Source organism: Heptranchias perlo, unplaced genomic scaffold (genome assembly GCF_035084215.1).
Source record: "Heptranchias perlo isolate sHepPer1 unplaced genomic scaffold, sHepPer1.hap1 HAP1_SCAFFOLD_47, whole genome shotgun sequence".
Lineage (NCBI taxonomy): Eukaryota > Metazoa > Chordata > Chondrichthyes > Hexanchiformes > Hexanchidae > Heptranchias > Heptranchias perlo.
Window position 1 is genome coordinate 2732241 of NW_027139484.1, and position 72089 is coordinate 2804329.

The 72089-nt window shown below is 46.9% G+C and overlaps 2 protein-coding genes across 6 annotated transcripts in view; one reads left to right on the plus strand and one right to left on the minus strand.

The window, feature by feature from the left end:
- Positions 1 to 8821: 8821 nt before the first annotated feature.
- LOC137313373 (NACHT, LRR and PYD domains-containing protein 12-like) lies at positions 8822 to 55786 on the minus strand. Of its 4 annotated transcripts, XM_067979505.1 has the most exons (15): positions 55524 to 55786; positions 46771 to 47002; positions 28291 to 28457; positions 25712 to 25807; positions 20503 to 20669; positions 20015 to 20186; positions 19844 to 19909; positions 13767 to 15504; positions 12156 to 12242; positions 11829 to 11999; positions 11495 to 11665; positions 11172 to 11342; positions 10849 to 11019; positions 10540 to 10707; positions 8822 to 10367 (listed from the first exon to the last, which is right to left on the minus strand). In XM_067979505.1, exons 4-15 carry the CDS (start codon positions 25725 to 25727, stop codon positions 10280 to 10282), a joined length of 3186 nt encoding a protein of 1061 aa, XP_067835606.1. In that variant the 5' UTR covers positions 25728 to 25807; positions 28291 to 28457; positions 46771 to 47002; positions 55524 to 55786; the 3' UTR covers positions 8822 to 10279. The 4 variants fall into 4 exon arrangements, with proteins under 4 accessions (XP_067835606.1, XP_067835605.1, XP_067835607.1 ...); XM_067979504.1 differs by lacking the exons at positions 46771 to 47002; positions 55524 to 55786 and adding an exon at positions 31001 to 31867; XM_067979506.1 differs by lacking the exons at positions 46771 to 47002; positions 55524 to 55786 and having other exon boundaries at positions 28291 to 29205.
- A 4408-nt stretch (positions 55787 to 60194) lies between these two features.
- The window catches only part of LOC137313375 (NACHT, LRR and PYD domains-containing protein 3-like), a 20439-nt gene continuing 8544 nt past the window's right edge, over positions 60195 to 72089 (plus strand). For both annotated transcript variants that reach the window (XM_067979508.1, XM_067979510.1), the window contains exons 1-5: positions 60195 to 60791; positions 63798 to 63964; positions 67605 to 67698; positions 69521 to 69687; positions 71961 to 72089. The exon at positions 71961 to 72089 is cut by the window's right edge and continues 40 nt beyond it. In XM_067979508.1, the coding sequence (XP_067835609.1) occupies positions 67635 to 67698; positions 69521 to 69687; positions 71961 to 72089 (360 nt within the window). In that variant the 5' untranslated portion in view covers positions 60195 to 60791; positions 63798 to 63964; positions 67605 to 67634. The remainder of the gene's footprint in view (positions 60792 to 63797; positions 63965 to 67604; positions 67699 to 69520; positions 69688 to 71960) is intronic.

The window sequence follows — 72089 nt, forward strand, 5'->3', positions numbered from 1 at the left end:
GTCTGGGTCAGTGTGGGATGAATGGGAGCACTGTGGTGTCACAGGTTGCTGTGGGATAACTGGGACACTGCAGGTTCACTGGGATATTTTGGGATCACTGGGAGACTGTGGGATCAGTGGGATCACTTTGAGAGAACTGGGGCACTTTGGGATCACTGAGACACTTTGGATCACTGCGGCAATATCACTGGGTGCACTGTCGGGTCACTGGGTCACGCTGCGATCACTGTGGGATCACTGGGTGCACTGTAGGATCACTGGGTCACGCTGCATTCACTGTGGGATCACTGGGTGCACTGTGGATCATTGGGACACTGTGCATGACTGAGGCAATATCATGAATGCACTGTGGTATCAATGGATCACTCTGCAATCACATCGGGATCACTGGGTGCACTTTAGATCACTGGGACACTGTGGATCAATGGGGCACTATCACTGGGTGCACTGTGGGATCACTTGGTCACTGTGGGAACACAGTGGGATATTTATTTACCCAGACGGGCGGAATGGCCTGTTTCTGTGACGTGCTGAATTCTATGTAATATTTATATAAAGATATATTGTATTGTCTTTTATATAAAAGAAGTAGCTGTCGTAAAACATACATATTAGTCCGGCCGAATGGACACTGCACTGTGCTGTACTGTGCATTCGATTTTAAATATATATAAATATAATATTTGATTATATATTGTATTATATTTTCTACTCCAGAAATTGTTGTCAAATAAGAAATTCAGGGGAACTTCTTTACCCAGATGGGCTGAATGGCCTGTTTCTGTGTCGTGCTGTATTACATGCAAAATATATATAAAGATATGTACGGGGTTAAATTCGATAACCCCCGAATCCGGGTGCAGGGGGCGATGAACCCCCACGTGGTTAACCTGCACTCGGTCGTTGAGATGCATACAGCCCGTGAGATTGGTGCTGCCTGGTGATTTACCTGATTCCTGCGACCAGGGTGGGCACGATATTGCGTGAGTGGTTAACACCTCTTAAAGGTAGGCCGCACCTCTTAAAGGCAGGCTGTACCTCACAAAGTCAAACATTTGGTTCAGATACAAACCTCCGGGGTCATTTCTTCTCGTACAGTTTTGATTGGCAGTTTCTTTTCAATTAAACAGACCATTGTTTAAAATGACTGGCTCCCAGTCACTGTTTTGAAGCCATTTACCAGCCTGTCTTTTTCAAACTGGTGAGTCTGTTTGGAATCTCTGAGAATGTTCATCAAGTCGACAGCTTCCATAGTTTGTGAGAAAAAGACAACATAGAACCAGGATGTTCGAAAGTTCGGTCACAGTTTCGTATAGTATTTGTGAATTATTCATTATTTTCTTTTCCAATAAGGATCTGGTTGAGCTTTACAGTAAAACTGTTGTCTTACTGCTACTATTCTGTTTGTTCTCTTCCTGTTTCATCAATTTGTTTGGCAGTTAAAGTCTAAAACAAGGTCGAGTGGAGTGTGAATCTGTCACCCTCTGAAGAGCAGGCACTATTAGGCACTGGATAGAACGAGTGGGCTGAGATAATCTGAAGGGGTTTCACTGTTCATTACCTGGAGCCCTTCAAATGTTACATTGATATCAGGACAAGCGGAAACACTGAGACATTGGGAGTGAAGCCTCACCTAACAGAGGAGCTGATTCTTCAAGCTTAGAAATACAGCTGATTTTAAATCAGCAAAATTTAACTTTATTAAACTAGACAAAAAGGCAACTATCTCTGAACTGTCTCCACTATCTGAAAAACACGGACATTTTACTGATCGGGGAATAATGATCTCGTTCAAAAAGTACAAAATAAAAATCGGTTGCAATCGTTTTATAATAAAGACCTGATAGAATGCATTCCCCAACGAAACAAAAGCACCAAGCATCCCCAGGACATTGAGAGATAATGTGAGTGGGCAAAACTGTGGCAAATGGAATGCAATGTGGGGAAATGTGAGGTCATCCACTTCGGATCTAAGAAAGATAGATCAGAGAGTTTTCTAAATGGTGAGGAGCTCGGAACAGTGGGGAGCAGAGCGATTTCGGGGTCCAAGTACAGAAATCATTAAAAGCTAGTGGACAGTTTCAAAAATAATTAAAAAGGCTAATAGAATGTCGGCCTTTATTTCAAGAGGGCTGGAATATAAGAACATGAGAACATAAGAAATAGGAGCAGGAGTAGGCCAATCGGCCCCTCGAGCCTGCTCCGCCATTCAATAAGATCATGGCTGATCTGATCCTAACCTCAAATCTAAATTGATGTCCAACTTCCTGCCCGCTCCCCGTAACCCCTAGTTCCCTTTCCTTCTAGGAAACTTTCTATTTCAAATAATATAAAGGGGTGGAAGTTATGTTACAGAAGTACAGAACTCTGGTTAGAGCCCATCTGGATGACTGCATTCAGTTCTGGGCACTGACCCTCAGGAAGGATATATTAACCTTGGAGGGGTGCAGCTCAGATTCACCAGAATTATAGCCGGGCTAAAAAGTTTATATTATGAGGACAGGCTGCATCGACAAGGCTTGTATTCCCCTTAATATGGAAGAATAAGGGGTGATCTAATTGAAGTGTTTAAGATGATTGAAGGAGTTGATAGGGTGGATAGAGAGAAACTACTTCCTCTTATGGGGGAGTCCAGAACAAGGGAGCATAACCTTAAAATTAGAGTTGGGCCGTCCAGGGTTGATGTCAGGAAGCACTTCTTCACACTAAGGGTAGTGGAAATCTGGAACTCTCTCTCCCAAAAGTCTGTTGAGGCTGGAGGGTCAATATGAAATTTTAAAACGGAGATTGATAGATTTTTGTTAGGCAAGGTTATTAAGGATCAAGGAACCAAGGCGGGTAGATGGAATTAAGATACAGATCAGTCATGATCTAATTGAATGGCGGAACAGGCTCAAGGAATTGAATGGTCCACTCCTGTTCTTATATAACAGGCTCGTGGGGCTGAATGACCTCCTCCTGTTCGTGTGTAACAGGACCGAGGGGCTAAATGGCCTCGTCCTGTTCCAGTGTCATCGGCCTAAGGGACTGCATGACCTTCAGTTCCTGTATAACAGGCTCCAATGGCTGAAAAGCCTCATCCTGTTCCTATCCAATAGGCTCGAGGGGTTGAATGACCTCCTCCTGTTACTGTGTAACAGGTTGGAAGGGCTCAATGGCCTCCTCCTGCTCCTGTCCAATAGCCTTGAGGTGCTTTCCGCCATATTGACCAAGATGGCCGCCATACTTTCGGCAATAAATGGCCGCTGAACGCACGGCCGTTTTGTCCAAGATGGCCGCTGAACTTGCTGACATTTTGTCCTAGAGCGCCGTCATATTTTCCGCCACTCTGGGACCACTGTGGAGTGACTGGGTTTACTCTGGGATCCCCAGGTGCAATCTCGTATCACTCTAGGGTGACTGGGTGCATTCTGGGATCACAGGGTGCTTTCTGGAATTACTCTGGGGAGACGAGGTGCACCCTACGATCCCTGAGTGCAATCTGAGATCTCTCTGGGGTGACTGGCTGCACTCTGGGATCCCTGTGTGCACTCTGGTTTAACTCTGGTGTCACAGGGATATTGTGTGGTCACTGTGGGCTCACTGGGGACACTCTGTGCGGTACTTGCCGCCACTTTGATTAAGCTGGCTGCCGTACTCGCCTCCATTTTGTCCAATATGGCCTCCACACATGCCGCCATTTTGTCCAAGATGGCAGCTCTACTTGCCGCCATTTTGTCCAACATGTCTGCCTACTTTCCGCCATTTTGTCCGAGATGGCCGCCGTACTTGCCGCCACGCTGGCACTGTGTAAATACTCTGGGAAAATATTGGGGTGACTGGGTCCACTCTCAGATCAGTGGGTGCACTCTGGGATCCCAGTGTGCACTCAGGAATCACTCTTGTCCATGATGGCTGCTGTAATTGTCGTCGCTTTGTCCAAGATGGCCGAAAATGGTTGAGGGAGGGGCAAGACTGGCAGCTCAATATTCCGGGGTACAGAATCTTCAGGCGAGACAGAGGGGGAGGTATAATAGGAGGGGGGGTCGCAATATTAATGAAAGAATCAATTACTGCCATAAGGAGGGATGATATATGAGCAGGTTCCTCTAATGAGGCCATATGGGTGGAGCTTAAAAACAAAAAGGGGGCAAGCACTTTGATGGGAGTGTACTATAGGCCCCCAAACAGTCAGGGGGAGATCGAGGAACAGATATGTAGGCAAATCTCAGAAAATTGTGCAAATAATAGGGTAATAATAGTGGGGGATTTCAACTTCCCCAATATTAACTGGGATACTCAGAGTGTAAAAGGCTTAGAGGGTACAAAATTCTTAACGTGCATCCAGGAGAGCTTTTTGAGCCAGCATGCAGAAAGTCCGACAAGAGAGGGGGCGGTACTGGACCTAATTCTAGGGAATGTGGCCGGCCAAGTGGAAGAAGTGCTCGTAGGTGAGCACTTTGGTGACAGTGACCATAATTCGGTGAGATTTAAGGTGGTCATGGAAAAGGACAGGGAGGGGCCGGAAATAAAGGTTCTAAATTGGGGGAAGGCCGATTTTAATAGGATAAGGCAGGATCTGGCCAAAATGGACTGGGATCAGCTGCTTGTCGGAAAATCCGCATCGGAGCAATGGGAGTCTTTCAGAAGGGAGATTGAGACCATACAATGGCAACATGTTCCCGTAAAGGTCAAGGGTGGTTCCAAGAACTCCAGGGAAACTTGGATGTCAGGGGATATACGAGAATGGATTAGGAAAAAAATGAGGGCTTTTGGCAAATACAAAAGGCTAAAGACGGAGGAAGCCCGAGAGGAGTACAAAAAGTGCAGGGGGATACATAAAAAAGAAATTAGGAGATCAAGGAGGGGCCATGAAATAACACTGGCGAGCAAAATAAAGGAAAATCCTAAGATGTTTTATAAGTATATTAAGGGTAAGAGGATGACTAGGGAAAAAATAGGGCCCATTAGGGACAAAAATGGCAATCTGTGTGTGGAGCCGGCAGATGTAGGAGGGGTTCTAAATGAATTTTTTGCATCTGTTTTCACTATGGAGAAGGACGATGTAGACATAGAAATACGGCAGGGGGACTGTGATATACTCGAACATATTAACATCGAGCGGGAGGTGGTATTGGCGGTTTTAACAGGCCTAAAAATGGATAAATCCCCAGGCCCGGACGAAATGTATCCCAGGCTACTGTGTGAGGCAAAGGAGGAGATTGCGGGGGCTCTGACACATATATTCAGAACCTCTCTGGCCACAGGGGATGTGCCAGAGGACTGGAGAACTGCTAATGTAATACCATTGTTCAAGAAGGGGAGTAGGGAAAAACCGGGGAACTACAGGCCAGTGAGCCTAACATCAGTGGTAGGAAAATTATTGGAAAAAATTCTGAAGGACAATATTAGTCTCCACTTGGAGAAGCAAGGATTAATCAGGGATAGTCAACATGGCTTTGTCAAGGGAAGATCATGTCTGACTAATTTGATTGAATTTTTTGAGGGGGTGACTAGGCGTGTGGATGAGGGTAACGCAGTGGATGTGGTATACATGGATTTCAGTAAGGCCTTCGATAAAGTCCCCCACAGGAGACTGGTCAAGAAGGTACGAGCCCATGGAATCCAGGGTGCCTTGGCACTTTGGATACAAAACTGGCTTAGTGGCAGAAGGCAGAGGGTGATGGTCGAAGGTTGTTTTTGTGACTGGAAGCCTGTGGCCAGTGGGGTACCACAGGGATCGGTGCTGGGTCCCTTGCTGTTTGTGGTCTACATTAATGACTTGGATATGAATGTAAAAGGTATGATCAGTAAGTTCGCTGATGATACAAAGATTGGTAGGGTGGTAAATAGTGAGGAGGATAGCCTCAGTCTGCAGGACGATATAGATGGGTTGGTCAGATGGGCGGAACAGTGGCAAATGGAATTTAACCCGGAAAAGTGCGAGGTGATGCACTTTGGAGGGACTAACAAGGCAAGGGAATACACAATGAATGGGAGGACCCTAGGCAAGACAGAGGGTCAGAGGGATCTTGGTGTGCAAGTTCACAGATCCCTGAAGGCGGCGGAACAGGTAGATAAGGTGGTAAAGAAGGCATATGGGATACTTGCCTTTATTAGCCGAGGCATAGAATATAAGAGCAAGGAGGTTATGATGGAGCTGTATAAAACACTGGTTAGGCCACAGCTGTAGTACTGTGTGCAGTTCTGGTCGCCACACTACAGGAAGGATGTGATCGCTTTGGAGATTCACCAGGATGTTACCAGGGCTGGAGCGCTTCAGCTATGAAGAGAGACTGGGAAGATTGGGTTTGTTTTCCTTGGAGCAGAGGAGGCTGAGGGGGGACATGATTGAGGTGTACAAAATTATGAGGGGCACAGATAAGATGGATACTAAGGAGCTTTTTCCCTTCGTTGAGGGTTCTATAACAAGGGGACATAGATTCAAGGTAAAAGGCGGGAGGTTTAGAGGGGATTTGAGAAAGAACTTTTTCACCCAGAGGGTGGTTGGAGTCTGGAACTCACTGCCTGAAAGGGTTGTGGAGGCAGAAACCCTCACAACATTCAAGAAGCATTTGGATGAGCACTTGAAATGCCATAGCATACAAGGCTACGGACCAAATGCTGGAATATGGGATTAGAGTAGACAGGGCTGATGGCCGGCGCGGACACGATGGGCCGAAGGGCCTCTATCCGTGCTGTATGACTCTATGACTCTAACTACTTGCCGCCATCTTGTCCAAGATGTTCACCGTACTTGCTGGCCCTCGTGTAAATACACATATACATCTCATATATAATATATATTATAAATACAAGTTGTTTTTGTTGTAATAGTAGTTGTTGTGATGTTTGAAATACAAAGACAGCCACTTGGGATCTCTCTGGGGTGAGAGGATGCACTCCGGGGTCAATTTGGGGTCACTGGTGCATTCGGGGTCACTGTGGGATCACTGGGGAAACTTTGCACGGTACTTGCCGGCATTTGGTCCAAGATGGCCGCCATTTTGTCCAAGATGCCGCCATGCTGGCCGTGTGTAAATATATATGTACATGGAATATATATGTATTATAAATACAAATTGTTGTTGTTGCAGTAGTAGTAGTGGTGTTGGGCTAAATATAAAGACTGCCACTCTGGGATCGCTGGGTGCATTCAGGGATCACTCTGGGGTGACTGGGTGCACTCCGAGATCACTGGATGCACTCTGGGATTAATCTTTGTTGACTTGGTGCACCCTGGTTTCACTCGTTTCACTCAGGAATCACTCTGGTCTTCCTGGGTGCACTCTGGGGTCACTGTGTGATCACTGAGCAATCTGTGCGCAGTACTTGCCTCCGTTTTGTACAAGATGGCCACCGTACTTGTCGCCATTTTGTCCAAAATGCCGACATGCTGGCCGTTTGCAAATAGACATATACAGTATATATATGTATATATATATTATAAATACGAGTTGTCGTTGTAGTAGTAGTAATTGTTGTGGTGGTGATCTAAATATAAAGATTGCCAATCTGCGATCACTCTGAGGTAACTGCGTGCAATATGGGATCCCTGCTGCACTCTGGGGTCACTGTTGTATCACTGGGGATACGCTGTGCGGTACTTTCCCGCCATTTCGTCCAAGATGGCTGCCATACTCGTGACATTTGTCCCAGATGGCCGCCGTACTTGCCACTGTTTTTATCCAATATGGCCGCCGAAATTTCCGCCATTTGTCCAAGATGTCGCCTTGCTGGCCGTCTGTAGTTGTTGTTCTGGTCGTGTTCCAAATCTAAAGGCTGCCACTCTTTGATCACACTGGGGTGCCCATTGCCTCCCTGACAGGGGAACGGCCGAGACCTCCTCCAAAGGCTGCATCCAAGTAGGGCCCAAGTGAGTTCAATCTGTTTATTGCCCTGGGGTTTAATTTCCTCTCTGGGCCCTGGTTTTGGGGCCTCGGTTTAACATGTTCCTGTTCGATTGTGACCGTTGTGAATTAATCAGGTTAAAGTAGCCCGGCCTGCAATGTTATACAAACACGTTAATCCAGTGTGAGACAAACAGGGGCCGAGAGGAGAATAACATCGGAAAATGAACTCCTGTACGGGCTTCGAGGGTTTGTTATAATTTCAAAATGATGCTTGTGTTTCGGGGAGATGGAACAACTTTGAGGGGACAGAGCGGCCATTTGAGGTGTTTTGATGGAGTAAATGAGGAGAAACTGTTTCCAGTGGCAGAGGGTCGGTAACCAGAGGACACAGATTCAAAATAATTATCAGAAGAGCCAGAGGTGAGATGAGGAAGGATTATTTTTTATGCAGCGAGTTGTAATGATCTGCAATTCACTGCCTGAAAGGGAGGTGGAAGCAGATTCAATAGTAACTTTCAAAAGGGAATTAGATAATTACTGGAAAAGGAAAAGTGTGTTGGCCACGAGGAAATATCAGGGTAATGGGACTATCTGGATGGCTTTTTAAAAGAGCCGACACCGGCACGATGGGCCGAATGTCTTCCTTTTGTGATCGATCATTCTGTGATTTTGCAGCGGGTCCACGTCGGCCATTTTGGGGCAGGTGTCTGGCGGCCATTTTGCGTTGCATGTCGGCAGGCCATTTTGTGGGGTCCCTGCTGAGTTCTTTGGCTCACAGTCCATCTCATCATTTTGTGTAAACAGCACATCCAGCCTCCCGAATAAGACTCCCCCGCCGTCCGCCCCGCTCACACACACACGTTTCACTCGACCAAACAGTCACGTCTGCGATGCCTCTTGGAGGAGGAGGAATGTAATTTCAAGGATCCCTTAGTCAATATTTTAAAACACGAACACCATTAAGAAAAATAACGCGGTCAGGCCTGAGCTGAAGTAAGCGGTGGAGTTTTATTAAAACAGCACACAAACAACAACTTACATTTATATTGCACCTTTATAGTAGTAAAACGTCACAGGGCGCATCACAGGAGCGAATCCTGTGACACCGAGCCACACAAGGAGGTATTCGGACAGATGACCAAAAGCTTGGGCAAAGAGGTAGGTTTTAAGAAGGCTTTTAAAGGAGGAGAGAGAGGCGGAGAGGTTTAGGGAGGGAATTCCAGAGATTAGGGCCGAGACGGCTAAAGGTACGACCGCCAATGGTGGAGCAAAGGGAGTGTGGGATGTACAAGAGGCCAAAATTGGAGGATCACAGAGGTTTTGGAGGGTTGCAGGGATACTTGTTACTGAGTCCGACTCCTCACTGGGGGGGACTTACACTGTACAGAGGGACACTTGTTGCACTGGAAACTTCTCGTTTGATCATTCACCCAGTGTCCCACTGCAGCCCAGACTGAGCCCCACCCTGGGCCCTTCCTGTCTGTACATTGATCCAGTGTCCCACTGAAGCCCAGACTGAGCCCCAACCTGGGCCCTTCCTGTCTGTACATTGACCCAGTGTCTCACTGCAGTCCAGACTAAGCCCCACCCTGGTCTCTTCCTGTCTGTACCTTGACCCCGTGTCTCACTGCAGCCCAGACTGAGCCCCACCCTAGGCCCTTCCTGTCTGTATATTGACCCAGTGTCCCACTGCACCCCAGACTGAGCCCCACCCTGGGCCCTTCCTGTCTGTACATTTATCCAGTGTCCCACTACAGCCCAGACTGAGCCCCACCCTGGGCCCTTCCTGTCAGTACATTGACACAGTGCCCCACTGCAGCCCAGACTGAGCCCCACCCTGGGCCCTTCCTGTCTGTACATTGACCCAGTGTCCCACTTCAGCCCAGACTGAGCCCCACCCTGGGACCTTCCTGTCTGTACATTGACCCAGTGTCCCACTGCAGCCCAGACTGTGCCCCACTCTGGGCACTTCCTGTCTGTACATTGACCCAGTTTCCCACTGCAGCCTAGACTGAGCCCCACCCTGGGCCCTTCCTGTCTGTACATTGACCCAGTGTCCCACTGCAGCCCAGACTGAGCCCCACCCTGGGCCCTTCCTGTCTGTCCATTGACCCAGTGTCCCATTGGGGACCATCAATCCCCGGATATCCTGCAGAATCAGCGCTGGGGGACCGGGTGACTGAGTCTCGTGACCCTGTCGCTGGGCCTCTGACGTCACAATGGGAGACGACGCTCGCTCAGCTCGAGCTGGAAACCGTTCAAGGGCCGTTCGGATTTCAACCTGGAGCACGGCCCGTTAAAGGGGAGGGACAGAGAATCGGCCGAAATGTCCAGTTAATGAGACCAGGACTGGTTATAAATTGAAATGTTCATATAATGAGACCAGTAATGGTTATAAATTGAAATGTTCATAGAATGAGACCAGGAATGGTTATAAATTGAAATGTTCACACTCCCACTTTCAGTCCGGGTCTGGATTCCCGCAGTGACTTCAGCTGATTCTTTCCGTTTGAACCGAACTGATTCCCCCCCAGCCTGAAACAGATTAAAGATTTAACAGGAAATAAACAGATTGAACAACAGTGTAAATAACAGGGAGACTGGGGTTAATATTTCAATAATAATTACAGACAAATATTACCCATAAAAGGGACTGAATCCCAGTGATATTTTATTTATTGCATTAAACATTCACACAAACACTCACCAGATCCGCTCCAGACTCCTGCAGGTCAGTATAAGGGAGCGGAGAGTGGGGATAGATCGGTCTGTGAAGGAGTTTAATCCCAGGTTCAGACCCGTCAATGACCGGTTTGTACTGAGAGCGGAGCCGAGATCCTCGGTACAAGAATCTGAGAGACCGACATTGTACAGACTGGGGATCAGAGAGAGAGAAATAACAGGAATCAGGGTGAATTCCCAGTATTTATTTGTATTATTATTGCTGATACTGATATTAATATACAGTGTTAGACATTCAGTTATTATAAACACAATCTCACAGTCTGATACTTACCCGAGTGTCTGTATTTTACAGTCCGGGTTCCTCAGAGCCGCAGACAGTAGTTTCACTCCTGAATCTCCCAGTTTATTATTACCCAGGTCCAGAACCATCAGTGACCGGTTTGTAATGAGAGCGGAGACGAAATCCTCGGTACAAGAATCTGTAAGATCGTTATCACATAACCTGGAGATCAGAGAGAGAGGAGAGAGGGGGAGACAGAGGAATCAGAGTAAATTCCCAGTGTTTATTGAATTATTATTACTTGCACTGACATTAATGTACAGTGTTAGACATCCAGTTATTATAAACACAATCTCACACAGTCTGATACTTACCGCAGTTCCTGTATTTTACAGTCCGGGTTCCTCAGAGCCGCAGACAATAGTTTCACTCCTGAATCTCCCAGTTTATTATCACTCAGGTCCAGACCCGTCAGTGACCGGTTTGTACTGAGAGCGGAGGAGAGAACGTCGGTACAAGAAACTGTGAGATCGTTATCACATAACCTGGTGATCACAAAGAGAGGAGAGAGAGAGAAATGGAGGAATCAGAGTCAATTCCCAGTGTTTTTTGTAGTATTATATCTTATACTGATATTAATGTACCGTGTTCGACATCCAGTTATTATGAACACAATCTCACACAGTCTGATACTTACCCCAGTTCCTGTATTTTCCAGTCCGGGTTCCTCAGAGCCACAGACAGCAGTTTCACTCCTGAATCTCCCAGTTTATTATTACTCAGGTCCAGAACCGTCAGTGACCGGTTTGTACTGAGAGCGGAGACGAGATCCTCGGTACAAGAAATTGTGAGATCGTTAGCGCGTAACCTGGAGATCAGCGAGAGAGAAAAAGAGAGAGACGAGCAGAGATAATAGAAATCAGAGTAAATCCCAAGTATTTATTTGTATTATTATTACTTATACTGACATTAATGTACAGTGTTAGACATCCAGTTATTATAAATACAATCTCACACAATCTGATACTTACTCCAGTTCCTGTATTTTACAGTCCGGGTTCCTCAGAGCCGCAGACAGTAGTTTCACTCCTGAATCTCCCAGTTTATTATAACCCAGGTCCAGAACCGTCAGTGACCGGTTTGTACTGAGAGCGGAGGAGAGATCCTCGGTACAAGAAGCTGTGAGATCATTATCACATAACCTGGAGATCAGAGAGAGGAGAGAGACGAGCAGAGATAATAGAAATCAGAGTAAATTTCCAGTATTTATATGTATTATTATTACTTATACTGACATTAATGTACCGTGTTAGACATCCAGTTATTATAAACACAATCTCACACAGTCTGATACTTACTCCAGTTTCTGTATTTCACAGTCCGGGTTCCTCAGAGCCGCAGACAGTAGTTTCATTCCTGAATCTCCCAGTTCATTTCTCCCCAGTCTAAACACAAACAGACAGAGAGTGAGAAACAAACTGAATCCAATCCCCAATCTCACAATTTCTCTCTGATATTACAGGAAACACTGAAAAATCTTCAGGAAATTAATAACCAGATTTCCCTGTCACTGACAATGAATCTCATTCTGTCCAACGATCCATGTATTCAGCCATTCTCAGTAAATGTATTTACTAAATAAAGTGCTGACTGTGTGAAACCTTTAAATGTCCCTCAGTTCGGTCTCATTCCCTGATGATCAGAATCACCCTCCTGGAGGTCAGTGACCGGTCCCGTCATGTTTGGGGAAACTTTCTGCTGTTTCTCAAATCCGAGATTTTATGGGAATGGGGCGATTTTCACTTAATTAAATGATAAAGCGGTGATTACCTGTACTTTATGTAGTATTATATTAATCTATATAATATCTCGGGGTTAGGGATATATTGTGAAACGGCGTGAACTGCTGGTGCAAAATCCGTCCCCCAGGATTTTATGTAACAAGGAAAGTTTATTCTGTCCTGTTACAAGTTTTAAATGTCCCTGTACTCCTAGTTTATCGGGGAGGGGAGTCTCTCACTTTATTCCCATTAAACTGTCTCTACATTTATTTCAGGTGTAACGGGCCCGACAGTTTTTGGGGAATTTTCTGAAGTTCCCTCCTCGAGCGGGGCCTCACACACGTAACAGATTACGAGTAATTCCCGGGTTCACTGCTCCTGGTTAACCCAGGAGCCTCCCACTGTGTGTGAGGCCCCACCGCTGACCGGTGTGTGTCTGTACTCATGGACTTTCAAAACCTGTTAGATTGGAAGCTTTTTACCGGCAGATTTTAGTTCCCAAATCCCACTGAAGTGTCGGCCTGGATTAATGAGCGAGGGGCCTGAATCCACGACATTCTGACTCAGAGGCACGAGTGCTGCCAGCTGGGTGAAGAGATGATGGATGTATTGGAGAGTGTGAAGGGCTGTGTCATTGATGAGTTAAGATAACGGACCGACGTCCTGCGGGGATAGCTCAGCCCACCCACTGGCGGTTGACTGCCCGAAAGCTGTGTTTTGCTCTTTGTTACTAAATGTTTGGTGTTTCTGCTTCCCTCTCCCACACACGATCACAGTCCGGTGACTGTTACTTGTCCACACACCTCGGTAAGAGGGTGGGATGCCCAGACACACAGACTACGTGTAAGTAACAGTGAGAAGGAGCCTCTTCAATGGACGTATCTCAGGCAGTGAGAAAAACAGCAATAAATATCATTTATTACAATTAAATTATCAGACTCTTTCAGTGACCTGTATTTACTGATCCGATAAAGACTGTAAAATCCCGACTTGATCACAAGGATCCATTTTAGATTCTCCAGTCCTCAGGGAATTACTAACCGATCCTCTTATCATTTGTCATATTTGTGTTGAATCTGCTTCTCTCTGGTTTAACTGAACTGTTTGTTTCCCTTCATTACGGAGCAACAATACAATCCGTGACTGTTCTACAATTGGCCGAACAGTAAGAGACAAATAAACAGTTACCTCAACACCTGACATTTGTGCAGTACGGATCTCAGCCGCTGGAGTCCTTCACACAGAATGAAGCAGTTCTCCAGATCGAGGACTTTTATTGTGTCACAGAGTCCAATGACATGAGACAGCACCGCACAGTCAATCGGAGTCAGTCCCAATTCCTTAAATGTAAGTGTTTCCACAGATCCCACTGTTACCCGAGCCAGTGTTTGATTCTGAGACTCAAACAGGTAGTGGAATGTGTTCAGGAGGTCCCTTTTACCAGTTTCACTCGCTATGTTTCCAATCTGGACTTCAACCTTCTCCTTCACCCAGTCAATCACTCCGCAGATTGTTTGATGAAGAAATGGACCGAGAAACTCCTCCAGGGGCCGAGCTGACTGTGAGGAGGAGAGACCAACAACAAAACGGAGAAATATCTCAAATCGCCCATCTTCCTTGCTGTGGGCTTCAGTGAGGAGTTTCCGGATGTCCCCTGGATCTGGAGTCAGGAATTGTGCGAGTGCGGCTACAAACTCTTGGATTGTGAGGTGCGGGAATGTGTAAACCACACTCTGGGCAGAATCATCTCTCTCCAAAAGTTCCATCATGAACCCAGACAGGAACTGGGAAGGTTGCAGATTGTACTTGATCAAATCTCCATTTCTAAACACAATCTTCTTCTCGGAGACTCCTGTGAAGGCCATTTCACCGATCTTCAGTAACACATCACGGGGGGATTCAATCTCTCGGCCATGGTTTTTCAGAATGTTGTAAATATAGTAGGAATATAGTTGGGTGATGGTCTTGGGAACTCGCTGCTGTTTCCTGTCTCTTTGTGTGAAGAAGGGACCCAGTGACAGACCGAGGATCCAGCAGTAGGAAGGGTTGTAACACATGGTGTACAGGAGCTCGTTCTCCTCCACATGTTTGAAAACAGCTGCTGCCACCACCTGATCTTCAAAATACTTGTTGAAATATTCCTTCCGTTCTTCACCAACAAATCCCAGGATTTCAGCCCAGACACTGATCTCAGCCTTTTCCAATAAATGTAATGCAGTGGGGCGGCTGGTCACGAGCACTGAACATCCTGGGAGCAGCCTGTGCTGTATTAAACTGTACACAATGTCAGACACTTCACACTGGTCTTCAGGATCTGTGCACATGTACTGACTTTCTGTATTTCTCCGTTTGTCAGCAAAATCGATGCTGTCCTTGAATTCATCTAAACCATCGAATATAAACAGTAATCTCTCTGGGTTCTTCCAGAGCTCTCCCAGAATATTCACAAAGTAAGGATACAGATCCAGGATCAGATTTCTCAGGTTTATTCTACAGTTAATAGCGTTCAAATCCCGGAATTTAAAACTGAACAGAAATTGAAAGTGTGGGTATATTTTCCCAGTGGCCCAGTCATAAACAATCTTTTGTACCATTGTTGTTTTTCCAATCCCCGCGACTCCGCTCACTGCTGCTGAACTCCCTGATTTGGATTTTCTCCTGGAAAAACTGCTCTGGAACAATTGATCAGTTCGGATTTTTTCCAGTTCTCTCCGGAGATGTTTCTCTCTCCACTCTTCGTGGTCTCGGCCTCTTGCCAGCAGTTCATGTTCTACAAGTGTCCGATCTCGAACAGTAGAAATGACCGTTAGCTCAGTGTATAGAGTGACCAGCTGGAAAATCTTAACCTTCTCCTTTATTAGGATCGTGTTCACTCTCAGTGTTTCAGTTTGGACCCGGAGTGTTTCCTTGTGTTTCTGTTGAACATCTTCAATTAGAACAGACAGAAAGTGGTTCTTAATGTTAGTTGTATTGACATAAAAAAAACGTTCTCAATATCACTTTACTATTCAGTAAAATGTTCCGAGAGTTAATTCACAGCTTCAATAGAGGTGCGAGCAGGAAATTAATCTCAGTTACTGAAAATCTCGCTTGAAATTGAACAACGGCAGAGACAAGTTTCAAATCCTCACTTGATTGTAATATTTATTGAACATGGAGATTTCTATGAAGGTGATATTTTCCGTCCAATGGTTAATACTGTCAGCCCTGCCCTGTACTACAGAAATCTCATTGCAAATCATCACATCGTCCTGGTTATACGAAAATGGAGGTTCTAATTTTCATTTGGAGAGGCAGGGAATGATTAGGAACAGTCAGCATGGTTTTGTGAGAGGAAAATCATGTCTCACGAATTTGATTGAGTTTTTTGAAGGGGTAACTAAGAAGATAGATGAGGGCTGTGCAGTAGACGTGGTCTACATGGACTTCAGCAAAGCCTTTGACAAGGTACCCCATGGTAGGTTGTTACATAAGTTTAAATCTCACGGGATCCAAGGTGAGGTAGCCAATTGGATACAAGATTGGCTTGAAGACAGAAGACAGAGGGTGGGTGTAGAGGGTTGTTATCAAACTGGAGGCCTGTGACCAGCGGTGTGCCTCAGGGATCGGTGCTGGGTCCGCTTATATTTGTTATTTATATTAATGATTTAGATGAGAATTTAGGAGGCATGGTTAGTAAGTTTGCAGATGACACCAAGATTGGTGGCATTGTGGACAGTGAAGAAGGTTATCTAGGATTGCAACGGGATCTTGATAAATTGGGCCAGTGGACCGATGATTGGCAGATGGAGTTTAATTTAGATAAATGTGAGGTGATGCATTTTGGTAGATCGAATCGGGCCAGGACCTACTCCGTTAATGGTAGAGCGTTGGGGAGAGTTATAGAACAAAGAGATCTAGGAGTACAGGTTCATAGCTCCTTGAAAGTGGAGTCACAGGTGTATAGGATGGTGAAGAAGGCATTCGGCATGCTTGGTTTCGTTGGTCAGAACATTGAATACAGGAGTTGGGATGTCTTGTTGAAGTTGTACAAGACATTAGTAAGGCCACACTTGGAAAGTTGTGTACAGTTCTGGTCACCCTATTATAGAAAGGATATTATTAAACTAGAAAGAGTGCAGATCAGATTTACTAGGATGCTACCGGGACTTGATGGTTTGACTTATAGGGAGAGATTAGATAGACTGGGACTTTTTTCCCTGGAGATAAGGAGGTTAAGGGGTGATCTTATTGAAGTCTATAAAATAATGAGGGGCATCGATAAGGTCGATAGTCAAAATCTTTTCCCAAAGGTAGGGGAGTCTATAACGAGGGGGCATAGATTTAAGGTGAGAGGGGAGAGATACAAAAGGATCCAGAGGGGCAATTTTTTCACTCAAAGGGTGGTGAGTGTCTGGAACGAGCTGCCAGAGGCAGTAGTAGAGGCGGGTACAATTTTGTCTTTTAAAAAGCATTTGGACAGTTACATGGGTAAGATGGGTATAGAGGGATATGGGCCAAGTGCAGGCAATTGGGACTAGCTTAGTGGTATAAACTGGGCGACATGGACATGTTGGGCCGAAGGGCCTGTTTCCATGTTGTAACTTCTGTGATTCTATGATTCTGTAATGTATCAATCTATGAAACTCTCAGTGTTGCTGACCTTTTGTGGAAGTGGGAAATACGGTTTTGGGATAGGGACAGAATGTGAATGGACAGAAGTCCCAATATTATTGTATCAGACCTCGGGAAGGTTATCTGGGATATTGTGGGCACTGTGAGAGGGACAGACTGTGAATGGACCGAAGTTCCACTGTTATTGTATCAGACCTGGGGCAGGTTATCTGGGATATTGTGGGCATTGGGAGAGGGACAGATTCTGAATGGACAGGAGTTCCACTGTAATTGTATCAGACCTCGGGCAGTTTATCTGGGGTGTTGTTTGCACTGGGAGAGGTACAGACTGAGTAGTTAAATTCTTATTGTTTCAGGACTCGGGTATGTTATCTGAAGTATTACCTGCACTTCTATAGTCACCTGTTGACAGATAAAGGTCACTGCCATTCTGAAGGTACAGAGGGGAATCAGAAAGATGATGTAAGGTATTAGGAATTTAGATCTAGAAAATGGTGAGAGGGTATCATGTGTTTTGTTTGTGCAAGAGACTTCGGTATTGAAATGTTTCAATGTTGCAATATTAGTAAGGATACAAGAACATAAGAAACAGGAGCAGGAGTAGAACATACGGACCCTCGAGCCTGCTGCGCCATTCATTTAGATCATGGCTGATCTACCTCAAATCCACTTTCCCGCCGTATCACATATCCATTGATTCCCTTGGTGTCCAAAAAATATGTCGATCTGATTCTTGAATATACACATCGGAAACAGGAAACAGGCTCAATCAACAAAATAATGAATATCGGAGAAGGGAAGTCAGGGTAATTTTCTCACCCAAAGGGTAAGAGGGTAGTGACCTATTACCAACGAAGGACACTAAAGGGTCAGTGTAAGTGGGGTGACGAGATAATTGAACGTGTTTCTGTGAATACACTGAGAGGAGCGGTAGTTTGAGTCATCTCTCTAACAGGGACAGTCTTATTTGCGCCAAATGACCTTTTCCTGTCCCTCATCATTCTCCTGTTTTATTTTGTCTCGGAAATTGCGAATAATTTTGCAGCAGTTTTGCACCTACATTGAATGTGTTTTTAGAATAGTCCTGTCATATCACCGATTAGAATTAGAATTAGGACTACTGCCCACATCACTCCGTGTAATGTTAGAGTAGTGATCATTCACAGTTCATTTCAACTGTTCTCACAATAATTAAACTCCGTTGTTTCATTTTCGTCTGAATTTCCAACAATGCAGGTTTGGGAAATTACAAATCTGTTTCCATTAGTCATTCCATTAGGTCTAAAAAGACCCTGAGATAAAGGACCATTCTGTGAGTAGAATAAGTTCTATCTTGCACTGCCATCAGTCATTCCATTGGGTTCAAAAAAGACCCTGAGTCAAAGGACTATTCCTTGAGTAGAATAAGTTCTCACTTTCACTGTAATCAGTCATTCCATTGGGTTCAAAAAAGACCCCTGAGTTAAAGGACTATTCCTTGAGTAGAATAAGTTCTCTTTTTCACTGTAATCAGTCATTCCATTGGGTTCAAAAAAGACCCTGAGTCAAAGGACTATTCCTTGAGTAGAATATGTTCTCTCTTTCACTGCCATTAGGAAGCCAGCTCAAAACTTCCTAATTACCCTGAACATTGTCTTTCCCTCACATTTCTCCACGGATTAATGATCTATTGTGTGAACATCTGCGCATCTTCTCAGATCAGACCGAACACTTTGATGTCTCATTCTGTGCTGTGAAATGAAATCATTTTTAATGTTTTGCATTTCTCCACCAATTTCCCGACAGTTGATGGTGGTTCAGATATCTCGGGGAGCAGGTGACCCACAGCATCCGTCTCAAGGCACTGCTCTTTACTTGTGAGTCCAGAAAGTCATGGCGGCATTTAGGTATCCTGCCAGGTGTGTATGCGGATTTCACAGTGTATCAGGAACTGCCAGGTGTGTATGGAGATTCATAGTGTCTCAGGATCGGGCCAGGTGTGTATGGGGATTCACAGTGTCTCAGGATCCTGCCAGATGTGTATGGGGATTCACAATGTATCAGTATCCTGCCAGGTGTGTGTGGGGATTCACAGTGTATCAGGATCCTGCCAGGTGTGCATGGGGATTCACTGTGTCTCAGGATCCTGCCAGATGTGTATGGGGATTCACAGTGTATCAGTATCCTGCCAGGTGTGTATGGGGATTCACAATGTATCAGGATCCTGCCAGGTGTGTATGGGGATTCACAGTGTATCAGTATCCTGCCAGGTGTGTATGGGGATTCACAGTGTATCAGGATCCTCCCAGGTGTGTATGGGGATTCACAGTGTATCAGGATCCTGCCAGGTGTGCATGGGGATTCACAGTGTATCAGGATCCTGCCAGGTGTGTATGGGGATTTCAAAAGTGACAACGATCAGCAGCTGGATAAAGTGAAATAATGCAACCTCCACATATTTATGGATAATTCAGAAATCTTATGATCTGTAATTTGAATCTATTCAGAATAGTTGAGTATTAATGACAAATCTGAACGAGCTTAATTTCTGTTTCCCAGCCCTTGAATTTCTGATTCCCAGATTGTGACAATCTCTAATAAATGACAACAGTCAAACATTCTTATTCTCAGAAGTGAAATAAACAGTTTGAAATCCCTATTTCACCACTTACCTTTCAGGTGATTGGGTATTTCATATAAACCTCGTCCGATGTTCATATAATCAAATGGATCAGGACCTGTTTAAATCAATGAGCTTTCATGAAATCTGATCTGTGTAATATTATAGTAAATTCTGTAGTGTTTCAATCTGAAATTGAATTCAGTGTGTGATTTTACCGTACCAATTTCCTGCATCTCTTTAAGTATTTTGTCCAACTTTGGTACCGCATGGTGCATTTTCACAAAGGATTCCCACATCACCCTTCGGGCCCGAGAGCCTTTCTCCATCACCAGATTTAGGAGAAGTTTGGAACTGTCCGCCCTGTTTCCCTTCTCCACAAGATCAACGACTTTCTGTAAAGAATAATAATTAATATATTGGTCCCTCCTTTTCCCAGTCCCACAAAAACTGTTTCCATTTTGTTTTCAGACAACAGAAGAGTTATTCCCGAACCGTTCCCCTGCCCTTTATACAGATACTGATCGATCCGCTGGGTATTTTCACCTTTTCCTATCATTGTTTCAGATTCACTGTATTTTCAGTTTGATCCATTTCTTTCCTATTTGCCCTGTTTCTGTTCACTCACATTCTATAATTCAAAGATCTGATATCATTTTAGTTCTGTGATATTTAAATAATCCAAACTTATTCTGTGTCCCTCCCACTTACCCGATGTTCCTGTCCACTGAAATGCCTCTCGTACGTTAACAACGAGCTGACTCCGTCCACCCCTTCTTCAATCGCCTGTTCTAGTCTGTCCCGGTAGAATTTCGTCAACTGGAACAGTTGGTAATGGTCGCACTTTGTCAGGAACTCAGTGATTGCAGTGTTCGGATCTGTGAACAAAAATGGAGAAAACTAAACACATTATCGACTTTCTATCCGGGCGGCTACATTTCCTCTTACACCAAACGGATGAAGCCTCCTGTGAGTCACATTATGGAATACCTTCTGAAAACCCATATACACCAACTGTGCTACATCCCATCGACCTGTATGGTCACCTCTCAACAAAGCTGTATTAAATTTGTCAAATACGGCTTGTCTGCAGCGAATACGTTCCATCCTCCCCTCATCATCCCCTGTATCTCTAAATATTCACTAATTCGACCAAGAATTACAGATTCGAGGAGTTTGCCCACTACTGACGGAGACTAATTGGTCTCCACTTACCCGTTGACCCTCTCTCCCTATTTTAACAGAGACATTACTTGGGCTCCTTCAGTCCACTTGGATATTTTTAATAACAAACGAGGATTGAGAAATTATGGTCAGAGTCCCTCCTCTCTCCTCTCTAACTTCCTTTAACAGCCTCGGGTGTGTTATCTCTGGGCCCAGTGATTTAGTCACCTCGGCGATGTTTCTCAGATCCAAATCCTTCTCTAACTATGGTCCCACATCCTCCTCCAGTGCACCAACATTTTCACTGCCTCCATCATTTTTAGAAATTGAAGGAAATAATTTTTATCTCCCCAAACCTTCATCCTCAACTAGTTTCCCCCACTTCCCCCTCTATCTAACCTCCACTGATTGCTGGCCTGCAAAACCCACCGAGAATTGTGCTATTTCCCTTCCTATTACTTAACTGTGTACATATGGATTCGATCTTATCACAGCTCCCTGGAACAGCCTTATTTTCTACACCTCTCCTCCTCTCCATCCCTCTGTTCTCCTTTAAGACTCTCCTTAAAACCTACCTCTTTGACCAAGCTTTTGGTCTCCCGTCCTCATATCTCCTTATTTGACTCAGTGACAAATTTTGTTTGATAATCGCTCCTGTTACACACACTGCGTCGTTTTACCACATTGAATTTGCGACATAAATGCAATTTGTTATTGTTCCAGCTCTGTCATTGAACCTTTATTAATACTGGCGACCAGAGGTATTTTTCTCTCCCGACAAAATGTTATAACCAGGAGCATTTCGCTCTGAGCCCTGTGTAAACTTAGGCCCTGTCTTACAGATACCAGATCACATCTGTCATGTTTCTGATTTTCCGAATGTGTTTGGAATGATTTTTCGTTTCACAGACATAATAAACAATCCAAACTCCGAATTTTGAAATATTGACCCATTCTCGTTTCTTGTTTTTTTAAATACCAAGTGACTTTCTCTCTCAATATTTCAAAATCTCCTTCCTTTTTAACTACTAATAACTTTTCACTATTTCATAAATCTTCTGTTCTGTTACAACAGTTCTATTAATTCCACTCTCTTGTCTCAGAACCGGATATTTCCCACCCTCTAGTCATATCAGCTGAAACCCTCCCAATGCACCATTCACCCAGTCTGTAAAACCATTGTTCCTCGGTTCAGACCGTGACCGTCACTTCCCTTCTCCCTGAACTCACTCTAGTCCCCAAGACCGTGAACCCTTCCCTCCTGCTCCATTCACCCAGTCTGTAAAACCATTGTTGGTCGGTTCAGACCGTCACCGTTCCTTCCCTTCTCCCTGAACTCACTCTACTCCCCGAGACCATGAACCCTTCCATCCTGCTCCAGCCCTGCAGTCACAAATTGACCTGCCTCATATTTCACTCAATCAGCGGCCCAGTGCAAAACTATCCGGAGATCACCACCTGGAGGCGTTGTTTTTTTAATCTACTGCCTTAATATTCCCTCTATAAATGTGTATCTATCAGTTTTATTGGTCCCGACCACGACTACTCACTGCTCTCCTTTCGTTCCCAGAGATGGCCCCATACGTTCGAGGTTGTTCTTCACTTTGACACCAGGAAGGTAACTTACCATTCGGGACCTGCTCAGGACTGCAGAAGAGTCTCTCCATTCCCCTGACTATAGAGTCTCCCACCACTATCGCTCTCCTATTCCTGTGTCCCACCTGCCTCTCACCGCCGCCCCTCTCCGGGTGTCCCCCTGCTCCCTAGTCTCACATTGTTACTCATGAAGACCATCCTCTGAGTCACTGTCTCTATCCACCTTATAGTCGCTAACCCCTATTATTAAGGAGGTTCAAGCAGGGCACGTAGAAAATTTCAATGCAATCAGGCAACGTTAACACGGTTTTGTGAAAGGGAAATCGAGTTTGACGAATTTATTAGAGTTCTTTGAGGAAGTAACAAGCAACATAGATGACGGGGATCCTGTGGACGTGGTGTACTTGGATTTCCAGATGGCTTTTGACAAGGTGCCACATTAAATGCTGCAACACAAAATAAGAGCTCATGGTGTGGGGGGTAACATATTAGCATGGATAAAGCATTGGTCAGCTAAAAGGAAACAGAGAGGAGGCATAAATGGGTCATTTTCAGGTTGGCGAGATGCAACGAGTGGAGTGCCACAGGGATCAGTGCATGGGCCTTAACTATTTAAAATCTATATCAATGACTTGGATGAAGCGACCGAATGTATGGTTGCTAAATTTGTTGATGTCACAAACAATAGGTAGGAAAGTAAGTTGTGAAGAGGACATAAGGAGTCTGCAAAGGGATACAGATAGGTTAAGTGAGTGGGCAAAAATTTGGCAGATGGAGTATAATGTGGGAAAATGTGAACTTGTCCACTTTGGCAAGAGGAATAGAAAAGCAGTATGTTATGTACATGGAGAGAGATTGCAGAAGTCTGAGGTACAGAGGGATCTGGATGTTCCAGTACATGAATCACAAAAAGTTAGTAGGCAGGTACAGCAATTGGTTAGGAAGGCAAATGGAATATCGTCATTTATTGCAAGGGGAATGGGATATAAAAGTAGGGATGTTTTGCTCCAGTTGTACAGGGCATTGATGAGACCACAACTGGAGTACTGTGTGCAGTTTTGGTCGCCTTATTGAAGAAAGGACATAATTGCTTTGGAGGCGGTTCAGAGAAGGTTCACTCAACTGATTCCTGGGATGAGGGTATTATGTTGTGAGTAAAAGTTGGACAAGTTGGGCCTGTATACAGTGGAGTTTAGAAGAATGAGAGGTGATCTTTTTGAAACATAGCGGATCCTGAGGGGACCAGAAGGGGGAGAAGTTGAGGGGATGTTTGACCTTGTGGGAGAGACGAGAACTAGGGACCACAGTTTAAAATAAGGAATCGCCCATTTAATACGGAGATGATGACAATTTTTTTTCTCTCAGAGGGTCGTGAGTCCGTGGAACTCGCTTCATAAGAACATAAGAACATAAGAAATAGGAGCAGGAGTAGGCCAATCGGCCCCTCGAGCCTCCTCCGCCATTCAATAAGATCATGGCTGATCTGATCCTAATCTCAAATTTAAATTCATGTCCAATTTCCTGCCCGCTCCCTGTAACCCCAAATTCCCTTTACTTCTAGGAAACTGTCTATTTCTGTTTTAAATTTATTTAATGATGTAGCTTCCACAGCTTCCTTGGGCAGCAAATTCCACAGACCTACCACCCTCTGAGTGAAGAAGTTTCCCCTCATCTCAGTTTTGAAAGAGCAGCCCCTTATTCTAAGGTTATGCCCCCTAGTTCTAGTTTCACCGATCCTTGGGAACATCCTTACCCCATCCACCCGATCAAGCCCCTTCACAATCTTACATGTTTCAATAAGATCGCCTCTCATTCTTCTGAACTCCAATGAGCAGAGGCCCAATCTACTCAACCTCTCCTCATATGTCCACCTACTCATCCCCGGGATTAACCTAGTGAACCTTCTATGTACTGCCTCGAGAGCAACTATGTCTTTCCTTAAGTATGGACAGTAAAACTATATGCAGTATTCCAGGTGCAGTCTCACCAATACCTTATTTCACTGCAGCAATACCTCCCTGTTTTTATATTCTATCCCCCTAGCAATAAAAGTCAACATTCCGTTGGCCTTCTTGATCACCTGCTGCACCTGCATACTAACTTTTTGATTTTCTTGCACTAGGACCCCCAGATCCCTTTGCACTGCAGTACTTTCCAGTTTCTCGCCATTAAGATAATAACTTGCTCTCTGATTTTTACTGCCAAAGTGCATAATCTCACATTTTCCAATATTGTATTGCATCTGCCAAATCTCCGCCCACTCACCCAGCCTGTCGATATCCCCTTGTAGGTTTTTATGTCCTCCTCACTCTCTACTTTCCCTCCCATCTTTGTATCATCTGCAAACTTTGATATGTTACACTCGGTCCCCTCCGCCAAATCATTAATATAGATTGTAAAGAGTTGGGGACCCAGCACCAACCCCTGTGGAACACTACTGGCTACTGGTTGCCAGTCCGAGAATGAACCATTTATCCCAACTCTCTGCTTCCTGTTAGATAACCAATCCTCTACCCATGCCAGAATATTACCCCCAATCCAGTGATTCTTTATCTTGAGCAATAATCTTTTATGTGGCATCTTGTCGAATGCCTTCTGTAAGTCTAAATACACTACGTCCACTGGTTGCCCTTTATCCACCCTGTACGTTATGTCCTCAAAGAACTCAAGCAAATTTGTCAGACATGACTTCCCCTTCATAAAGCCATGCTGACTTTGTACTATTAAATTATTTTTATCCAGAGAGCGGTGGAGGCAGGGTTGGCGAATATTTTTAAGGCTGAGTTCGACAGTTTTCTGATTAACAAGCGAGTCAAAGTTTAGAGCAGGTAGACGGGAAAGTCGGTTTGAGGTCACAATCAGATCAGCAATGATCTTATCAAATGGCAGAGCAGTGTCGATGGGCCGAATGGCCTTCTCCTGCTCTTAATTCATATGTTCGCATGTTCGTATGTAACACCAGGTATCTATTGGACAGTTCCAGTACTCAGGAGATCCGTCCAGCTGTTCCTGCAATGTCCTTCTAGATGGTCACTCACTTCCCTCTAGCTACTCCGTGTCTGTGCTGTTACCTCTTCCTGTGTGAGCTGCAGATTCCTGCTCGTAATCTGAACACTTTGTCAGGACAGAAATAATATTTCAAAGAATTTTCTGAACCTACCTGTTTCCATTCTCATTCTTGTTGAAGATGTTGGATCTTCTCCCCTGTTTGAACCATCAGCAATTGTGGTGACAGACGTTCCCAGATTCTGTTGCTCTGTAATAAATATAATATTAATAGGAGGGTTAGACAGAAATATTAAAATTTGCAGGAGAACGTTGCCTTGTTAAACATGATATCAAGTCCTTCCTCCCCCATCAGTACAACAGCTGTTAGCTCTGGGCTCGAGCATTTGCCAAGTGTTATGATCAACACTCCACATCAGAAGTGACACAGACAGCTGCCCAGTGAAATCCAGTGAGTCCCACTAATCTCCACAACCCAGTTCCAGACGGGCTCCTGTCGGCAGAGATTCTGCAATGGGAGGGCCGATTGGTGAGATTAACTCACAGTACATGCCAGCAATAACTTTATTCCTGAGGTAGTGAATATTCTGGAAGGAAATCTGGATGAATTGATGAATTCAATGACCCTTCACTCGGTTTTAGACAGTCTGGGGCAATTGGATTATTTTTACTCACAGATTTACATGAAATATTTTGGATTTGTTGAATTTTGATATTAATTTCAGGTATCTTTATGATACCAAGCACATATACAATATATAGCTGGGTGTGATTCGTCTGGTCTCTATCGGCAGTGACAGTGTCCGTGTGTTCATGGAGAAGTGTCCTGGTTGATGCCTCTATTAGAATGTAATTACCACATTCCTCACGGTGTCAGCAAAATTATTACTGAGCACTGAAGGAGGTGAGGAGATTTACCACTGTTCTACTATTAACACTAATGAGAACTGTAGGAGGTGAGGAGAATTTCCCACTGTTCTAATATTAACATGAATGGGCACTGTAGGAGGTGAGGAGATTTACCAATGTTCTAATATTAACACTAATGAGCACTGTAGGAGGTGAGGAGATTTACCACTGTTCTAATATTAACACTAATGAGCACTGTCGGAGGTGAGGAGATTTACCACTGTTCTAATATTAACACTAATGAGCACTGTAGGAGGTGAGGAGATTTACCACTGTTCTAATATTAACACTAATGAGCACTGCAGGAGGTGAGGAGATTTAGCACTGTTCTAATATTAACACTAATGAGCACGGATGGAGGTGAGGAGATTTACCACTGTTCTAATATTAACACTAATGAGCACTGCAGGAGGTGAGGAGATTTAGCACTGTTCTAAAATTAACACTAATGAGCACGGATGGAGGTGAGGAGATTTACCTCTGTTCGAATATTAACACTAATGAGTACTGTAGGAGGAAAGGTGATTTACCACTGTTCCAATATTATCACTAATGAGCACTGTAGAAGGTGAGGAGATTTACCACTGTTCTAATATTAACAGTAATGAGCACTGTAGGAGGTGAGGAGATTTACTACTTTTCTATTATTAACAGTAATGAGCACTGTAGGAGGTGAGGAGATTTACTACTGTTCTAATATTAACACTAATGAGAACTGTAGGAGGTGAGGAGATTTACCACTGTTCTAATATTAACACTGATGAACACTCTTGGATGTGAGGAGATTTACCACTGTTGCAATATTAACGCTAATGAGCACAGTAGGAGGAGAGGAGATTTCCCACTGTCACAAAATTAAAACTAATGAGCAGTGTTGGTGGTGAGCAGATTTACCACTGTTCGAATATTAACACTAATGAGCACTGTAGGAGGTGAGGAGATTTACCACTGTTCTAATATTAACACTAATGAGCCCTGTATGAGGTGAGGAGATTTACCACTGTTCTAATATTAACAGTAATGAACACTGTAGGAGGTGAGGAGATTTACCACTGTTCTAATATTAAAACTAATGAGCCCTGTAGATGGTGAGGAGATTTACCACTATCCTAATATTAACACTAATGAGCACTGTCGGAGGTGAGGTGATTTCCCACTATTCTAATATTAACACTAATGTATAACTTGTGAATGTCTAACTTTAAACATTCAGGTTTTGCACAGTATTTATTTACAGAATGTCGTCAGGGAATTTACAATCTCAATAAACACCATAAATATTCAAGTGGTAGATTTGACTGCTGTTATCCAATCACGTGTGTGTCTCGCTGTGGTGCGTGTGTCTCACGAACGTGCGTCCAATCGAACTATCAGTTCGTGTCCTTTCCTTTCCCCACTGTGGAAATGTAAAAGTGAATAAGTTACGGATCAGTAATTTCTCCAAACTGTAGTTGAAGTTATTCTCCGGCATTAATTTATAACCACGTTTGGGACTTTGTAAAATTGAGTTACCGCTGTTTCCCTCACAATGACACTAATATAATAAACACACAACAGCAACAACTTGCATTGCCACAGAGCCTTTAACATTGAAAAAAAGATCCCAAGGCGTTTCACAGAAGCCGAATCAGACAGAAAATGGTCAAAATTCTGGTAAAAGAAATGGGTTTTAGGATGGTCTTTATTCTGACACAACCCACAAAATAATCAAATGGAAGAAATTTTACAAATCTTTATTTTAAAAATGAGATTTAAACATCATTTTATCACCAATTCATATTTACAGGAGCAGTGTTTATCTGAGTCAATGGGACTTTCTCTTACCTTTCTCCCCAGTCGATCTATGGAAGCTCTTTGAATCGGAAGTGTTCTCTCTGGTTGCTGCTCTCACAATCCTGTGCTGATTCACCTGCTTTTGTTCCTCAGTCTACAATCCCTGTTTACTTCCAGCTGTGGACTTTTCTCAATCACTCCGTCATTCACCGGGCGATCTAATTATGACAGGGCAGAAAATGAGTCCAATATTGACGATGTGAACTGGAATGTAATCTACATTTTTCCTCCAATGTTTAATTGGAACAAAAGTAATTTAAACTTAAACAATTAAAAAACTACAAATATTTGATTGAATAAACACAATGTTTGATTAACTCTGTTCTCACATTCCATGTCTCTTTACCACCCCGACCCCAATATGTGATCGTTTCATTCTCCTGCCCCAGTTAGAGACAATTCCTTCTCCACGCCCCGCCCCTGTTTTTAGAATCACGTTTGGTATTTTTGAATCAGTGACCATTCCTTTATATTTTCTGGCTGAACTCCATCCAGGGGCGAGACCCCCAGTTTCCAAGTGTATTTTAGTGGCATCATCGACAAACAGGGAGAGTTGATGGGGCAATATCCTCAGGGATATGGTTCTACCCACAGAAGGCATCTGTACTGCCACAACACCGTGACTGGGAAGTGTGACTATTGTAGTGAGTTCACTTCACTGAATATTTACAAAACACAACATAACATGGGACTGATTTATCACAAAAAGAAGAGATTTCCCTTGCTGTGAGTGTTACTGTTTCGTGTGGACACTCCGATGAGTATAAGTCCTATTAACAACTGTGGACCGGGTTTCTGACCGTCTTGAATTGACAGTTCCTGACTCAGAGGCTGGATGTGTCTCCAGTTAGCTGCAAATTCAAAAGTTCTGGCATGTGGGGATTGGAACGTTTGTAACTACAAGTGAGACATTTTAATTAGAATATTTAACCATCAAATAGATATTAACTGTAATAACAACACCTCAGTGTGGGAATGTGGTGGGAAATTTGACCATATTTAAGAGAACAAGAGAAAATAGAAGCTCTCAGCAATTAACTTGTTTCTATTTTGCTATAAATAGTCATTGATGTACACAACTGGACGATAGATTATAACTCATTCTCATGCCTGTAATAAAATATCTCTGATTAGATAAAATCAGGATCAGTAACTGAATGATTTGAAGTAGAATGTGTGAACAAATATGGCCCACTCTTGGTTTTAGGATAAATCAAATCACTATCCCCAAAAATATCAGTAGTTGAATGGGGAATTGGTGTTGAAAGATTTATCGGGGCCACTGTCCAATCACAATGGATATGATCGAAGGACTCACACTTTACGTGGGGGGGGGGGGGCACGGTGTCACCAAACGATGACATTGTACCGTGTCTGATGCAACGGGGTGGGGAGGGCACTTTGTCACCACAGGATGGCAGTGTACCGTATATGGCACAAGGGAGCTGGGAGGGCACCGTGTCACCACAGGATGGCAATTTACCGTTCCTTACACAAGGGGCTGGGCAGGCACTCGAGGCTACCGACCACAAAAGATGGCAATGTACCATATGAGATAGAGAGGAGGCGTGCGTATATCAGTCAGTGATTCTTTGTGTGTTTGATAGCGAGAGATAGGGGAAGTGAATGTGTGTCTATATCAGTGAGTGAATCTCAATGTTTGTGTGTACATGAGAGAGAGGGAGAGTGAAACAGATTTTATCAGTGGGCAACTGAGGATTGTGCGAGTATGAGAGAGAGACAATGGATGCCTCTGTCTAACTGTGAGACTCTGAATGTGTGTTTATGTGAGGGGGCCAGATACATAGTGCATCAGTGAACAACTGAGTGGGTGTGTGTGTGAGAGAGAGAGACAGAGAGAGAAAGAGAGGGAGAGAGAGAGAGAGAGGATGTGTCTGTATATCTGAGTGACTCTGAGCAGGTGTGTGTCTAAGTGACGGAGGGAGACACATTGTGTATCAATGAGGGACTGACTGAGTGTTTGTGTATGTCAGAGGCAGAGAGAGAGAGAGAGAAAATAGCTCTGCATATCTGAATGACTCTGAGTGAGTGTGTGTGTGAGAGAGGGAGACAGAGGATGCCTCTGTATATAAGTGAGTGACTGACTGTGTGTATTTTCTGTTGGGGGAGAAGCGGCAGGATGATGAAATATAACCTTTAACTATCAACCACTTCTAAGATCTTACACAGACCGGTATTTAACAAGTTAAATTGCCAGAAGACACGTGTCCATATCAAACGTTCAATCAGACACAGCAAGGGCAGACGACATGCAAAGTGCAAAAACCTCTTGCTCTTATAGATTAAAAGTTGGAGGAAGTGAGTTCCCACAAACGGAAACCGTTCGCCTCTGTCTCTGCAAGTTTCAGCATTTTGCTGTTACTTTGTGTCACTCAGGGGCAGACATTTTGAGACTCACTCAGTACCCCCTTCAGTTAGATTTTTTTAGCAGAGGTTTATTCAATCCCATTAGTTCTGATTAAAGTAGCTCTGGGTTTCAATTCGACCCGAACATCCACCTGAGAATAATGGGGTCACCCGCATTTGGTGTTGATTAATTCTCTGCATTCGGTTTTATCGTTAATTCTGATCACCATCTGGTTTCCACCCAGAACCGTGTGTGTGACGAGATCTGCACTTAATGTAGAAATGTGTTTCCTTCTATATCATCCCCCACTCTCAGACATTCTCAGTCACTCACCCAATTCGTCCTTTGAAAAGACTGAAGCGACATGTGATCTGGTCCGCACGGGTCCTGTCGCCAGTCAGGACTTGATACCTAAGGATTAGGCTGATCTCCCCGCCATGTTCTCCCTGTCCCCAGTGAAGACTCTGGTACTCGTGGATTCGGTTGATCTCCCCGCCTTGCTCTTCCTGTCCCCAGTGAAGACTCTGATACTCTGGGATTCAGCTGATCTCCCCGCCTTGCTCTTCCTGTCCCCAGTCAGGACCCTGGTACTCGTGGATTCGGCTGATCTCCCCGCCTTGCTCTCCCTGTCCCCGATCAGGACTCTGCTACTCGGGGATTCGGCTGATCTCCCCGCCTTGCTCTCTCTGTCCCCAGTGAAGACTCTGGTACTCGGGGATTCGCCTGATCTCCCCGCCTTGCTCTCACTGTCCCCAGTCAGGACTCTGATACTCGGGGATTCGGCTGATCTCCCCGCCTTGCTCTCTGCTCGACACAATTTGGGTGGAGCGCTCCAGGAAGTGTCAGCGCACACCAATATCGCTGTCACCTCTTCCGCTAAATGTTACTGACATATAAAGTTCGTGTGGGGCATAACCCGAAACCTCGCGTTGCCTTTACTCTTCCTACCAGCTAATTCACGTGGGTTTGATGTGAGTTAAGTTTCGTATTAAGTGCTCAAATGATGTAAGTGCTTCGATTAAAAATCCCCCCATTGATTTGAATCAAACAAAACAGAAGGAGACCATTCGGCCCCTGGTGTCTGTGTTGGTTCTTTGAAAGAGCTATCCATTTAATCACACTCCCCTGCACTTTCCCAATGGTCCTGCAACCTTTCTCCTTTCTCCTTTACAAGTATTGATCCAATTCCTTTTTGAAAGTTCACCATGAGCGACTGGACAGACAGACCATCCGTTATACACAGAGATATTGGGGTAGATTTTAAACACGAATCTGCTTCCACCTCCCTTTCAGGCATTGGGTTCCAGATCAGAACAATTCGCTGCGTGAAGATTATTCGACTCATCTCTCCCCTCCCCCGCTGGATTTTTCCAATTCTCATCAATCTGCGTCCTCTGGTTACCGACCCTCCTGCCAGTGGAAACGGTTTCCCCCGATCCACCCGATCAAAACTCCTCGATTAAATCTGCGACAAGTAGAGCAACCCAAGCTTTGAAGTCCCTGGGCCAGACGCAGAAAATTGCAGGATATTCGCTGGAAGTTAATTTTATTGAAGTCAATCGAAGCAGCTCAGTGATGTGAGAATTCTGAGCAGTCAGTAATTCACATTAAAACACGGAAACAAATTGTACAGATTAAAGTAAGGGGCTCTCTGTCATTCTCTCTATCCCCCCTTCCCACGCCCATCACTGATTAAAGTAAGGGCCTCCCTGTCATACTATCCCTCCCCCCTTCCCCCGCCCATCACTGATTAAAGTAAGGGGCTCTCTGTCTTTCTCTCTCTCCCGTCTTCCCCCGCCCATCACTGATTAATATAAGGGCCTCCCTGTCATTCTATCACTCCCCCCTTCCCCCGCCCATCACTGATTAAATTAAGGGGCTCTCTGTCATTCTCCCTCTACCCACCTCCTCCCATCCATCACTGATTAAAGTAAGTGGCTCTCTGTCATTCTCCCTCTCCCCCTCCCCCCGCCCATCACTGATTAAAGTAAGAGGCTCTCTGTCATTCTCCGTCTCTCCGCCTCCCCCCGCCCATCACTGATTAAAGTAAGAGTCTCTCTGTCATTTCACCTCTCCCGCTTCCCCGACCATCACTGATTAAAGTAAGGGGCTCTCTGTCATTCTATCTGTCTCCCCTCACCCCGCCCATCACTGATTAAATTATGGGACTATCTGTCATCGTCCCTCTCCCCCTCCCCCCGCCCATCACTGATTATATAACGGGCTCTCTGTCATTTTCCCTCTCCCCCTCCCCCCGCCCATCACTGATTAAAGTAAGGAGCTCTCTGTCATTATCTCTCTCCACCTCCCCCCGCCCATCACTGATTATAGCAAGGGGCTCTCTGTCATCCTCCATCAACCCCTCCCCCCGCCATCACTGATTGAAGTAAGGGGCTTTATGTCATTTTCCCTCTCCCCCTCCCCCGCCCATCACTGACGAAAGTAAGGGGCTCTCTGTCATCCTCCCTCAACCCCTCCCCCCGCTCATCACCGATTAAATTAAGGGGCTCTCTGTCATTCTCCCTCTTCTCCCTCTCCCACCCATCAATGATTAAATTAAGGGGCTCTCTGTCATTCTCCCTCTCCCCCCTCACCCGTCCATCAATGAATTATATAAGTTGCTCTCTGTCATTCTCCCTCTAACCCCTCCCCGAAACATCACTGATTAAAGTAAGGTGCTTTCTTTCATTCTCCCTCTAACCCCGCCCATCACTGTTTATCGTAAGGGGCTCCCTGTCCTTCCCCCTCGCCCACCTCAACCTGCCCATCACTGAATAAAGTAACGGGCTCTCTGTCATTTCACCTCTGCCGCTCCCCCCGCCCATCACTGAATAAAGAAAGGGGCTCTTTGTATTTCGCCCTCTCCCCTCCTCCACTCATCACTGATTAAAGTAAGGGGATCTCTGTCATTCTCACTCTCCCCCTCCCTCCACCCATCACTGATTTCGGGAAGGGGCTCTGTGTCATTCTCCCTCTCCGCCTCCCCCGCCCATCATTGATTAAAGTAAGGGGCTCTCTCTCATTCTCCCTCTTCCCCTCCCCCTCCCATCATTGATTAAAGTAAGGGGCTCTCTCTCATTCTCCCTCTCCCGCTCCCCCCGCCCATCATTGATTAAAGTAAAGGGCTCCCTCTCATTCTGCCTCTCTCCCCCTACCCCTGACTATCACTGATCAAAGTATGAGGCTCTCTGTCATATTACCTCTCCCCCTTCCCCCGCCCATCACTGAATAAATTTAAGGGCTCTCTGTCATTCTAAGTCTCACCCCTCCCCCCACCCATCACTGATTGAAGTAAGAGGCTCTATGTCATTTTCCCTCTACCCCCACCCACCGACCATCACTGTTTGAATAAGGGGGTGTCTGTCATTCTCCCTCACACTCACCCCCCGCCCATCACTGATTAAAGTAAGGGGCTCTCTGTCATCCTCCCTCACCCCCTCCACCACCCAACACTGATTAATATAAGGTGCTCTCTCTCATTCTCCCTCTCCCCCTCCCCCCGCCCATCATTGATTAAAGTAAGGGGCTCCCTCTCGTTCTGCCTCTCTCACCCTCCCCCTGACTAACAGTGATCAAAGTAAGAGGCTCTCTGTCATACCACCTCTCCCCCTTCCCCCGCCCATCACTGAATAAAGTTAAGGGCTCTCTGTCATTCTAATTCTCACCCCTCCCCCCCGCCCATCTCTGATTGAAGTAAGAGGCTCTATGTCATTTTCCCTCTCCCCCCACCACCCGACCATCATTGTTTGAATAAGGGGGTCTCTGTCATTCTCCCTCACACCCACCCCCCGACCATCACTGATTAAAGTAAGGGGCTCTCTCTCATTCTCCCTCGAACCCCTCCCCGAAACATCACTGTTTAAAGTAAGTGGCTCTTGGTCATTCTCCTTCTACACGTCCCCCGCCATCACTGATTCAAGAAAGGGGCTCTCTCTCATTCTCCCTCTCCCCCCGCTCATCAATGATTAAAGTAAGGGGCTTTCTCTCATTCTCCCTCGAACCCCTCCCCGAAACATCACTGATTAAAGTAAGGGGCTCTCTCTCATTCTCCCTCTCTCAGCCTCCCCCCGCCCATCACTGATCAAAGTAAGAGGCTCTCTGTCATTCTCCCATTCTCCGCCTTTCCCCGCCCATCACTGATTAAAGTCAGAGTCTCTCTGTCATTTCACCTCTCCCGCTCCCCCGCCCATCACTGATTAAAAGTAAGGGGCTCTCTGCCATTCTCCCTCTGCCCCTCCTCCACCCATCATTGATTAAAGTAAGGGGCTCTCAGTCATTCTATCTCTCTCCCCTCCCCCCGCCCATCACTGATTAAATTAAGGGGCTCTCTGTCATTCCCCCTCCCCCCGCCCATCACTGATTGAAGTAAGGGGCTTTATGTCATTTTCCCTCTCCCCCTCCCCCCGCCCATCACTGATTAAATTAAGGGGCTCTCTGTCATTCTCCAGCTTCCCCCACCCATCACTGATTAAAGTAAGGGGCTCTCTGTCATTCTCCCTCTCCCCCCTCACCCGCCCATCAATGAATTATATAAGTTGCTCTCTGTCATTCTCCCTCTAACCCCTCCCCGAAACATCACTGATTAAAGTAAGGTGCTTTCTTTCATTCTCCCTCCAACCCCGCCCATCACTGTTTATCGTAAGGGGCTCCCTGTCCTTCTCCCTCTCCCACCTCAACCTCAACCATCACTGATTAAAGTAAGGGGCTCTCTATCATTCTCCCTCTCCCCCCAACCCACCCATCACTGATTAACGAAAGGAGCTCTCTGTCATTCTCCCTCGCCCCCCTCAACCCGCCCATCACTGATTAAAGTAAGGGGCTCTCTGTCATTTCACCTCTCCCGCTCACCCCGCCCATCATTGAATAAAGAAAGGGGCTCTTTGTCTTTCGCCCTCTCCCCCACCCATCACTGAATAAAGTAAGGTGCTCTCTGTCATTCTCACTCTCCCCCTCCCTCCACCCATCACTGATTTCGGAAAGGGGCTTTCTATCATTCTCCCTCTCCCCCTCCCTCCACCCATCATTGATTTCTGTAAGGGGCTGTCGGTCATTCTGACTTTCACCCACCCCAACAAATCACTGATTGAATTAAAGGGCAATCTGTCATTCTCCCTCTCCCGTTCCCCCCGCCCATCATTGTTTAAATGAAGGGGCTCTCTCTCATTCTCCCTCTCCCCCTCCCCCCTCTGATTAAAGTAAGGGGCTCTCTCTCATTCTCCCTCTCCCGCTCCCCCCGCCCATCATTGATTAAAGTAAGGGACTATCTCCCATTCTCCCTCTCCCGCTCCCCCAGCCCATCATTGATTAAAGTAAGGGGATCTGTCTCATTCTCCCTCTGCTCCAACCCCGCCCATCATTGATTAAAGTAAGGGGCTCTCTCTCATTCACCCTCTCCCCCCTCCCATCATTGATTAAATAAGGGGCTCTCTCTCATCCTCACCCTCCCGCTCCCCCCGCCCATCATTGATTACAGTAAGGGGCTCCCTCCCATTCTGCCTCTCTCCCCCTCCCCCTGACTCTCACTGATCAAAGTAAGAGGCTCTCTGTCATATTACCTCTCCCCCTTCCCCCGCCCATCACTGATTAAAGTTAAGGGCTCTCTGTCATTCTAAGTCTCTCCCCTCCCCCCGCCCATCACTGATTGAATTAAGAGGCTCTGTGTCATTTTCCCTCTCCCCCCACCCACCGGCCATCACTGTTTGAATAAGGCGGTCTCTGTCATTCTCCCTCACCCCCATCCCCCGCCCATCACTGATTAAAGTAAGGGTCTCTCTCTCATTCTCCCTCTCCCCCTCCCCCCGCCCATCAATGATTAAAGTAAGGGGCTCTCTCTCATTCTCCCTCTCCCCCACCCCCCGCCCATCACTGATTAAAGTAAGGGGCTCTCTGTCATCCTCCCTCACCCCCTCCCCCACCCATCACTGATTAATATAAGGTGCTCTCTTTCATTCTCCCTCTCCCCCTCCCCCCGCCCATCACTGATTAAAGTAAGGGGCTCTCTGTCATTCTCCCTCACCCCCACCCCCCGCCCATCACTGATTAAAGTAAGGGGCTCTCTCTCATTCTCCCTCTCCCCCACCCCCCGCCCATCACTGATTAAAGTAAGGGGCTCTCTGTCATCCTCCCTCACCCCCTCCCCCACCCATCACTGATTAATATAAGGTGCTCTCTTTCATTCTCCCTCTCCCCCCTCCCCCGCCCATCAATGATTAAAGTAAGGGGCTCCCTCTCATTCTCCCTCGAACCCCTCCCCGAAACATCACTGTTTAAAGTAAGCGGCTCTCTGTCATTCTCCCTCTCCCCCTCCTCCATCCATCACTGATTAAAGTAAGCGGCTCTCTGTCATTCTCCCTCTCACCCTCCCCCCGCCCATCACTGATTAAAGCAAGGGGCTCTCTGTCATTTTACCTCTCCCCTTCTCCCTGGCCATCACTGATTAAAGTAAGGGGCTCTCTTTCATCCACCCACTCCCCCTCCCCCCACGCATCATTGATTAATTTAAGGGGTAACCTGTCATCCTCCCTCTCCCCCTCCCCCGCCCCATCACTGATTGAAGTAAGGGGCTCTCTCTCATTCTCCCTCTCCCCCTCTCCCCGCCCATCACTGATTAAAGTAAGGGGCTCTCTGTCATTCTCGCTCTCCCCCGCCCCCCACCCATCACTTATTAAAGTAAGGGGTTCTATAACATTCTCCCTCTCCCCTCCTCCACCCATCACTGTTTAATGTAAGGGGTTCTCGATCATTCTCCCTCTCCCCCTCCTCCACCCATCACTGTTTCAAGTATGGGGCTCTCTCTCATTCTACCTCACCCGCCCATCAATGATTAACATAAGTTGCTCTCTGTCATTCTCCCTCCAACCCCGACCCGAAACATCACTGATTAAAGTAAGGTGCTTTCTGTCATTCTCCCTCGAACCCCGCCCATCACTGATTATCGTAAGGGCCTCCCTGACCTTCTCACTCTCCCACCTCCACCTAACCCATCACAGATTAAAGAAGGGGCTCTCTGTCATTCTCCCTCTCCCCCCACCCCACCCCACCCATCACTGATTAACGAAAGGAGCTCACTGTCATTCTCCCTCGCCCCCCTCCCCCCGCCCATTACTGAATAAAGAAAGGGGCTCTTTGTCTTTCGCCCTCTCCCCTCCTCCACCCATCACTGATTAAAGCAAGGGGCTATCGGTCATTCTCCCGTTCCCCCTCCTCCACCCATCATTGATTTTAGGAAGGGGCTTCCTGTCAGTCTCCCTCTCCCCCCGCCTGCCCATTACTGATTAAAGTAAGAGGCTCTCTGTCATTTCCGTCTCCCCCTCCCCCCGCCCATCACTGATTAAAGTAAGGGGCTCTCTGTCATTCTCCCCCTCACCCCTCCCCCCGCCCATCACTGATTAAAGTAAGGGGCTCTCTGTCATTCTCCCTCGCCCCCTCCCCCCGCCCATCACTGATTAAAGTAAGGGGCTCTCTGTCATTCTCCCTCGCCCCCTCCCTCCACCCATCACTGATTTCGGTAAGGGGCTGTCGGTCATTCTGCCTTTCACCCACCCCAACAAATCACTGATTAATTAAAGGGCAATCTGTCATTCTCCCTCTCCCGCACCCCCCACCCATCACTGATTAAAGTAAGGGGTTCTCTGTCATTCTCCCCCTCACCCCTCCGATCACTGATTAAAGAAAGGGGCTCTCTGTCATTCTCCCCCTCACCCCTCCGATCACTGATTAAAGTAAGGGGCTCTCTTTCATTCTCCCTCTCCCCCACCCCCCACCCATCACTGATTAAAGTATGGGGCTCTCTGTCATTCTGACTCTCCCCCTCACGCCACCCATCACTGATTAAAGTAAGGGGCTCTCTGTCATTCTCCCCCTCCCCCCACCCATCACTGATTAAAGTAAGGGGCTCACTGTCATTCACACTCTCCCCCGACCCCCTCCCCCTCCCCCCTCCCCCTCCACCTCCCCCTCCCCTCTCCCCTCCCCCTCCCCCTCCCCTCCCCTCCCCCCTCCCCATCCCCTCCCCCTCCCCCTCCCCCTCCCCTCGCCCTCCCCCGCTCCTCCTCCCCCTCCCCTCGCCCCCCCTCCCCCTCCCCCCTCTCCCCCCCCTCCCCCTCCCCCCTCCCCCTCCCCCCCTCCCCCTGCCCCCTCCCCCTCCCCCTCCCACCCTCCCCCTCCCCCCTCCCCCTCCCCCTCCCCCTCCCTCCTCCCCCTCCCCCTTCCTATCACTGATTAAAGTAAGGAGCTCTCTGTCATTCTCCCTCTCCCCCCTCCCCCTCCCATCACTGATTAAAGTATGGGGCTCTCTGTCATTCTGACTCTCCCCCTCACGCCACCCATCACTGATTAAAGTAAGGGGCTCTCTGTCATTCTCCCCCTCCCCCCACCCATCACTGATTAAAGTAAGGGGCTCACTGTCATTCACACTCTCCCCCGACCCCCTCCCCCTCCCCCTCCACCTCCCCCCTCCCCTCCCCCTCCCCTCCCCCTCCCCCTCCCCCTCCCCTCCCCCTCCCCATCCCCTCCCCCTCCCCCTCCCCCTCCCCCGCTCCTCCTCCCCCTCCCCTCGCCCCCCCTCCCCCTCCCCCCTCTCCCCCCCTCCCCCTCCCCCCTCCCCCTCCCCCTCCCCCCTCCCCCTCCCCCCCTCCCCCTGCCCCCTCCCCCTCCCCCTCCCACCCTCCCCCCTCCCCCTCCCCCCACCCCCCTCCCCCTCCCCCCACCCCCCTCCCTCCCCCTCCCCCTTCCTATCACTGATTAAAGTAAGGAGCTCTCTGTCATTCTCCCTCTCCCCCCTCCCCCTCCTATCACTGATTAAAGTAAGGGGCTCTGTCTCATTCTCCCCTCCCCCGCCCATTACTGATTAAATTCCGTGCCTCTCTGCCATTCTCCCTCTCCCCCTCCCCCCACCCATCACTGATTAAAGTAAGGTGCTCCCTGTCATTCCCCCTCTCCCCCTCCCCCTGCCCATCACAGATTAAAGTAAGGAGCTCACTGTCATTCTCCCCCTCCCCCCACCCATCACCGAATTAAGTAAGGGGCTCTCTCTCATTCACCCTCTCCCCCTCCCCCCGCCCATCACTGATTACAGTAAGGGGCTCACTGTCATTCTCCCTCTCCCCCTCCCCCCACCCATCACTGATTAAAGTAAGGGGCACTCTCTCATTCTCCCTCTCCCCCCTCCCCCCGCTCATCACTGAATAAAGTAAGGGGCTCTCTCTCATTCTCCCTCTCTCCCCTCCGCCACCCATCACTGATTAAAGTAAGGGGCTCTCTCTCATTCTTCCTCTCCCCCCTCCCCCCACCCATCACTGATTAAAGTAAGGGGCTCTCTCTCATTCTCCCTCTCACCCCTCCCCCCCACCCATCACTGATTAAAGTAAGGGGCTCTCTCTCATTCTCCCTCTCACCCCTCCCCCCCACCCATCACTGATTAAAGTAAGGGGCTCTCTCTCATTCTCCAACTCCCCCCATAGATTTGGTCCCTTTTGGATCAATCCCGATTGATAAGTCCGTCCCCATTTCCTCCCTAACCGACTCCTCCCCCTGGGCCCATCCGGGGCGGGATCTGCGCACTGCGTGCTCGGGACAAATGAACGCCGAACCCACATACACCGCCCTCTTTCACTTGATCGACCGCAGAAAGGGTCACGTGTCTCCAGATTTTTAAACCCTTTCGGCCGTTTCACCGACTCAGCGCGGGCCCGGATGCAGCGCGCTTGTGTGATGTCAGCAATCGGGTGGGGTCGCGACCTGACTGGTGGGAGAGTCCAGGGGACTGGAGAGGATCAACCGGTCCCCATCCACCACCATCATCTCAATCCACCGCCATCCTCCCCCTGGAGAAGATCAACCGGTCCCCATCCACCGCCATCATCTCAATCCACCGCCATCCTCCCCCTGGAGAAGATCAACCTGTCCCCATCCACCGCCATCATCTCACTCCAAGGCCATCCTCCCCCTGGAGAAGATCAACCGGTCCCCATCCACCGCCATCATCCCCCTCGAGAGGATCAACCGGTCCCCATCCACCGCCATCATCTCAATCCACCGCGATCCTCCCCCTGGACAAGATCAAACGGTCCCTATCCACCGCCATCATCTCAATCCACCTCGATCCTCCCCCTGGAGAAGATCAACCGGTCCCCATCCACCGCCATCATCTCAATCCACCGCCATCCTCCCCCTGGAGAAGATCAACCAGTCTCCATCCACCGCCATCATCTCAATCCACCGCCATCCTCCCCCTGGAGAAGATCAACCGGTCCCCATCCACCGCCATCATCTCAATCCACCACCATTCACCTCTGGGCGGAAGTGTGAATCAGGTGGTTAATCTGACTCATCCATCCCTTTATCACCTCCAGACTCCACTATTCCAATACTCTCCTGCCCGGCCTCCCATCTTCCATCCTCCATAAACATCCAAAACTCTGCTGCCCATGACAGAACTCGCACCAAGTCCCGTTCACCCATCACCCACTGTGCTCACTGACCTGCATTGGCTCACGATCCGGGAACGCCTCCATTTTAAAATTCTCATCCTGATTTTCAAATCCCTCTCCGACCCTCGCCCCTCTCCCCATTTCTGTAACCTCCTCCAGCCCTACAACCCTCCGAGATCTCTGCGCTCCTTCAATTCTGGCCTCCTGCCTATCCCCCGATTTCCATCGCTCCACCATTGGCGGAAGTGCCTTCAGCTGCTGGGGCCCAAAGCTCTGGAATTCGCTCCCGAAACCTCTCCACCTCTCTCTCTCTCCTCCTTTAAGACGCTCCTTAAAACCCATCTCATTGACCGAGCTCTGGACGGGCTCTAAACAGAGCTCTGTACAGCTGCAACATAACGTCCTCCCCTTTATATTCCAGCCCATGAGATAAAGGCCAACATTACATTTGCCTTTTTGATTACTTTCTGTACCTGCCCACTAGCTTTTAGAGATTTGTGTACTTGGACCCCTAAATTTCTCTGCTCATCCACAGTTCCCACACTCTTCCCATTCAGAAAATATTCCGATTTGTCTTTTTCTGATCGAAAGTGGATGACCTCATTAAACACCATCTCCCACAGTTTTCCTCACTCACTTAGTTGGTCTGTGTGTCCCTGGTTTCCAGTTTCCCAATAGGGTCCGATTCTGTTTTCAGTACAAAGTTACAGGGAATCAAATCTACCCTTTTATTAGCTGGATCGAGGTGATAGGAAGTTGAGGTACAGTTCGGCTACGATCTAATAAAATGGGGGACAGGGTCGAGGGGATGAATGGCCTCCTCCTGTTCCTGTGTAACAACCTCGGGGAGCTGAACGGCCTCCCCCTGTTCCGGTGTAACAGGCTCGAGGGGCTGAACGGCCTCCTACTGTTCCTGTGTAAAAGGCTCGAGGGGCTGAATAGGCTCCTCCTGTTCCTGTATAATGTCATTGGTTGTGTTGTGAAACACACGGTTAATGATACAGTATCAAACACTTTGTGGAAGGCACTGGGTCACCACACAATGGCAGGGTACCGTGTGAGAGACACAGTGTGAAAGGATGTGTGTGTGTATCAGTGAGTGAGAGTGAGAGAAAGAGGATGCCTCTGTATATCAGTGAGTGTGTGAGAGAGAGGATGCCTCTGTATATCAGTGAGTGTGTGAGAGAGAGGATGCCTCTGTATATCAGTGAGTGTGTGAGAGAGAGGATGCCTCTGTATATCAGTGAGTGTGTGAGAGAAGATGCCTCTGTATATCAGTGAGTGTGTGAGAGAGAGGATGCTTCTGTATATCAGTGAATGAGTGAGTGTGAGCGAGGGTGCCTCTGTATATCAGTGAATGAGTGAGTGTGTGAGAGAGAGAGGATGCCTCTGTATATCAGTGAGTGACTCGGAGTGAGTGTGTGAGAGAGAGGATGCCTCTGCATATCAGTGAGTGTGTGAGAGAGAGGATGCCTCTGTATATCAGTGAGTGTGTGAGAGAGAGGATGCCTCTGTATATCAGTGAATGAGTGAGTGTGTGTGAGAGAGAGGATGCCTCTGTATATCAGTGAGTGTGTGAGAGAGAGGATGCCTCTGTATATCAGTGAGTGTGTGAGAGAGAGGATGCCTCTGTATATCAGTGAGTGTGTGAGAGAGAGGATGCCTCTGTATATCAGTGAGTGTGTGAGAGAGAGGATGCCTCTGTATATCAGTGAGTGTGTGAGAGAAGATGCCTCTGTATATCAGTGAGTGTGTGAGAGAGAGGATGCTTCTGTATATCAGTGAATGAGTGAGTGTGAGCGAGGGTGCCTCTGTATATCAGTGAATGAGTGAGTGTGTGAGAGAGAGAGGATGCCTCTGTATATCAGTGAGTGACTCGGAGTGAGTGTGTGAGAGAGAGGATGCCTCTGCATATCAGTGAGTGTGTGAGAGAGAGGATGCCTCTGTATTTCAGTGAGTGTGTGAGAGAGAGGATGCCTCTATATGTCAGTGAGCGAGTGAGTATGTGTGTGTATTTTGTGTTGGGTATAAGTGGCAGGATGATGCAACCCGACCTTAAACCATCAACAACTTGTAAAATCCGACACAGACTGGGACTGAACAAGTTAAATTCCCAGAAGACACGTGTCCATAACACAGGTTGGATCAGACACAGCAAGTGGTGTCTCGGGACAAAGGATCACAAACCTCTTCCTCATATTGACCCATTCAGCAGAGGGGGGTGATGCAACAGATCTACTTTACCCCCCAGTCTCCAGGTTACAAACCACAGTCAGCAGAGGGGGGCGATGCAACAGATTTACTTTACCCCCCCATTCTCCAGGTTACAAACCGCAGTCAGCAGAGGCGGGCGATGCAACAGATCTACATTAACCCCAGTCTCCAGGTTACAAGCCTCAGTCAGCAGAGGCGTGAGATGCAACAGATCTACTTTACCCCCCAGTCTCCATGTTACAAACCGCTGACAGCAGAGGGGGGGGGGGGCGATGCAACAGATCTACTTTACCCCCCAGCCTCCAGGTTACAAACCTTTATCAGCAGAGGCGGGCAATGCAACAGATCTCGTTTCCGTTCCTTGAGCTCGCTGACAACTTACAGCTGCCAAATGGAAAAAAGTGTTTTGAAGTTTGTGTCGCTGCAATTATGCTTGTTTTTCATAGAACATTTTATAAACCCGCCATTTCTTAACAACTGTATTACTTATAATGATCACTTTGTAATATGAAAGTTACATGACACGCCAGATTGTACATTAATCTAAAGGGCCTGTCACTCACTGATGTTTTGAAAACACGGTCCTCTATTTATACCTGTTAAGTTGGATTAAATATAATTATAAATCGATAAACGGATGGTTAGAAAAAAGGCTTTTAAGATTAACATGTGTCGATAACCAGGGGAGACAGATTTAAGACAATTGACAAAAGAAGCAGGCGGGGGGAGATGGAGAGATTTTCATTTTGATGTGGCCAGATATTATGATCTGGAATGCACTATGAACGGGTGGTGGAAGCAGATTCAATAGTAACTTGAAAAAGGAATTGGATAGAATAACGGAATGATTACAGCATCGATTCTATGATTCTATCCAAGTTACATAATTGGTTTAATATTAATTACTTGGGATACAATGAAATATATGAATCGTTATCACAATTAAAACAGCATGGCGGCACTCCAATTTTCCTGCCAGCTATCGGGGCAGGTGGCCCTGTTGTGCCTGTATAAGTGTGTACCACGCACCCTGATTATTTAAATGACCCTTTCTCTGTGATTTTGGATGGGGTCTACAGCGGTAGCTGCATTTCCTACGGTGGAGTGGGACTCCCAGGATTTCAGGTCCAAGTTGTCTGGGCAGGGTAAAGAAACTTTATACCTGGCTTGGGAATGCTTGATGTTGATATTCAATGTCCAGAATGGAAATCCCAAGCACAAATATTCCCGCACCTGGATGAGCACAAAATTCACTTAAAAGAGTAAATAGATAAATATCTCAGATTAAAGTAAGGAGGAACGTGGTCTACATGGACTTTAGACAAGGTACCGCATGGTAGGTTGTTACATAAGGTTAAATCTCACGGGATCCAAGGTGAGGTAGCCAATTGGATAGAAAATTGGATTGACGACAGAAGACAGAGGGTGGTTGTAGAGGGTTGTTTTTCAAACTGGAGGCCTGTGACCAGCGGTGTGCCTCAGGGATCGGTGCTGGGTCCGCTGTTATTTGTTATTTATATTAATGATTTGGATGAGAATTTAGGAGGCATGGTTAGTAAGTTTGCAGATGACACCAAGATTGGTGGCATTGTGGACAGTGACGAAGGTTATCTAGGATTGCAACGGGATCTTGATAAATTGGGCCAGTGGGCCGATGAATGGCAGATGGAGTTCAATTTAGATAAATGTGAGGTGATGCATTTTGGTAGATCGAATCGGGCCAGGACCTACTCTGTTAATGGTAGGGCGTTGGGGAGAGTTATAGAACAAAGAGATCCAGGAGTACAGGTTCATAGCTCCTTGAAAGTGGAGTCACAGGTGGATAGGGTGGTGAAGAAGGCATTCAGCATGCTTGGTTTCATTGGTCAGAACATTGAATACAGGAGTTGGGATGTCTTGTTGAAGTTGTACAAGACATTAGTAAGGCCACACTTGGAATACTGTGTACAGTTCTGGTCACCTATTATAGAAAGGATATTATTAAACTAAAAAGAGTGCAGAAAAGATTTACTAGGATGCTACCGGGACTTGATGGTTTGACTTATAGGGAGAGGTTGGATAGACTGAGACTTTTTTCCCTGGAGAGTAGGAGGTTTAGGGGTGATCTTATAGAAGTCTATAAAATAATGAGGGGCATAGATAAGGTAGATAGTCAAAATCTTTTCCCAAAGGTAGGAGAGTCTATAAACGAGGGGGCAAAGATTTAAGGTGAGAGGGGAGAGATACAAAAGGGTCCAGAGGGGCAATTTTTTCAATCAAAGGGTGGTGAGTGTCTGAAACGAGCTGCCAGAGGCAGTAGTAGAGCGGGTACAATTTTTTCTTTTGAAAAGCATTTGGACAGTTACATGGGCAAGATGGGTATCGAGGGATATGGGCCAAGTGCAGGCAATTGGGACTAGCTTAGTGGTATAAACTGGGCGACATGGACATGTCGGGCCGAAGGGCCTGTTTCCATGTTGTAAACTTCTATGATTCTATGATTCTATGAAGGAGGCCATTCAGGCCATCGAGCCTGTGCCGGCTCTTTGTCAGAGCATTCAAGTTAATCCCATTCCCCCGCTCATTCCACGCAGGTCTGCAAATATTTTCCCTTACACAATTTATCCAATTCGCTTTTGAAATTTATTATTGAATCTGCTTCCACCACCCTGTCAGGCAGCGCATTCCAGATCATTAAACTCACTGAATGTGGTTCTTTCGCCAATCATCTTAAATGTGTGTCCTCTGGTTCGTGACCCTTCCGCCAATGGGAACAGTTTCCCTTTATCTACTTAATCTAAATCGCCATTATTTTGAACACTTCTATCGAATCAAAGAGCAGGGAAATGAATCTGGATTGTATCGGGACAAACATCGCTCTCAGTTTATTAAAAAGAACCCTCGGCCGAGGCTGGATCAGGTGATCACCCAGAACATTATTCTGACAACACACAAAATAATCAATTGGAAGAATTTTTACAATCCATTAAATAAGATTTGCGTATCATTTTATCACCAGTTTATATTTAAATGATAATCATTTAATTCAACTGCAAGTGTGAAGTCCGGAAATAAATTTACCAATGAGAAATAATATTAAGCAAAACCCAGTATCTAGTTCAGAATTGTAAGATGGTTGATTTTGATGGATATGAAATATATTTGAATTCAGTAACACTGTCTGGCATTACATTAATACACAGTATAATATCGATATTATGGAGGCAAGAAAGGTGGGTTCTTTCCAAGTTGGTGCTGGGGGCGGGGAGACACTGTAAACCTGATGGGCTCTGCCTCAGACTGGAGTCACCTCTTCGATCAAACCCCTTTTCTCTAAAACACACGCAAGATTCATTTGTGACTGTGTGTTTTGAGACAGAAACTGATCTCATTTCACATTTCATTGCACGGCCTCATGCTGGATAATTGTACTCGGTGATCAGACTCTCCCAGTCTCATTCTCACCATTTCCCTCCTTACCTTGTAACCTTTGTGGACTGTCTACAGGACCAGTGTTTATCTGAGCAAATGGGACTTTCTCTTCCCTTTCTCCCCAGTCGATCTATGGAAGCTCTTTGAATCGGAAGGGTTCTCTCTGGTTGCTGCTCTCACAATGCCGTGCTGATTCACCTGCTGTTGTTCCTCAGTCGACAATCCCTGTTTACTTCCAGCTGTGGACTTTTCTCAATCACTCCGTCATTCACCGGGAGATCTAATGATGGCAGGATAGAAAATGAGACCAATATTGACGGTGTGAAGGAGAATCTAATCTGCACTTTCCCTCGCTGCAGAAATTAATGCCGCTCATAGAGTCCGCCCCATCCTTTGGTTCAAAACAAGTGATTGATAACCCCACCCGCCAATCAGGGCCTGGTCCCACACACAGCCCCACGCCCGCTTGTTATGAACCAATAGAATAGAACCTGCCTTCCGATCAGCACTGTGGGAGAACCTTCACCACACAGACTGCAGCGGTTGAAGAGGGCGGCTCACCACCACCTTCTCAAGGGCAATTAGGGCTGGGCAATAAATGCTGGCCTCGCCAGCGATGCCCACATCCCATGAATGAATAAAAAAATAATAGAACGGGCGGAAGTCACTCGCCTATGCGAATCTCTATCGGAGTTTTTTGAGGATGTCACGAGCAGGGTCGATAAAGGGAAACTAGCGGATGTTGCTTATTTCGATTTTCAAAAGGCAGTCAATGAATTGCCACACAATAGTTTGTTACACAAGAGAAGGGCTCATTGGGTTGGGCTAATATTGAGGATTGAGAATTGGTTCACGAACAGAAAACAGAGAGTCGGGATAAACGAGTCATTTTCAGGTTGGCAGGCTGTAACTAGTGGGGTGCCACAAGGATCAGTGCTGGGGCCTCAGCTATTTACAATCTATATTAATGACTTAGATGAAGGCACCGAGTGCTGTGTATCCAAGTTTGCTGACGATATAAAGCTAGGTGGGAAAGTAAGCAATGAGGATGACACAAAGAGTCTGCAAAGGGATATAGACAGCTTCAGTGAGTGGGCAAAAATATGGCAGATAGAGTATAATGTGGGGAAATGTGAGGTTATTCACTTTTGTCCGAAGCAAAGAAAAACAGAATATTTTTTAAATGGTGAGAAACTGTTACATTTTAGCGTTCAGAGGTGTCCTCGTACAAGAAACAAAGAAAGTTAACATGCAGGTACAGCAAACAATCATGAAGGCAAATAGCATTTTGGCCTTTATTGCAAGGGGTTGGAGTTCAAGAGTAAGGAATTCTTCCGAGAATTGTATCGGGCTTTGGTGAGACCTCACCTGGAGTACTGTGTACACTTTTGGTCTATTTATCTATGGAAGGATATACTTGTCTTACAGGCAGTGCAAGATGGGTTCACTGGATTGATTCCTGGGATGAGAGGGTTGTCCTATGAGGAGAGATTGAGTAGAATGGGCCGATACTCTCTGGAGTTTAGAAGAATGAGAGGTGATATTATTGAATCATATAAGATTCTGAGGGGTTTTGACAGGGTCGATGCTGAGAGGTTGTTTCCCCTGGCTGGAGAGTCTAGAACAAGGGGGCATGGTCTCAGGATACGGGGTCGGACTTCTAGGAATAAGATGAGGAGAAATTTCTTCATTCAGAGGGTTGTGAACCTTTGGATTTCTTTTTCCCCAGTGGGCTGTGATGGTCAGTCGTTGAGTATATTCAAGATTGAGGTTGAGAGAATTTTGGACTGAAATTGACTCAAGGGATATGGGGATCAGACGAGAAAGTGGAGTTGAGGTCGATGATCAGCCATTGAATGGCGGAGCAGGATCGAGGGGCCGTATGGCCCAGCCCTGCTCCTATTTCTTATGTTCTAATGAGGTGACCCAGGGGATGGACCGGGCTGTGAGACCAGGCAGTGAGACCGGGCGGGGAGTGCGGTAGTGCAGCTCCTCACTGACTGAGGCCCGGGGTTCAAGGAGGGGGAGATTTATCTGAGCCACAAGCACATTCCCCGGAGCTGCCACACGTTCCCGGGCCCAGAGAGAGGAGCAACACAGTCACTCACATGGCCCTCCGTGCACCCTCATTCACGTGCCTCTCCCTCCACAGTCACCCACATCCCTATCCCTCCACCGTCTCTCACATCCCCCACCCTCACCCTCACCCACATCCCCATCCGTCCACCCTCTTTCAGATCCCCTCCCTCCGCTCTCACTCACCTCACCCTCCCACAACACTCATTCACATCCCACTACTTCCACTCTCACTCACATCCACTTCCGTCCAGCCTCACGCATATGCCCCTCACTCCACCCTCACTCACATCACCCTCCTTCAAAACTCACTCATATCCCGATCCCTCCATCCTCTTTCACACCCCCTCGCTCCACTCTCACTCAGATAACCCTCAACCCACTTTCATTCACATCCACTTCCGTCCAGCCTCACTCACATAACCCTCCCTCCACCCTCACACACACCCCACTCCCTCCATCCTCACACACATCCCACTCCCTCCACCCTGACTCATAACACCCTCCCTCCACTCTCACTCACACATCCCCCTCCCTCCACCATCACACACAATCCCCTCCCTCCACTCTCACTAACACATCCGCCTCCCTGCATCCTCACTCACAACCCCCTCCCTCCACCATCATACACAAACTCCTCCATCCACACTCACTCACATCGTTCCTATCAACCTCATTCACATCCACCTCCTTCCCTTCTCACTCACATTCGCCTCCCTCTACCCTCACTCATATTCCCCTCCCTCCACACTCAATCATATATCCTCCTGTCTCTACCCTCACTCACATTCCCTTCCCTCCCTTCTCACTCACATCACCGTTAGTGCACCCTCATTCACGTCCCCCTCCCTCCACCCTGACTCACATAACCCCCTCTCTTCACCCACACTCACACATTTCCCCCCCTACGCCACCCCCCACACACAATCCCCCCTAAGCCACCACCCACACACAACCCCCTTCCACAACACTCACTCACATATCTACCTCCCTACACCCTCATTCCATCTCCCTGCCTCCACCCTCATTCAAATCCCACTCCCACCACCCTCACTCACACAACCTCTTCGCTCCACGCTCACTCAGACATCCCCCTCATTCCACGCTGACTCACACATTCCCCTCCCTTCACCGTAACTCACACAGCCCACCCTCACCCACATCCCCCTCCCTCTACCCTCACACATACTTCCCCGTCCCTCCTCCATCAATCACATATTCACCTCCCTCTACCCTCAATCACGTCATCCTCTCTCCAGCCTCACTCACACATCCCCTACTTTCAAACTCACTCACATCCCCTCAGAGTCATTCACATTCCACTCCTGCCACACTCATTGACACATCCCTCTCCTTCCATCCTCACTCACACACCCCCCTCACTCGACCCTCACTCACACATCAAGCTCCTTCCACCCTAATTCACACATCCCACACCCTCCACGCTCATTCACATTCTCCGCCCTCCTCCCTAACTACCACACCCTGCCCTAACTCACATCCCCTCCGTCCGCCTGCACACATACTTCACCCTCCTTCCACCATTATTCACATCCCCTTCCCTCCAACCTCACTCCCATTGACCTACCACCAACCTCACTCACATCCCCCTCCATCCACCCTCACTGACACATCCCCATCCACCCTCACTCATACATCCCATCCCTCCACCCTCATACCCACTAACTCACCATCAAACACACACCATTCCTCCAACCTTATTCACTCATTCCCCGCCCTCCACCTTCACTCACACATCCTCCTTTCTCTACCATCACTCACTCATACCCCTCCCTCCATCCTCACTCACAAATCCACTCCCACCACCCATCCATCCTGAGTCAATCACACATCCACCTCCCTCCAACTTCACTCACATATCCTCTGCCTCCGCCCGCACTCACATCCCTTCACCTCACCCTCACTCACACACAGCCCACCCTCCACCATCAATCACACATCCACCTCCAGCCACTGTCACCCACACATCCCCCCCTCCAGAGTAACTCACACCCCTCCCCCTCCTGACTCACTCACACATCCCACTCTCTCTACCCTCACTCACACATATCAAGCTCCACCCAAACTAACTCACATGCCTCCCTCCAGCCTCTCTCACACATCCCCCTCCATTCTCCTTCACTCGCATAGCCTCCTCCCTTAACACTCACTCACGTCACCCATCCTCAATCGTCACTCATGCACCCCGCTCCCAAAACCCACATTCACACAACCCACTCCCTCGCCCTCACGCACAACCCCTTCCCTCCACGCTCACTCACATCCCCCTCCATCCACCCTCACTCACATCCCTCTACATCCACCTTCACGCACACACGATCCCTCCAAACTCACTCACACATCCCACGTCCTCCACCCTCACTCACACCTCCCGCTCCCTCCACCAACAATCACACATACCCCTCCCTCCATCCTCACTCACACATCACACTCCCTCCACCCTCACACACATCACCCTCCCTCCACCCTCACACACATCCCACTCCAAAAACCATCATTCACATCGGCATCCCAACCAGCGTCACTCACCTCCCTCTCCCTCCAACATCACTCACATCCCCCTCCCTCCAAACTCACTCGCATCCCCCTCCATCCACCCTCACTCAAAACCCACACCCTCCAACCTCACTTCCATCGCCCTACCTCTACACTCACTCACATCACCCTCCCTCCACTTTCACTCACACATCACCCTCACTCCACTTTCAATCAAACATTCCCCTCACACCATCCTCACTCACACATCCAGCTCGCTCCACCGTCACTCACACATCACCCTGCCTCCACTGTCACTCACATCCTCCTCCCTTCACCCTCTAACAATCATACCCCACACTCCACCCTCACTTACACATCTCCACACTCCGCCATCATTAAAACATCCTCCTCTCACCACACTCACTCACATCCCCTCCCTCCAAACTCACTCACAACCCCTTCCATCCAGCCTCACTCACATCCACCCTTCTACCCTCACTCACACACCCTCCCACCACCTTCACTCATACATCCGCCTCGCTCCACCGTCACTCACACATTTCCCTCCCTCCAACCTCACCCACAACCCCTTCCTCCAGCCTCACACACATCCCTATCCCTCCAGCCTCACACACATCCCCCTACATCCGCAGTAACATGCCCTCCAACCACCCTGACTCACACATACCTCTAGCTCCACCGTCACTAACACAACCAACTCCCTCCACCCTCACTCACATCCCCCTCCCTCCAGCCTCACTCACACAACCCCTCCCTCCTACGTCACTCACACAGACTCCTCCCTCCGCCCTCACTCACGTCACCCACCCTCACTCACACATCTCCCACCCTCAAACGTCAATCACACCCTCCCCATCATCGTTAACAACGAAACACATCACACTCACTCAGACTCCTTCCCTCCACCCTCACGCACATCACCCTCCCCCGTCCCCATTAACACCCTCACACACCAAGCTCACTCATACTTCTTCCCTCCACCCTCATTCACATTCGTTTCCCTCCACCTTCACTCACACACCATCCATCCAACCTCATTCACATATCCCACGCCTTCCACCCTTACTCACACCTCCCTCTCCCTCCACCTACAATCACACATTCCCCTCCCTCCATCCGCACTCACATATCACCCTCCCCGCACTCCCACTCACATCACACACCCCTACATCCGCACTCACATCCCACAACCCCACCCTCACTGACACATCCCCTCCCTCCGCTCTCACTCACACGTCCCACTCCCACAACCATCATTCACATCAATATCCCAACACCGTCACTCACACCCCCTCCCTTCAACATCATTCACATCCCCCTCCATCCACCCTCACTCACACACCATCCCTCCATCCTCACTCACATCTACCCCGACCTCCACGCTCACTCACAGCTCCCATTCCCTCCACCCTCACACACACATCCTCCTCCCACCACCCTCACTCACATTCTCCACCCGCCACCCTCACACACATCTCCCAACATCCACCCTCACTCTCACATTCCATTTCGTCCACCCTCATTCACATCCCTCAAACTCCACCTGCACTCAGACCCCCTCCCTCCACCTTCACTCACACATCACCCTCAAGTCACTTTCACTAAAGCATTCCCCTCCCGCTACACTCATTCTAAAATCCTGATCTCTCCACACTTAATCACACATTACCCTCAACGCACCGCCACTCACACATCACCCTCCATCCAAACTCATTCATGCCCCCCCACCCTCACTCACTCTTCCCCTCCCCAAGCCCTCACTCACACATTCCCCTCCCTCCACCCTCACTCACACATCCCCCTCCCTCCACCCTCACAAACATCCCCCTCCTGCCATCCTCACTCACATCGCCCCATCACTCCACCCTAACTCAAACATATTCCCCTTCCTTCACACTCACTCAGCACACCCTCCTCCACCCTCACTCACTCATCCCCCTCCCACCGCCCTCACTCACACATCCCCCTCCCTCAATCCTCACTCATATAGGCCCTCCCTCCACCCTCACTCGCAAATACCTCTTACTCCACCCTCACTCAGACATATCCCCTCCCTCCACCCTCACTCAAACATCCTCTCACTCCACCCTCACTCCCATCGCCCTCCCTCCACCCTCACTCACATCCCCAACCCCCAACCTAAATCACTCATCCCCCTCCCTTCATCCTCATTCACACATTCCCCTGCCTCCACCTTCTCTCATACACCCCCCTCCTTCCACCGTCACTCACACATCCTCCACCCTCTACCCTCACTCACATATCCCACTCCCTCTACCATCATTCACATCCTGCTCCCACCACAGTCACTTACACCCCACTCCCTTCATCATCACTCACATCCTCCGCCCTCCACTCTCACTCACACTTCTCTCTCTGGGCCCGTCCCCGTTCAATCATGGCCTTCAAAAGGGAATTGGATAAATACTTGAAGGGAAAAAAATTGCAGGGCTACGGGGATAGGGCAGGGGAGTGGGACGAGCTGGATTGCTCTTGCAGAGAGTCGGCGCGGAGTCGACGGGCCGAATGGCCTCCCTCTGTATTGTAACCATTCTATGATTATATGACTTAGATGAAGGGACCGAGTGTAATGTCTCCAAGTTTGCTGACGATAAAAAGTAGGTGGGAAAGTTAGCTTTGAGCAGATCACAAAGAGTCTGCAAAGGGATAGAGACAGGTTAAGTGAGTGGGCAAGAAGTTGGCAGGTGGAGTATAATGTGGGGAAATGTGAGGTTATTCACTTTGGTAGGAAGAATAGAAAAACAGGATATTTTTTAAATGGTAAGAAGCTGTTGAATGTTGGTTTTCAGAGAGATTCGGGTGTCCTCGTTTCATGGTGTGAATATATCAATAGGAGTTTACACTGAATGTTTCATGGTCTGAATATATCGATAGGAGTTTACATTGAATGTTTCATGATCTGAATATATCGATAGGAGTTTACACTGAATGTTTCATGGTCTGAATATATAGATAGGAGATTACATTGAATGTTTCATGGTCTGAATATATAGATAGGAGTTTACATTGAATGTTTCATGATCTGAATATATCGATAGGAGTTTACACTGAACGTTTCATGGTCTTGCGGATATAAATTGGAACCAACGCCTCTTGCACTGAGATCTGACAGATTGTTACCCTGGCAATAGAGGAAATCACTCAACGAAAATAACTGAAACGGAAATAACAAAAACTACCGTCGTGTTTGGAGTTTAGTTAAGATGAACATTAATCCTAAACATTCAGACACTTTTTCTAACCATAAAGCTGCCATTCCAATAACGATTTTTTTTACACCACGAGACCTGATACTGGGAATTTACTGAATGTACCGTCAGTTCGAGCTCCACAGAATATTAAGCAGCACCGTATCTACAGAAGGATCAAACAGTCACATTATTAAAAACAGACCCCATCTGCTCTGAAAATCTGATTGTCTTAAACCATCTAAACCTGTAACTGTTAGCAGTGACCATTTAAATTACTGCCACAATACTGAATTCGATTGCAAAACATCTGATCGTCATATTCTTTATACATCTGGAATGCTACAAAGTTTGGATGAACAACATTTCTGGAAACTCCAGTTAGTGTTTAAAAGGCTGAAAGACAGTGTTTATATTTTCTGCTGAAAGCATTATCAGAATACGATTTACGTAATATTTTATCACCAGTTTATATTTAAATGATAATCATTTAATTCAACTCCAATTCTAAAATCCAGAAATAGATTTACTGATGGGAAATAACATTAAGTTAAACCCAGCTTCCAGTTCAGAATTGTAAGATGATTGATTTTGATAGTTGGATCTGAAATATATTTGAATTCGGTAACATTGTCTGGCACTACCTTAACACACAGTGTAATATCGATATTATCGGGGCTATAAAGGTGGGTGACTTCCGAGTTGGTGTTGGGGGCGGGGAGACACTGTATATCTGCTGGGATCTGCCTCAGACTGGAGTCACCACTTAGATCAAACCCCTTCACTCGAAAACTCAAACAAGATTCATGTGTGACTGTGTTTTGAGACAGAAACTGATCTTACTTCACATTTCATTGCACGGCCTCATGCTGGATAATTGTACGTGGTGATCAGACTCTCCCAATCTCATTCTCACCATTTCCCCCCTTACCTTGTAACTTTTGTGGACTGTCTACAGGACCAGTGTTTATCTGAGGAAATGGGACTTTCTCTTACCTTTATCCCCAGTCGATCTATGGAAGCTCTTTGAATCGGAAGGGTTCTCTCCAGTTGCTGCTCTCACAATCCTGTGCTGATTCACCTGCTGTTGTTCCTCAGCCGACAATCCCTGTTTACTTCCAGCTGTGAACTTTTCTCAATCACTCCGTCATTCACCGGGAGATCTAATTATGCCAGGGCAGAAAATGAGACCAATGTTGACGGTATGGAGGAGAATCTAATCGACACTTTCACTCGCTGCAGAAATTAATGCCGCTCACTGAGTCCGCCCCTTCTCTTGGTTCAAAACAAGTGATTGATACCCCACCCGCCAATCAGGGCCTGGTCCCACACACAGCCCCACTCCCGCTTGTTATGAACCAATTGAATAGAACTTCCCTTCCTCACAGCACTGTGGGAGAACCTTCACCTCACGGACTGCAGCGGATCAAGAAGGCGGCTCACCACCACCTTCTCAAGGGCAATTAGGAATGGGCAATAAATGCCGGCCTCGCCAGCGACGCCCACATCGCATGAACGAATAAAAAAATAATAGAAAGGGCGGAAGTCACTCGCCTATGAGAACCTCTATTGGAGTTTTTTAAGGATGCAACGAGCAGGGTAGATAAAGGGGAACCCGTAGATGTTGCATATATAAATTTTCAAAAGGCATTCAATAAATTGCCACATAAATGTTTGTTACGCAAGATAGGGGCTCATTGGGTTGGGGGTAATATTGAAGATAGAGGAATGGTAAACGGGCAGAATACGGAGAGTCGGGATAAACGCGTCATTTTCAGGTTAGCAGGCTCTAACTAGTGGAGTGCCACAAGGATGAGTGCTGGGGCCTCAGCTATTTACATTATATATTAATGACTCAGATGAAGGTACCGAGTGTTATGTATCCAATTTTGCTGACGATACAAAGCTAGGTGGGAAAGTAAGCTATGAGGAGGACGTAAGAAATCTGCAAAGGGATATAGACAGGTTCAGTGAGTGGGCAAGACGATGGCAAATGGAGTATAATGTGGGGAAATGTGAGGTTATTCACTATTGTGGGAAGAATAGAAAAACAGAATATTTTTAAATGGTGAGAAACTATTACATTTTGGTGTTCAGGGAGATCTGGGTGTCCTCGTAGAAGAAACACAGAAAGTTAACATGCAGGTACAGCAAACAATTATGAAGGCAAATGGCATGTTGGCCTTTATTGCATGGGGGTTGGAGTATAAAAGCAAAGAAGTTTTCCGACAATTGTACTGGACTTTGGTGAGACCTCACCTGGAGTAATGTGCACAGTTTTGGTCTCCTTATCTCAGAAAGGGTGGACTTGCCTTACAGGCGGTGCAACAAAGGTTCACTAGATTGATTCCTCAGATGAAGGCGTTGTCCTGTGAGGAGATATTAAGTAGAATGGGCCTATACGCACTGGAGTTGAGAAGAATGAGAGCTTAGAAGATTGAGAGCAATACGATTCTGAGGGACTTGACAGGGTAGATGCTGAGAGGTTGTTTCCCCTGGCTGGATTGCCTCGAACAAGGAGACATAGTCTCAGGATATGGCGTCGGACATTTTAGTTAAGGACTGAGATGAGGAGAAATTTCCTCACTCTGAGGTTTGTGAATCTGTGGAATTCTCTTCCCTAGAGGGCGGTGGGTGTTGAACCGTTGAATATATTCAAGGCTGAGATCGATAGATTTTTAGACTCTTAGGCAATCAAGGGAAATGGGGATCGGTAAGGAAAGTGAATTTGAGGTCGAAAATCAGCCAGCATCTTCTTGAATTTCGGAGCTGACTGGAGTGGGCGTATGGCCTACTCCAATTCTTATGTTGTTATGAGGCGACCCAGGGAATGGACTTGGTGGATTGAGATGATGGTGGTGGATGGGGACAGGTTGATCTTCTCCAGGGGGAGGATGGCGGTGGATTGAGATGATGGCGGTGGATGGGGACCGGTTGATAGTCTCCAGTCCCTTGGACTCTCCAATCAGTCAGGTCGCGACCCCGCCGGATTGCTGACATCAAACAAGCATCTAGGCCCGCGCTGAGTTTGTGAAACGGCCGAAAGGGTTTAAAAATCTGGAGGCACGTGACCCTTTCTGCAGTCGGTCAATCAAGTGCGGTGTCTGTGGGGTCGGCGTTCATTTGTCCCGAGTAGGCAGAGCGCATATCCCACCACGAATGGGCCCAGGGTGGGGGGGAGTGGGTTGGGGAGGACATGGGGAGGGAATTTTCAATCGGGATTGATGCAATAGGGACCAAAACTATGGGGGGAGAGGGAGAATGACAGAGAGCCCCTTACTTTAATCAGTGATGGTTGCAGGGAGGGGAGAGGGAGAATGAAACAGAGTCCCTTACTTTAATCAGTGATGGGTGGGGGGAGGGGGAGAGTGAGAATGACAGAGAGACCCTTACTTTAATCAGTGATAGGCGGGGGGAGGGGGAGATGGAGAATGTGAGAGAGCCCCTTACATTAATGAGTGATGGGTGGAGGGAGGGGAGAGGGAGAATGACAGAGAGCCCCTTACTTTAATCAGTGATGGGTGGGGGAGGGGGAGAGGGAGAATGACAGAGAGCCCCTTACTTTAATCATTGATGGGCGGGGGGAATGGGAGAGGGAGAATGGCAGAGAGACCCTTACTTTAATCAGTGGTGGGTGGAGGGAGGGGGAGAGGGAGAATGACTGAGAGCCCTTTACTTTAATCAGTGATGGGCGGGGGGAGTGGGAGTGGGAGAATGACAGAGAGCCCCTTACTTTAATCAGTGATTGGTGGGGGAGGGGGATAGCGAGAATGAGTGAGAACCGCTTAATATAATCAGTGATGGGTGGGGCGAGGGGGTAAAGGGAGAATGAGAGAGAGCCCCTTACATTAATCAGTGATGGGCGGGGTGAGGGGGAGAGGGAGAATGACAGAGAGCCCCTTACTTTAATCAGTGATTGGTGGGGGAGGGGGGAGAGGGAGAATGAGAGAGAGCCCCTTACTTTAGTCAGTGATGGGTGGGGGGAGGGGGAGAGGGAGAATGACAGAAAGCCCCTTAATTTAATCAGCGATTGGTGGGTGAGAGGGTGGGGAGGGAGAATGGCAGAGAGCCCCTTAATTTAATCAGTGATTGGTGGGTGGAGGGTGAGAGGGAGAATGACAGGGAGCCCCTTATTAAATCAGTGATGGGCGGGGGGAGTGGGAGAGGGGGAATGCCAGAGAACCCTTTACTTTAATCAATGATGGGCGGGGGGAGGGGGAGAGGTAGAATGACAGACAGCCCCTTCCTTTAATCAGTGATGGGCGCGGGAAGGTGGAGATGGAGAATGGCAGAGAGCCCCTTAATTTAATCAGTGATGGGCGGGGAGAGGGGGAGAGGGAGAATGAGAGAGAGCCCCTTACATTAATCAGTGATGGGTGGGGGAGTGGGAGAGGGAGAATGACAGAGAGCCCCTTACTTTAATCAGTGATGGGTGGGGGGAGGGGGAGAGGAAGAATGAGAGAGAGCCCCTTACTTTAATCAGTGATGGGCGGGGGGAGGGGGAGATGGAGAATGAGAGAGAGCCCCTTACATTAATCAGTGATGGGTGGGGGAGTGGGAGAGGGAGAATGACAGAGAACCCTTTGCTTTAATCAGTGATGGGCAGGGGGAGGGGGGTGAGTGAGAATGACAGAGAGCCCCTTACTTTAAACAGTGTTGGGCGGGGGAAGGGGAGGGGGAGAACGACAGAGAGCCCCTTACTTTAATCAGTGATGGGCGGCGGGAGGGGGAGAGGGAGAATGAGAGAGAGCCCCTTACTTTAATCAGTGATGAGCGGGGGAGGGCGAGAGGGGGAATGACAGAGAGCCCCTTACTTTAATCAGTGATGGGTGGGGGGAGGGGGAGAGGAAGAATGAGAGAGAGCCCCTTACTTTAATCAGTGATGGGCGGGGGGAGGGGGAGATGGAGAATGACAGCGAGCCCCTTACTTTAATCAGTGACGGGGGGAGGGTGAGAGGGAGAATGACAGAGAGTCCCTTACTTTAATCAGTGTTGGGTCGGGGAGAGGGAGAGGAAGAATGAGAGTGAGCCCCTTACTTTAATCAGTGATGGGTGGGGGGAGGGGTGAGAGGGATGATGACAGGGTGCCCCTTACTTTAATCAGTGATTGGCGATGGGAGGGGGCAGAGATAGAATGACATAGAAACCCTTACTTAAAACTGTACTATTGGTTTACGTGTTTTGATGTAAAATTCTGACTGTTCAGATTTCCCTCATCCCTGATCTACTTCCATTGACTTCAATAATAGGGCGGCAGAAGCAGATTCGTTTTTTAAATCCCGCCAATGACTCAACGTATAACTGTTGCTCTGTCTGTCCAGTCGCTCGCGGTGAAATGACGCAGTTTAGTAATGGAATTGGATAAATATTTGAAAAGGAGAAAGTTTGCAGGGCCATGGGGAAAGTGCAGATGAATCTGAAAAAAATGGATAACTCTTTCAAAGAGCCAGCACAGACACCAGGGGCCGAAAGGCCTCCTTCTGTGTTGTTTGATTTAAATCAATGGGGTGATTGTAAATCGAAGCATTCATATCATTTGAGCACTTAATAGGAAAGTTAACTCGCATCAAACCCACGTGAATCAGCTGGTCGGAAGAGTAAAGGCAACGCGAGGTTTCGGGTTATGCCCCACACGATCTTTATATTTCAATAACATTTAGCGGAAGAGGTGACAGCGAGGTTGATGTGCGCTGATACTTCCTGGAGGCTCCATTCAGATTGTGTCGAGCGGAGAGCAAGGCGGGGAGATCAGCCGAATCCCCATAGTATCAGAGTCCTGACTGGGGACAGGAAGAGCAAGGCGGGGAGATCAGCCGAATCCCGGAGTATCAGAGTCCTGACTGGGGACAGGGAGAGCAAGGCGGGGAGATCAGCCGAATCCCCGAGTATCAGAGTCCTGACTGGGGACAGGAAGAGCAAGGCGGGGAGATCAGCCGAATCCCGGAGTATCAGAGTCCTGACTGGGGACAGGGAGAGCAAGGCGGGGAGATCAACCGAATCCCGGAGTATCAGAGTCCGGACTGGGGACAGGGAGAGCAAGGCGGGGAGATCAGCCGAATCCCGGAGTATCAGAGTCCGGACTGGGGACAGGGAGAACAAGGCGGAGAGATCAGCCAAATCCCCGACTACCAGAGTCCTGACGAGGGACAGGAAGAGCAAGGAGGGGGGATCAGCCGAATCCCCGAGTATCAGAGTCCTGACTGGGGACAGGAGCCGTGCGGACCAGATCACATGTCGCTTCAGTCTTTTCAATGGATGAATTGGGTGAGTGACTGAGAATGTTTCAGAGTGGAGGATTATAAAGGGAAAGGAGAGAGTGAAAGTGATGGATTGGAGAAAAAGATGGGGAAATGAAAGGGGCACCTTAGTTATTTGGACTCGGAGTCTACTATTATATAGAAGGAAAAACATGAATACATGAAGTGCAGATCTCTCGTCTTTCTCTCGTCACACATACGGATCTGGGTGGCAACCAGATGGTGATCAGAATTAAAGATAAAACCTAATGTAGAGAATTAATCAACACCAAATGCGGGTGACCCCATTATTCTCAGGTGGATGTTGGGGTCGAATTGAAACCCAGAGCTACTTTAATCAGAACACAATGGGATTGAATAAACCTTCTGGTAAAAAATTAAACTGAACGGGGAACTGAGTGGGTCTCAAAATGTCTGCCCCTGAGCGACACAAAGTAACAGTAAAATGCTGAAACTTGCAGAGACAGAAGCGAACGGTTTCCGTTTGGGGGAACTCACTTCCTCAAACTGTTTATCGATAAGAGTAAGAGGCTTTTGCACTTTGCATGTAATCTGCACTTGCTGTGTCTGATTGAACATTTGATATGGACACGTGTCTTCTGGCAATTTAACTTGTTAAATCCCGGTCTGTGTAGGATTTTAGAAGTGTTTGATGGTTAAAGGTTAGTTTTCATCATCCTGCCGCTTCTCCCCAACTGAAAATACACACAGATACTCAGTCACTCACTGATACACAAGGCATCCTCTGTCTCTTTCTCTCACACACACACTCACTCAGATATCCAGAGCCATTGTCTCTCTCTCTGCGTCTCACATACACACGCACTCAGTCAGTCCCTCACTGATACACTGAGTGTCTCCCTCCATCACATATACACACACCTGCTCAGAGTCACTCAGATATACAGACGCACCCTTTGTCTCTCTCTCTGTATGTGTCTCTCTCATACTGACACACTCAATTAGTTGTTCACAGATATACTATGTATCTGGCTCTCTCAGATAAACATACATTCAGAGTCTCACAGAGTTATACAGAGGCATCCATTGTCTCTCTCTCACATTCATACAATCCTCAGTTGCCCACTGATAAAATCTGTTTCACTCTCATATACACACACATTCAGATGCACTCACTGATATCGACAGGCATTCACTTCCCCTATCTCTCTCCATCAAACACACAAAGAGTCACTGACTGATATACACACGTCTGCTCTCTATCTCATATGGTACACTGCCATCGTTTGGGGTCGGTGCCCAAGAGTGCCTGCCCCGCCCCTTTTGTAAGGAATAGTAAACTGCCATTCTGTGGTGACATAGTGCCCTCCCCGCTCCTTTGTGTCAGACACGGTGCACAGACATCGTGTGGTGACACAGCGCACTCCCGCCCCCTTGTGCCATAAACGGTACACAGCCGTCCTGTGGTGACACAGTGCGCTCCCCGCCCACTTGTACCATACACGGTGCATTGCCATCCTTTGGTGACACCGTGCCCTCCCCAAAGTGTGTGTCCTTTAATCATATCCATTGTGTTTGGAGAGTGGCACCGATAAATTTTCAACTCTAATTCCCCATCAACTACTGATATTTTTGGAATTGTAAACAATTTTACAACACCAAGTTATAGTCCAGCAATTTTATTTTAAATTCACAAGCTTTCGGAGATTTTCTCCTTCCTCAGGCAAATGTTTCAAGATCTCCTTGAAGCCTACGCATTTATACATATTGAACAATAATACATGGTGTTTACAGACTGCCCCTGCAACTGCCCGTTGCCTTGGCTTCAAGGAGATCTTGAAACATTTGCCTGAGGAAGGAGAAAATCTCCGAAAGCTTGTGAATTTAAAATAAAATTGCTGGACTATAACTTGGTGTTGTAAAATTGTTTACAATTGTCAACCCCAGTCCATCACCGGCATCTCCACATCATGATATTTTTGGAGATAGTGATTTGATTTATCCTAAAACTAAGAGTAGGCCATATTTGTTCACACATTCTACTTCAAATCATTCAGTTACTGATCCTGATTCTCTCTAATCAGAGATATTTTATTAAAGCCATGAGAATGAGTTGTAACCTCTAGTCAAGTTGTGCACATCAATGACCATTTAGAGCAAAATAGAAACAAGTTAATTGCTGAGAGCTTCTATTTTCTCTTGTTCTCTTAAATATGGTCAACGTTCCCTCCATATTCCCACACAGAGATGTTGTTATTACAGTTAATACCTATTTGACGGTAATGTATTCTTATTAAAATGTCTCACTTGTGGTTACAAACGTTCCTTCCCCACCCCACATGCCAGCACTTTGGAATTTGCAGCTAACTGGAGACACATCCAGTCTCTGAGTCAGGAACTGTCAATTCAAGACGGTTAGAAACCCACTCCACAGCTGTAAACAGGAGATTTACTCATCGGAGTGTCCACACTAAAGAGTAACACTCACAGCAAGCGAAATCTCTTCTTTCTGTGAGAAATCAGTCCCATGTTATGTTATGTTATGTAAATATTCAGTGAAGTGAACTCACTGCAATAGTCACACTTCCCAGTCACGGTGTTGGGGCAGTACAGCTGCCTTCTGTGGGTAGAACCATGTCGCTGTGGATATTGTCCCATCAACTCTCCCTGTTGTCGATGATGCCAGTAAAATACACTTGGAAACTTGGAGTCTCGCCCCTCGATGGAGTTCAGGCGGAAAATATAAAGGAATGGCCACTGATTCACAAATAGCAAATGCGATCCTAAAAACAATGACGGGACATTGAGAAGGAATTGCCTCGAACTGGGGTTGGAGTATGAAACGATCACATATTGTGGTCGGGGTGGTAAAGAGACATGGAATGTGAGAACAGAGTTCCTCAAACAGTGTGTTTATTCAATCAAATATTTGATATTCAATTGTTTAAGTTTCAATTACTTTTATTTTAATAATACATTAGAGGGAAAGTGCTGATTAGATTCTCCTTCACACCGTCAGTATTGGTCTCATTTTCTGCACTGCCATAATTAGATCTCCCGGTGAATGAAGGAGTGATTGAGAAAAGTCCACAGCTGGAAGTAAACAGGGATTGTAGACTGAGGAACAACAGCAGGTGAATCAGCACATCATTGTGAGAGCAGCAACCAGAGAGAACCCTTCCGATTCAAAGAGCTTCCATAGATCGACTGGGGAGAAAGGTAAGAGAAAGTTCCATTTACTTAGATAAACACTGGTCCTGTAGACAGTACACAAAGGTTACAAGGTAAGGGTGGAAATGGTGAGAATGAGGCTGTGAGAGTCTGATCACCGAGTACAATTATCCAGCATGAGGCCGTGCAATGAAACGTGAAGTGAGATCAGTTTCTGTCTCAAAACACACAGTTACAAATTAATCTTGTGTGTGTTTTAGAGTGAAGGGGTTTGATCTGAGAGGTGACTCCAGTCTGAGGCAGAGCCCAGCAGATATACAGTGTCTCCCCGCCCCCAGCACCAACTCGGAAATAACCCACCTTTATAGCCCCCATAATATCGATATTACACTTTGAGTTAAGGTAGTGCCAGACAGTGTTACCGGATTGAAATATATTTCATAACCAACAATCAAAATAAATCATCTTACAATTCTGAACTGGATACTGGGTTTCACATAATGTTATTTCCCATCAGTAAATCGATTTCTGGATTTCACAATTGTAGTTGAATTAAATGATTATCATTTAAATATAAACTGGTGATAAAATAATACGTAAATATTATTGAATGGATTGTAAAAATTCTTCCTATTGATTATTTTGTGTGTTGTCAGAATAATGTTCTGGGTGATCACCTGTTCCAGCTCCCGGCCTCGGCCGAGGGTTCTTTTTAATAAACTGAGAGCGATGTTTGTCCCGATACAATCCAGATTCATGTCCGTGCTATTTGATTTGATAGAAGTGTTCAAAATAATGGCGATTTAGATAAAGTAAATAAAGGGAAACGGTTCCCATTGGCGGAAGGGTCAAGAACCAGATGACACACATTTAGGGTGATTGGAGAAAGAACCACATTCAGTGAGTTTAATGATCTGGAATGCGCTGCCTGACAGGGTGGTGGAAGCAGATTCAATAGTAAATTTCAAAAGCGAATTGGATAAATTGTGTAAGGGAAAATATTTGCAGGTCTACATGGAAAGAGCGGGGGAATGGGACCAACTGGAATGCTCTTAAAAAGAGCCGGCACAGGATCGATGGCCTGAATGGCCTCCTTCGATGCTGTAATCATTCCGTTATTCTATCGAATTCCATTTTGAAAGTTACTATTGAATCTGCTTCCAACACCCGTTCAAGTAGTGCATTCCAGATCATAATATCTGGCCACATCAAAATGAAAATCTCTTCATTTCCCCCACCCCCCCGCCCTGGTTCTTTTGTCAATTATCTTAAATCTGTGTCCCCTGGTTATCGACACATATTAATCTTAAAAGCCTTTTTCTAACCATCCGTTTATCGATTAATAAATATCTTTAATCTAACTTAACAGGTATAAATAGAGGACCGTGTTTTAATATGTGATTTTAAAACATCACTGAGACAGGTCCTTTAGATTAAAGTACAAGTCTGGCGTGTAAAGTTACTTTCATATTATAAAGAGATCATTTTCAGTAATACCATTGTTAAGAAATGGTGGGGTTATAATATGTGTTCTACGAAAAGCAAATATAATTGCAGCGACACAAAGTTCAAAACATTTCTTTCCATTTGGCGGCTGTAAGTTGTCAGCGAGCTCAAGGAACGGAAACGAGATCTGTTGCATCGCCCCCCTCTGCTGACAGCGGTTTGTTTCCTGGAGACTGGGGAGTAAAGTAGATCTGTTGCATCGGCCGCCTCTGCTGACAGCAGTTTGTAACCTGGAGACTGGGGGATAAAGTAGATCTGTTGCATCGCCCCCCTCTGCTGACTGTGGTTTGTAACCTGGAGACTGGGGGATAAAGTAGATCTGTTGCATCTCCCCCCTCTGCTGACTGAGGTTTGTAACCTGGAGACTGGGGGATAAAGTAGATCTGTTGCATCGCCCCCCTCTGCTGACTGAGGTTTGTAACCTGAAGACTGGAGGGTAAAGTCAATCTCCCCTCTTTCTCTCGTCACACACACGGTTCTGGGTGGAAACCAGATGGTGATCAGAATTAAAGATAAAACCTAATGCAGAGAATCAATCAACACCAAATGCGGGTGACCCCATTATTCTCAGGTGGATGTTAGGGACGAATTGAAACCCAGATCTACTTTAATCAAAAAGCACTGGGATTGAAGAAGCCTTCTGGTAAAAAAATCACACTGAAGGGGGAACTGAGTGGGTCTCAACATTTATGCCCGAGTGACACAAAGTAAAAGCAAAATGCTGAAACTCGCAGAGACAGAAGCGAAAGTTTTCCGTTTGTGGGAACCTCACTTCCTCCAACTTTAGATCGATATGAGGAAGAGGTTTCTGATCTTTTGCCCCGAGACGCCACTTGCTGTGTCTGATCCAACCTGTGATATGGACACGTGTCTTCTGGCAATTTAACTGGTTCGATCCCTGTCTGTTTCGGATTTTACAAATTGTTGATGGTTAAAGGTCGGGTTTCATCATCCTGGCACTTCTCCCCACACAAAACATTCAGTCACTCACTGATGTTCAGAGGCATCCTCTCTCTCTCTCACACTCATTGATGTTCAGAGGCATCTTCTCTCTCTCACACTCATTGATATTCAGAGGCATCCTCTCTCACCCACACTCACTCAGTCATTCACTGATAGACACACACATCCTCTCTCACTGTCTCTCTCACATGGTACACTGCCATCGTGTGGTGACACAATGCCTTCCCCAAAGTGTATGACACTGTGTATCATTACTCGTTTGTTTCACACTCCACCCAATGACATTATACAGGAACAGGAGGACGCCGTTCAGCCCCTCGAACCTGTCCCGTCACTCTATTAGATCGTAACCGATCTGTACCTCAACTCCATTTCCCGCCTTAGCTGCATGTCACCTTAATATACCTAATAAAAGGGTAGATTTCATTACCTGTTACTTTGTGCTGAAAACAGAATCTGACCCTATTGGGGAACTGGAAACCAGGGACACAGACAGACTCAGTGAGTGAGGAAAACTGTGGGAGATGGTGTTTTATGTGGGCAAGTGTGAGGTCATCCACTTTGGATCAGAAAAAGACACATTCCCCTTTGTGTCTGGAGAGGCCCCGAGAGATGTTTCCCCTCAATTCCCCACCAACTATCGATAGTTTCAGTGATTGGGTTTATCCTAAGACGAAGAGTGGGCCGTATTTCTGGTCATTCATTCCTTTCTGGTGCAAAAACACAAAAGGAAACGTGGCTCCGCCGAGGCTAACAAAAGAGATTAAGGATAGATTCAAAGAAGAGTCATATAAAGTTACCAGAAAAAGCAGCAAACCTGAGGATTGGGAGCAGTTTAGAATTCAGCGAAAAAGGACCAAGATGATTAAGAGGAAAAACAGAGTATGAGAGTAAACGTGGAAGGAACATAAAAGTGGACTGTAAAATCTTCTACAAGTATTTAAAAAGAAAAAGATTAGTGAAGACAAATGTGAGTCCATCACGGTCAGAAGCGGGAGAATTTATGGTGGAGAACAAGGACTCAGTGGGTTTCACTGGGCAGCTGTCTGTTTCACACCTGATGTGGAACGTTGATCATAACACTCGTGAAATGCTCGATCCCAGAGCTAACAAATGTTGTACTGATGGGGGAGGAGGGACTTGGTATCATGTTTAACAAGGCAACGCTCTCCTCATTTTAATATTTCTGTCTAACTTCATATTAATATATTTATTACAGAGCATCAGAATCTGGGAATCTGTTACCACCATGGCTGAAGGTTCAAACAGGGGAGGAGATCCAACATCTTCAACAAGAATGAGAATGGACACAGGTAGGTTCAGAAAATTCATCAAAATATAATTTCTGACCTCACAAAGGGTCCAAATCACGAGCAGTAACCTGCAGCTCACCACAGGAAGAGGGAACAGCACAGATACTGTGCAGATAGAGGGAAGTGAGTGACCATCTAGAGGGACAGTGCAGTCACAGGTGGAGGGATCTCCTGAGTACTGGAACTGTCCAATAGATAACTGGTGTTGGGTACTGTAAGGTGGATAGAGACAGCGTCTCAGAGGATTAACAGTGTGAGACCGGGGAGCAGGTGGACACCCCGAGTGGGGCAGGGGTGAGAGGCAGGTGGGGCACAGCAATAGGAAAGGGATAGTGGTGGGAGATTCTATAGTCTGGGGAATATACAGACTCTTCTGCAGCCCTGAGCAGGTTCCAAATGGTAAGTTGCCTCCCTGGTGTCAGAGGGAAAAATTTCCAGGAACAGGTGGGACGATCTCTGGAAAGGAAAGGGGAGCAGAGAATAGTCATGGTCGGACCCAATAACATGGATAGAAATACGATTATACAGGGAATATTGAGACTGAGGCTCGACACATTAAACAAGGCCTTCAGGTGTTGATCTCTGGATTGTTTTACGGTGGGCCACTTAAAGAGGGAAATATGCGGCAGGTCAATGTGTGGCTGCAGGGCTGGAGCAGGAGGGAAGGGTTCACGGTCTTGGGGATAGAGTGAGTTCAGGGAGAAGGGAAGGGACGGTCACGGTCTGAACCGAGCAACAATGATTTTACAGACTGGGTGAATGGAGTAGGAGGGAAGGGTTCACGGTCTTGGGGACTAGAGTGAGTTCAGGGAGAAGGGAAGGGACGGTCACGGTCTGAACCGACCAACAATGGTTTTACAGACTGGGTGAATGGAGCAGCGGGAAGGTTTCAGTTGATATGACCGGAGAGGGGGAACTATCTGGATCTGAGACTTAAGCGTGGAATTAATAAAACTGTTGGGGCAGGAACAGATGATTTATGAAGTAATGAAATGATATTGGCAGGAAAAAGGGTAGGAGGTTTTTAAGTATTGCGAGATAAAGTTATGGATGTCGAGGGGGGAAAGAAAAACGAATTATAGGTAAATTACCCCCAAAATCGGAGTTTGGATTAAGTTATGTGTCTATGAATGTACAAATCATTCCAAACACATTTGGAAAGTCAGAATCATAAGAGATATGGTCCAGGAGCTATCAGACCACATGGTTTAGGTTTACACGGATTCAGCGAAATCTTCCTGGTTATAACATTTTGCGGGGAGATTAATGAAGATTCTAACACTGATGGTGTTAGTGGGAATGTCGGTGTACTGGAGGAGGATGTCAGAGATAACTGGAGAAGTATTTGGATCTGAGAAAAGTAGAGAAGCGGCTGGACCTACAACCAATGCGGTTAAATGAAGTCAGGGAGGAGACTTTGGAAATAAAAACGGATTAGAAAGAGACAAAGAAATGTATCTGTTCAAGAGGGAGAGAAGGTAAACCCGGTAACTGGAGATCAATTAGTGTACGTCAGCAGTGGGCAAACTCCTCAAATCTGTCATTCCAGGTCGAATTAATGAACATTTAGAGACACGGGATGATCAGGGGAGGCTGGAACTGATTCGCTGTAGACAAGCCGTGTTTCACATATTTAAACACCGGTTTTTAAGAATTGACTGTACGGAACGATGGAAGGCAGCACATGCGGTGTTTATCGGTTTTCAGAAGGTGTTTGATAATGTGACTCACAGGAGGCTTCAGCCGTTTGGTATAAGAGGAAATGTAGCCGCCCGGATAGAAAGTCGATAATGTGTTTAGTTTTCTCCATTTCTGTTCACAGATCCGAACCCTGCAATCACTGAGTTCCTGACAAAGTGCGACGATTACCTGCTGTTCCAGTTGACGAAATTCTACCGGGACAGACTAGAACAGGCGATTGAAGAAGGGGTGGACGGAGTCAGCTCGTTGTTAACGTACGAGAGGCATTTCAGTGGACAGGAACATCGGGTAAGTGGGAGGGACACAGAATGAGTTTGGATTATTTAAAAGTAACAGAAGTGACAGAATATCACATCTTAGAATCATAGAATGTTACAGGACAGAAACAGGCCAAATAGGGAAGAAGTGCATAAAACTGAATATATTTGAATCTGAACCAATGATAGGAAGAGATGATAATACCCAAATGGATCAGTCAATATCTGCACAGAGAAAGGACAGGGTAACGACAACAGCAACATGCATTTATACAGCGCCTTTTCACAGAAGCGATTATCAAACAAAATTTGACACCAAACCACATGAAGAGATATTCGGAGAGGTGATCAAAAGCTTGGTCAAAGAGGCAGGTCTTAAAGGAAAGGAGAGAGAGGTAGAGAGGCGGAGATGTTTAGGGAGAGAATTTTCACAGCTTATGGACTCGGCAGTTGAAGGCAAAACCACCAATGATGGAGCAACGACAATCGGGGATGCACAAGAGGCCAGAATTGGAGGATGGCAGAGATCTGAGGGGTTTGTAGGGCTGGAGGAGGTTACAGAGATAGGGAGAGGCAACGTCATGGTAGGATTTGTGCACAGCGATGAGAATTTTAAAATCGATCAGTTTCAGGATCGAGAGCCAATGTAGGTCGGCGAGCACAGGGGTGTTGGGTGAACGGGACTTGGTGTGAGTTAGGCTACGGGAAGCAGAGTTTTGGATGAGCTCAAGTTTACGGAGGCTGGAAGGTGAGAGGCCGGCCAGGAGACCATTGGAATGGTGGAGTGTGGAAGTGACAAAGGGATGGTTTCGGTCTTCCCAATATTTAATTGGAGGAAATTTCCTCCGGACGCAACTATTCCGATGCTCTCCTGGCCGGCTTCCCATTCTCCGCCTTCTTTAAACTTCAACACATCCAAAACGCTGCTGCCTGTAACCTGTCCCTCGCCCATCCCGCTCACCCCTCACTCCTGTGCTCGTTCACCTATCGCAGTTCTCGAATAACTTCAATTTTCAATTCCCATCCTCCTGTTTAAATCACTTCATGGTGCCGCCCCTCACTAGAATTCTCTCTTGCTCTGACTCTGGCATCTTATGCCTCTCCCCATCGCCCGACCAGCGGTGGCCTAGCATTCTGTAGTTTTTGGACCCAGGCTCTGGAATTCACTCCCTAAACCCCTCCACCTCTCTACCTCCCTCTTCTGCTGAAAATTTGATTCTTTATCCAGCTTTTGGTTACCCCGAATAATATGCCTTCCTTTGTCTCGGGCCCATTGTATGATTCCACTCCTGTGAATCGCTGTGGGACATTTTTCTACATTAAAGGTGCTATGTTTTTGTTGATGAATCAAGATGTTTACAGAATATTTTGCCCATGTTCAGAATGGATCAGTACCCGGCCCAGTGATTACTTTCAGTGCTCAATATAAACTGGGAGATCCCATCACGGAGCAGCTCCTTTCCTTCTCATTCTCAGTCTTTGTCTTTCACTCCACTCAATATAAACTGGGAGATCCCACCACGGAGCAGCTCCTTTCTCTTTGGGGATAGAATCTAAAAACAGGGAGGTATTGCTGCAGTTATATAAGGTATTGGTGAGACCGCACCTGGAATACTGCATACAGCTTTAGTCTCCATACTTAAGAAAATACATACTTGCTCTTGAGGCAGTACAAAGAAGTTTCACTCGGTTAATCCCAGGGATGAGGGGGCGGACGTATGAGGAGAGGTTGAGTAGATTGGGACTCTACTCATTGGAGTTCCGAAAAATGAGAGGCGATCTTATTGAAACATGTAAGATTGTGAAGGGGCTTGATCGGGTTGATGCAGTAAGGATGTTCCCAAGGTTGGGTGAAACTAGAACTAGGGGGCATAATCTTAGAATAAGGGGCTGCTCTTTCAAAACTGAGATGAGGAGAAACTTGTTCACTCAGAGGGTAGTAGGTCTGTGGAATTTGCTGCCCCAGGAAGCTGTGGAAGCTACATCATTAAATAAATTTAAAACAGAAATAGACAGTTTCCTAAAAGTAAAGGGAATTAGGGGTTATGGAGATCGGGCAGGAAATTGGACATGAATTTAGATTTGAGTTTAGGATCAGATCAGCCATGATCTTATTGAATGGTGGAGCAGGCTCGAGGGGCCGATTGGCCTACTGCTGCTCCTATTTCTTATTCTCAGTTTTTGTCTTTCACTCCACTCCTCAATATAAACTGGGAGATCCCATCAGAGAGCAGCTCCTTTCCTTCATTCTCAATCTTTGTCTTTCACTCCACTCCTCAATATTTTCATTATTATTCTTTACAGAAAGTCACTGAGCTCGCGGTGAAGGGAAACAGGGCGGACAGTTCCAAACTTCTCCTAAATCTGGTGATGGAGAAAGGCTCTCAGGCCCGAAGGGTGATGTGGGAATCCTTTCTGAAAATGCACAGGTTA

Coding starts and splice junctions, on each gene's coding strand:
- LOC137313373 (XM_067979505.1), bottom strand. Junction 12,000..12,155: donor TGTGAAATACAGAAACTGGA/GTAAGTATCAGA, acceptor TCTGATCTCCAG/GTTATGTGATAATGATCTCA. Junction 10,368..10,539: donor AGGAGTCTGGAGCGGATCTG/GTGAGTGTTTGT, acceptor AATCTGTTTCAG/GCTGGGGGGGAATCAGTTCG.